The sequence below is a fragment of the Ambystoma mexicanum genome, chromosome 1p, assembly GCF_040938575.1.
Source record: "Ambystoma mexicanum isolate Mex_15411 chromosome 1p, UKY_AmexF1_1, whole genome shotgun sequence".
Classification (NCBI taxonomy): domain Eukaryota; kingdom Metazoa; phylum Chordata; class Amphibia; order Caudata; family Ambystomatidae; genus Ambystoma; species Ambystoma mexicanum.
Genome location: NC_090921.1, coordinates 608,641,006 through 608,713,094, shown reverse-complemented (window position 1 = coordinate 608,713,094; position 72,089 = coordinate 608,641,006).

Here is a 72,089-nt window from a genome sequence, read left to right as displayed (position 1 = left end):
TTCGCAGAATATGACTTTGTAATTATGTACCGATCGGAGTTAAAAACGGCAAAGCTGATGCACTGGGCACAGACGACATGGCACATACGCCGCCGGACCCGGTGGCCATCATTCCAGAGAATAGAATCTTAGGTATCACAACCACCATGACCCGGAGTGAATTCTTATATGAAATTCGAGAGGTGTTCACCCAGGAGCAGCTACAAGAGTGGGGTTCCAGAGGGGAGCATTGCTTTATCAAGAATCAACTGCCGTATTACCAAAACCGGTTATTCGTACCAGTGAAGGAATTACAAGGACAGGTCATCTCCGAGCACCATGACTCCCTCATGGAAGGCCATCCAGGAATCGCCAAAACCCTGGCCAAGATAAAAAGGAACTACTGGGGGCCAACTTGGCATAAGGATGTAGTCGAGTTTGTGTCATCTTGCGGTATCTGTGCCCAAATAAGTCTGTCAAGCAAAGACCCGCTGGGCTTTTACAGCCGTTGGACATACCACCAGCCCCATGGCACACCCTGTCGCTAGATTTCATCACCGATCTTCCTCCATGTCAAGGCTATAATACCATCCTGGTGATCGTGGACCTATTCTCTAAAATGGCTCATTTCTTCCCATTTAAGGGTCTACCGTCTGCATCCGGCCTCACCAAAGTCTTCCTGGAACACGTAGTGCGCCTCAATGGATTCCCTTCAGTTCTAATATCAGACCGCGGGACACAATTTGTAACTAGCTTCTGGAAGAAATGCTGCTCATTGGCTCAGATAGACATCCGTCTGTCCACTAGTCACCACCCTCAGACCGACGGCCAAACAGAGAGAAGGAATCAAACTCTCAAGCAATATCTGCGCTGCATGCTGCACCAGGGTGAAGGGGATTGGAAAGAACTCCTATGGATCGCCGAGTACACCTATAATAATTCACTCCATAGCAGTACAGGACAAACCCCATTCTTTACAGTGTATGGAAGGCACCCACGCACTTCTGAATCAGACATCCCCACAACCCTGAAATGCCGGCAGTCGAGAACCTGCACACAACCATCACCCAGGCCTTAACAAAGGCTCAAGAACACCTACAACAAGCTAAGGCACGTCAGAAAAGATGCGCGGATCAGCTCCGCTCCGAAGCCCCTGTCTACCAGGTGGGAGATATGGTGTGGCTTGCCTCCAAGCATATACCACTAAAAAGAAAGTGAATGTTTCGCCCACGGTTCCTGGGACCATACCCAGTGGAAGCCATCATTAACCCAGCAGCTGTGAAACTGACACTGCCAGCCCACATGCGAATACATCCAGTATTCCATGTATTGCTCTTGAAACCAGTCAAGCCAGGTACCTGTGTAACTACTCCACCCGAACCGATCATCATTCAGGGAGAACCGGAATACGAGGTAAAATACATTCTGACTCCAAATATGTGAGGTCTAGAATCTACTACCTAGTAGATTGGAAAGGATACAGACCCCAGGATAGAACGTGGGAACCCAGTGAGTACGTCCATGCTCCGCGCTTACTCCAGCGTTTCCATCGAACATTTCACTCCAAACCAGGACCAGGCCAGAGAACGACTTTGAGAGGGGCCTTAGTGGGGAGTGCTGTCACAATCTCATCCCCATCGAGGACTCACGGTGCCCTAAAGACCTTATTCGGTCCTCCTCGGATTCATTGGAGCCAGTCCTGGCGCTGTTGGCATCGGAGACACATGCTGGGACGGGGTTTCAATGGGCAATGGACAAGCATGGCCGCCCCCATGTGGAATACTGGGAAACTGCAATCAGCGGTCTAGCATCCAGGGCGGGGCCCGCCCCATAGGCACCTGGGATACCACCTGGCTATTTAAACCACGCCCGGTCAGAGGCACGCGCTTTGCGTTATTCTGCTTTAGCAGCGTGACGTTCACCGGGTCCTGCTCTGCATCCTGGCCTACCGGGGTGAAAAGAGGCAAGAACCATCACCATCCTTACCTGCTCTGCAGAATCTTCTGGCAATCAAAGACGTCCAAGGCAAGAATCATCGCCATCCTTACCTGCTCTGCAGCATCTTCGGGCAATCAAAGACGTCCAAGGCAAGAACCATTGCCATCCTCACCTGCTCTGCAGCATCCTCCGGCGATCAAAGTCGTCCAACGCTCATTGTCCTTCTTCAACCACCTTCAAGACATCTTTCATCCTGTTGGATTCCCGGGGACCATCAATCTTCAGATCATCTCGACCTGCAAGACAAACAATAGCGTAGGTTAGCCATTTGCAAGGACGCTCTCAGTGCCGCTTGGCGATCCATTTTACCTTCTCGAACCCGGCTCTGGCTTCCACCGCAGCTTCCAACACCTGCAAGAAGAAGCAAGAAGGTTATGTGCAAATCCAAATAAAGACATTGCTTTCACCAATAAAGACTTACCTGAAAAGAAGGAGTTGCAGCCGGGCTGGACTCCGGCCCTCGCTAGTGAAGAAACTCGGCGGTAGTGGCATTAACAACGTGCCCCTGCCCAGCGCGGCAGGACGGAGAGCGCATCCTTATAGAACGCAAGAGCCGATCCTCGACAACCTGAACTCCTGGAAAGGTGAGAGGTCCCGAAGAGCTTACCGGCTTATCGTGAGGCGTCCCCGTGGAAACAAGGTGAGCGTTAGAGTTTTTCTCTGGTGTTTGCTGGGGGGGAATTGGGATTGATACTATTTTGTTGAATTCTGTATTCGTGAAACCTGTTTTCTTTCCTTCCATCTCTTTATAATGTATATTGGGGGGATTAAGTAGTGTTCAGGGGGAAAGAGTAATCACATTGCATTTTGATTGAACCCACACAAAAGTATTATTTCTATGCTGCATTGTTTTTCCTATCATTACTCCATGAGATTAAAGAGATTGTTAGTGTGACCTCACCCCATTGGTGATCATTGTATAACCATTAAAATAGTGTGATATATATTGTGCAAACTTTGCAAACCAGCCTGCTTCCTGGTTCAGTGCGACCGGGGGGGATTCAAAGAGAGGGGTGTGATATAAGTGGTACATCATTCAGATATAAAAGAATTTATAGACATAAATAAATAATTAAGGGTTTCAGCTGTGCATCCCACGCTAGGCATTGACTTAGGTGAAGTGAAGGCTTGAAATCACTTACAGGACAAAGCCATTATAGGTCACATATGCCCCTTCAAACAATACCATGCTTTTTAAGAGCAGTCTCACTGGGCTGCAAGGTGGTTATGTTCTCAATATCATGGGGTACTGAGCAAAAAGGGTAAAGGAGAGGGAATAGAAGGCAGTACAGGGGCAAGGAACAGACAGGACGAGCTGCTTGGGATTGCAGGATGAGAGGTGGTGAGTAAACAGTGATAGATATATCCAGGTATCCAGGATTTATTCAGGTAAGGGCAGGGGTTCAGAGGGGAGCTTGAAAAGGGGCCACGATGCATGGAAATCCACCCTGCATAAAATAGGTGGGGTAGGAGGTTGTAGAGAGTGTGCACGTTGTAAAGTTGAGAATGTAGGAAAAAAGGAATAGAAAGGAAAGCCTATGAAGAGGTTAGAGTGATAGTTAGGGTGATGGAGGGCAAGAGTAGTGGTCACGTTTTTAGCGGCCTGGTAGGAGAGGTCGGGCCAGGTTTCATATATATCCAGTCGGTTAATCCTGGCAGCTGAGGAAGTAGTGGTTCTAAATTGCTCAAGATTTAGCTCACCATTAAAGGAGGCCCCAAGGTGGGAGTCTTGGGAGATGGGCTGCCCCATGTACATTTCCTCTGTGGTGTGTACTCCAGGACATTCACTCTTGGCACCTCTCGGTCAAGGCATTGAAAGAGGGTGACAAGCGGGGTCAACATTTACCAGTGTTCTTCAAACTATTGGGGGTAAGTGAGCCAAGAGGGATGGCTAGGAGTTGCAGGAGGTGCAAGACTCTTTTAACAATGACACTGGGCCTCATTACAAGATTGGTGTTAGTCATGGTGCTATTTGCACCATGACTGCCACCAATAACGGGTACATTGAACAAACCATTCCTCATTCCCACTTGAGCCCTCATAGGGCTCAATGGGAATGGGGAGGGCGCTAATAACGGGCTCGTGACTTGCAAGCCCCTTATTAGCGCCCTGGTCCCTTAGCGGGACCCGTAAGGGACGTGTGGTCGGACCACGTGTTCCTTACGGTTCCCTCCAAGGGACCTCGGAATAGGGCGGTAGGGGATTACCGGCACCGGTCTCCTTACCGGTGCCCGGTATCCCTTACCGCCCTACTCGTAATGAGACCCACTGTCTCTTTAAGAAAATATGAGCAGATTCAGCATTTGAGGTTGGTGGGGAGTTGCCACCAACATGTATGTATGTACTCAGTGGGTGACTTGGCATAGATAGCATATTTCAAAACTCTTGGTTTAGCGTGTTTTAGAATGAAACCAACAGGACTATTCGGAACTGGGCTCGGGTTACTAAGTTAGGAAAAGGTCAGAAGGCTAAAGGCAACAGCTTTTCCGGATGTTTGTACTGCGCTAGGTTTGTAACAGTCCTGTTGTCAATCATTCCCTTTTTCTGCCCAGAACTGCAGAGGATAGCTCTCCAGTGCAAGTGTCACAACCACAGGGCCATACACTCTGCGTGACATGGGTGATGCAATCAAGAACTGGTCAATGTTGCTTTAAATCTTCTGGTCTGTATGAATTTGAAACATTTTACTAGAATCACCCCATTCAACATATTATTGTAAAGGACAACTGACCATATGTTGTGCGGGCTACATTCCCTCATTCTGGCCACCACCCTTTGGCTTTTTACATGCTGGGACTTCAATGACCATGCTTAGAAGGAGAAGAATGAGATAAGTACAGGTATCAGAACTGAGAATACTGTTGGCTAATGAATACAAGATATGGCAGGGATCGAAATTAAGACTGGAAAAACAGGAGTTAAAAGCAGCTCCTGGGTATCCAGCATTAACCATTGACCAGGAGCTACCACTGGGAAACTAGGAGCTAGTACATAGCGTGCCCCAAATCTGACTTCCACTGCAAATACAAACATAATTTTGTCCCATTGTTTATGACCCTTTAAGCTTTAAATGTAGTGTAGATGAGTCCTAATGTGTATTTATAGATTGTTCCAAGCACGAAAAGTTAAATTCCAATAGGTGTGTTTGTTCTGCATCAGATGGCCTGGGGAGCCAAAATTAGCATGTGGTGGGTGTTGGTATCAAGCTAATTAAGCTAATCTAGGCTACAAGCAGGAGCTAAATAGCTCTCAGCTCCCCTCAGTTTCAAACTATGCATGGGGCCAGTTGGCAGTGTCTGTTTAGCCCCTGGCCCAATTAAGGCCTGGTTAGGTGGGTTATATTGCTCACCCTTGAGGGTATATAAGGGAAAAATAAAGACAGAGACAACTGGGTACAACAAATCATTTATTTAAAGTGTGTTCGTGTATATGTGTTTGTTTTCACCGCTTAATTGTTTCTCTTCATCCATGGACTGTGCAGCTCCATACAGCCCCTACTAGGGCCAACATGGAATGTTAGTAGAAAAACATTGGACAGACCACCTCTGTCTATGGGATGGACTGCGATTGGGAGAAGAGCAGAAGGATTGTTAGAGGAACAAATATTGGGGAATGATGGTTGTAGAGTGGGGAAAGCAGGAGTCACTGGAAGAGGTTCCCAGTTTGCCATGGCCCAGAGCAGCCCCCCCAGCAACTTGTGGAGGCTGTGCGTGAAAACAAAAAGAACCACAGCCTAATTACCTCTCTCTCAAACCGCCTTAACGGCCAGTTGGTCGAGTGAAGGTTGCGTTATCTAAATCATTGATTAAAGCAAATCTGTAGAATCAATCCACTGTCTTGTACATGTAAAACAAAACATATTCATTTACACACATAATCTCTGTATAAAACAGCATACATTTCAAAAACATTTAGAAAAACACATATACTCTCCGCTGGGAACACGATAAAGAATCATTTATCACAGTCCTTTACAAACCCAATTTAGGGCACAAACGGAGTGGGGTTAGTACATGATGGGTCGTTGTTGCCGGATCACTAATATGTACGTATCATCATTGTTGTCATTCTCACTAATTTTCTTTTAAAGGAAAACTTTGCAATATGAGATAGATATTGGAATCTCAATTTTCACCAGACAAAGCTTTTTATATGTCTAATAGATGTGTCTACATATGCTTCGGCTGGAGTCCCATTTAGACACCATGCCTGGTGTCTCTCTCTTTTATTTAAGCTCCCTTCAGGACAAATAACGTCTTTGTTGTTGATGCAACATTCCCCAGTAATTCGAAACTTGCAGTCACTGGTCAGTATCTCTGGTCGGAAGAGAATTCTACAATAATTTTTCTTGAGACAAAGATGTCTTCCTTCCTTCTTTTCAGAAACTTATTTCCTTCTTCCTCCCGTCTTTCCTTTCGTTTGTGAAGGCTGGATCTTGGATCCACCTCTTTTCACAATGTTTATTGCGCACTCTGGGGCCACTGAATGGACCTTGCCCCAAGATGTCGGCAGGGGCTGCTTTCTCGGGTTGGCGTTTTTTTCTTAAAGCGTCTGCCTCTTGTTAATTTTTCATTCAGGAACTGAGTTTTCTGGTCTCGCTTCCGAACGTACAGAAACCAACGAGCATATGCTGTGCGCGCCAGTGGTGTCTAGGAGGTTAGTGTGAGCCCCAGGCTGCAAGCCTCATGCATCCTGGAGACCAACACGGCCTGAGGGCGTGTCAGCCCACCCGGAGGATAGACTGGGAAAGCTTAGAGGATTACTGAGGGTCCCTGTGCGCGGAGTGGCCTGGGAACTTCAGCGGCCTATGTGGCATCATGGCCCACTCCAGGGACAGAGGGGATGGGCTGGAAAAAAGACAAGCCCAGGGACGCGTAGGGATGGCAACCCTGGTGAAAAGAAACTGGCCACACTGGGTCATATGAATGTGGTGATCCGTAAACAGTTGGCGCAACCTCGGGGCATGAGAGGTTGCCCCAGCACCAGTCGTGGTGGGCTCAGCAGAAAAGAGCTTTGCCAATGTTGCCATCACTTCCAGAAGCAGGAGGGCGGGCTGGTGAAGAAAGAAGTCCTGGGCCAGACCCTCGCAGCAGCCTTGGCGAAGAAGCCAGTGTGCGGCCTGAGCAAGGACGTGTCTGCAGGTTCTGGCATAGCCAGACGGACTGGTGTGGGTCCGCCTGTTAGCACCACTAAGGCATGATGACAGAGCGGGTGGGCCTTTTCCCCCTACTTGATTGTTAAGGATTGTCTGCACACTGATGGCAGCGCCCCACCTCGGCATAGTGCACCACCGAGAACCTTGGTCGTGGTGGTGAATATGCAGCACACCACATGGGCACATGGTACCACATTAACAAAGGACAGCACCTGGGGGTGGACCAGCCCCTCCGAGGCAACAGGGAGGGGGCCTGACCCATGACATCAAATGCACCAGCAACAACATGGTACAGTGCAGGCAGCTCTATGGGACCCTCGGAGGCAGAAGAGAGGTCACCAACATTACCAGCAATAACAAGAAACTAAAGAGCATGGTGCTGCCTGAGCCCCGAATAGCCACTGTTGGGCCATTGGGTGTGGTTGACTGCAGCAGCCACAGCAGGTAGTTTTGTAAATATTTAATTATATGTGTATAGTTATGATTGTGTAAATACATATTTAGAAATGTATAATGTTATTTAAGAGGTGTTTGGTTATGTTTTTATTGGTGGTTAGAGCATGGATTTAGGAAGTAGTATTTGAGTTAAGGTGAAGTGGTGAAGTAGTTGAGGTTGGGATGAAAGTATTTTGTATTTTTTCTTTGTTTTTTCTTTGGATTTTATATAGTGCTTTTCAACAAAGCGCTGTACATAGATCCATCAAACGGTACAAAATAAATGTTAACCAAACTGAATTAAGCAGGATTTCAAAGAGTTATGAAATAGAGAGTAAACAGAGATAGAGCGAAGGGCGAGAGGAAGAGCATTCCAATGTAGAGGAGCGCACAACGAGAGTGAACAAAAGCAAGTCTGGGCACATGGAGGACGAGGAAATACAAGAAGAAATTGAGAAGAGCGGGTTGGACAGGATGGGGTGTAGAATGAGACTAGGCAAGAAAGGTATTCGGGAGCAAGACCATAAAGAAATTTGAAAATCAGACACATAAAGTTAAATCTAAGGCGGGACTCAAGAGAGCCAGCCAATTTGAGAAAGAGAAAAAGAAATAGAGTCACGAGAAGTTAGAAGAAAAAGTAAACGAATGGAAGAATTAAAAACTGATTTCAACGGGGCAAGATGAGTGAGAGGGTGACCAAAGAATGCCAAAGAACAGTAGAAGAGATGAGGAAAGATGAATAAAGATATCAAGAGTTTGGGGGCCTCGAAAGTCAAGAAAGAGCAGGCTTTCAAAATATTGTGCAGGCAAAAGTGAGAGGCGCGCAAGGATAGAGAAATGCAGCGTTTAAAGGATAGCTCAGACTCTAAGTAAAGTCCCAAGTTACGGGCTGTGGAGGAAATTGGCCGCTGAGAAGGCGGGAATTAAATTAGAGAAGTACAGAGTGGGGACAGGATAGTATTGGCAGGAAAGAAAAGTACCTCATTTTTAGCAGAATTGAGTACCAGACAGTGGGCCGATATCCAGGATTTGATAGCAAGGAGACAAGTGGAAGGTTTGTTGTGGATTTCGGGAGAAAAAGTTGAAAAAGACAAAAAAAGCTGAGTGATGTCACCATAAAAGTGATGGGATAGACCAAAGGAAGAAATAATTTCAGCCTGCTGGGAAGTATAAAGAGAGAAAAGAAAAGGACCACATGCTGAACCCTGGAGAATGCCATAGACAAACGGGAGTGTGTCAGAGCTGCAATCAAATGGAACAACCTTCCGATACAATTAAGATTGGAATCTTCCTACACGACATTCAGAAGAAAACTTAAAAACCCACCTATTTAAATAAATGTATTAGAACTTGACTGGCAGCTTATTTATGTTTTGTGTGTGTCCCATGATGTTCACTGTATCGTTTCCTATGTCGAAATGTGGCGCCCAGATGCCTGCGGGCTTATAAATAAAAATAAATAAAATAGAGGAGGCTCCTGCCCAGGTGCCCGAGAATGACCGATATGATCTAAACCAGGAAAGAACAGGTCCAGTAAAGCCAAAAGAAGAAAAAGAAGCCAACAAGAGAGAGTGATTGACAGTGTCAAAAGCTGCAGATGTTTCTAGTAAGATAAGGAGAGAGGAATGTTTCAAATTGCATGCAGATAGTAGAGAGTCTAGAACAGAAAGAAGAGGGGTCTCAGTAGAATGAAAGGGACAAAAACCTGATTGAAAGTGAGGCAGAACTGAATTAAGTGAAACAAAAGTAGAGACTTTAGAGTACACAATGCGCTCAAGTATTTTGGAAAGAAAAGGCAATAGTGAGATAGGACAGAAATTAGAAACTAGAGAAGGATCAGAAGAATGTTTCTTTAAGTGAGGAATAATTGAGGCATGCTTAAACGAAGAAGGAAAAGTTGAGGTCCAGAGACAGATATTGAACAAAGAGGTCAGATAGGACAAAAGAGAAGGATAAACTTTGGCAATAAGTGCCGAAGGTATAGGATTAGATGGAGATGTGATATGGTGAGCCCGAGCCAGAAGGAGGGCAGTCTCTTCATTGAGAATGGGAGTGAAGCAGGACATTGTGGTGGTTATTTTCAAAGTAGAAGACTCAATGGCAGAGCAAAGAGAAATCACTTTAGAGGAAAAATAAGAGGTGTGATCAGAAGCAGGCAGAGGAGAATTAATAGAATGGTCAGGGGTAGGAGGAGAAAGAAGAAGCAAAAGAGTTTGAAAGTGACGTCTGGGGTGGGTTGACTGGTTGTGCAGGAAATCATAGTAATAGGAGTGTTTAACTGAGAAAAGACAATCATCTTAGAGGGCATGATAGGAAGAGTAAGAACTATAGTGTTCTGCAGCCTTGAACTTCAGCTAATGTCTTTCAAGACGGTGAAGAGCATGTCACATTGCACAGAGCTGAGTGGAAAGCCAAGATTGTGGGGAAGTGTAGAAAAAAGAGGTAGGATAGAGGGCATTGAGTGAGGAAGAAAGAGAAGAAGAGAGATTAGATGCTGCTTCGTCAGAGGACAGGGCAGTAAAGGATGAGTGGGAGGGTAAAGCAGAAATACACAACGAAACAAAGTGCCCTGGCATGGGAGCTAGTGTAGGTGGGGGTCTGCCGGAGGTCGTCTTGCAGGGGAGCCACCCACAACCGACATCCTCTGTCCCCACCGCTGGTTGGCCGGTGCCAGACCAGAATGAGGGATCTGCTCCATTGGATGACCCTGGAGTTCCTTCATGACCCTTTCAAGGGAGGAGTGGGCTGACGGAGCAGGTCCCCAGGTGGAAGATCATGCTAGGGCAGGGGTATACTATGAAGGAATATAGTTAAGAGTCTAAAAAGGGGATAAGAAAGTTCAGGTTTATGATTGGTAGTGTCTATTAAAATAGAGGTCCCTATGAGGGCCTAAGGAAATAATGGTGTCTGGTGTCATTGGTGTAAAAAGGAAGGGAAGGAATTTATGGGGTAGCCCATCTCCTGTTTTGTAGTGTAAGGAGTTAACATCTTGTATTGCAGGTTTCCTAGCACCTTTTTCTTTGTAGCTGTTCTGTGGCAAAGCAGGAGGTTCTGGTAGGATGGTCCCTTCCTGACCATGAGGAAGGAGTGCCCAAAAGCCCCAGGCCAGGGCAAATAAAACCACAGCTGTACGTAGTATTGCATTAATAATCTGATGTCACTCTGGTTTGAGGAAAACTTCTTTTGCAGTCTGTATGTTCCATGATAGCTATCTACACTATCTACCAATAACAACCCCAAAGCTTTATGTTGTTCTGCTGGTGCTTTCCTACATTCTGTTTTGACTTATTTTGATTGTATTTCAGTGTTTTCATTGTATGTTATTTTGAAGTTTAGGGCCTCATCATGTGTTTGGCCTTAGACCTTAAATGCAGCAGTAATGCTATCACCGCCGCACTTAAGGGTTAGCCCAATCATTGGGTGATAAGTGGGAGTTTTACCTCCAGCTTTTTGCCTGAGGCAAAAATGTCCCCTTGCCGCCCGTTTTCAGCTGCTTTTGGTGCTATTACTGCTGGCGCAATTACCACTGGCAGTAATAGCGCCCCTCAACCCCATAGTGTCCTACGGACCCAATGGGGTATAGGAACTTATTGCTGTACCACTACTCGTGATCTGGCACTAATAGCACTGGATCAAGTAGCGGTAACGCTACGTGTGCTGGCGGTATCCCAGAAGTATTATCGCTGGGATACCGCCAGACTCCTGAAGCCATTAGCGTTTTCGCCATCGGCAGGTATATTTTTAGATAAAGAATACAACAGCCTGTGTTAGGCAACTCCTTTAGTTATTTACATCAAACTTCTTAACGGTGTAGAGGAGCGGTTGGACACATTTTTCCCAACTCTCGCCCCCTCATCGCCGTCATACTGGAACAGCAGGAGAAGGACCCTACGTGAGACTCCATGGTCCTCATTACGAGTTTGGCGGTAACCATGCCGCTATTGGCGGCATGGCTGCCGCCGAAATCGCATCGGGGTCTGGGTCCTCGGAATGAGGACTTACCGGGCCATTCCGAGTTCGGAAGACCCGGTAATTCCTCCCTCCAAGGACCCGGACCTTCCCCATTCCCATTTAGCCCCCATAGGGCTGAATGGGAATGGGAGAGGGAGCAAACAACGGGCCATTAGGAGATGGTCCCTTGTTTGCTCCCTCTTCCCCTCGCGGGACCCGGTAAGCACGTCTGGTTTTCCCAAGCGTGCTTACTGTGTCCCGCGAGGGGAACTCGTAATGCGGCGGTACGGAGTGAACAGCGCTGGCACCTTTTACGGCGCCGTTCACTCTGTACCGCCAGGGTCGTAATGAGGCCTCATGTGTTATGCCTGTACCGCATCGAATGTATGAGAGACAATATGCACTCAGACAGCCGTTTGAATGTACCCTTTTACTGAAAGTGTGGAATGATGTTGTGTGGAAGGATGTCAGCACGCACCATTGGACATCATGGAGCGCTGAGTGAAATCTAATGTGGATAGAGTGATGTCATAAAAACAATATACGAGGGCATACTGAAATGATATGAAAAAAACTGAAGATTGATGATGTAACTGAAGCGATAAGAGAAACATGTACGAAACGATAAAGTAATCATGAATGCAAAAGAAGACAAAGTAATTTGCTGACCAATAAGTGTAAATACGCAGTGATGTAAAGTAGAAAAGATACATAGAAACTTGCTATAGAGGAATACATAATGTGGCAAGGACGACCATAGTTGGAAAATGGATGCCGGCTTGTGTAAATATTGAATTCAACTAACTCAGAAACAGATCATGGTTGAAGAGCCAGGAGACGCTGGGGGAACAGCTTTGTGTGCAAAACAAAGAGGCGTCTATGTTGGCTTGGGATCAAGGATGCTATTTTTAAAGAATAGTTGCAAAGCACAAAGGGAGGCAGATGAAAAAGGAATGGTTTAGACACATTTCACCAAGATTAAAAGAGAAGAAAACATCTGCAAGAGCCAAGTATTGGACAGTTAAAAGTGTATACAGTCTGTACAAGGTAGAGTGAGCAAGTCTCTAGAGGCCAAGAGTAGCAGTGACACTCAGCATAAGTAAATCAAATAGTAGTAAATAAGAGGATGAAATGGACAAATTCATGGTCTCATTACATGTGACTCAGAAGTCAAAAACAAAGGCTATTCATTAAGACTCGGATGAAGATAGTGATGTCTTATACTACCTTCTGTGTCCACGAACAGAGAGCAGGCTACAAGGTCAACTACAGACGGGAAACTTTGGCTCGTAGCTGGACTGATGAGAGATGATGAACTAATTGGGAAAGTAGGGAGTAATCAGACTTGATTCAAGCACCTGGGTTTCAGTTTCATTATGTGCTGCTTGCCAAGCCGAAAGTCCATGGTTGGGTGAGAATGCCAACCAATCAGTGGGTCTATGGGGTAACCTGCGATACAATGTACATAGGCCAATCAGGTGCCATTCTATTTGCTATAATCCCTCCCACTAATAAGATTTATAGTCTGACACATAGGATGACATCATGGATGACGCATATTGTGGTATAAGACCTCTGTGTAATGAAGTTTATGTGTGAGTGTGCAAGCATTCGTCTGATGTTTTCCAGTTGACCCTACTTTATTAAACTGAGAATAAAGTAGTACATTGTCATATTCTTTGAGTCTGCCTGTTTGGTCTGAGATCTTTATTAGTAATTCCATCTAGCACAAGAGACGCTTCAAGGTGCTAGAGCAGAAAGGTTATAAAGTTCTTCATTTATTTATGCTTACTATGGCTTCACACAACCCTCCCCAAAGAAATATTTGTTCATATCGATATGGTCTCCTTGATTTTTCATCCAACAAAAAGCACTACACGTCACATTCGGTTATTAAGATTTAAACAAAAATGAATCTTACATAATTGTTAGATGCTACCTTCGGGCACTGTGGTGGTGTTTAGAGGAGGGAGCCGAATAGGAGAATCCAGGGATGGCATGGAAAGAAATAAAAGCAACATGTCAAGCTACTTAACTCCCGCGGGGTTCTGTTTGTTTCTCACTCCTTTTTGGAAAAGGTCTGCGTTATACACTTCAAAGCCAGCATCTGTGGGATGCATGTTCTCTTCACTAACCAGAAACATTTCCTAGAATGAAAATGTAAGGGGAAAAGAATCGCTGCTTCGCTGCAGCTCCAGGAAAAATGCGAGCAATGTGTGCCATTGGTATGCAAAGAAGGTTGCTTAGCCTTCACTAGGACTACCGCCACACGTATGCTTTCTGCAGATACAAGTTCTATTGTAAACAATTGCGGGAATTCAAATCAGTAGAATGAATGGCGTAACACAACAGAAAATGTGGTGGACCCTGGCACAAAATGGTAAGGGGTGGCTGTGATTTTCACGGTAAAAAACATTTAATAGATCTGACCATGGCTTTTATTTTTTATTAATTTGCTAGTTTTTAACGATCAGTGGCACTATAGCACCACTGAAGGAGGCAATAATAGTCATTGTGAAGGCCAAAGTCATTGGGCCTCATTCCGAGGTTGGTGGTAGTCATGGCGCTATTTGCGCCATGACTGCCACCAATAACGGTACCGTGTCCGGTTTGGTGCAATGGGGACTTACCGGTCTAGTCAGACGTTGGCGGGACCGGTAAGTCCCCATTCACCAAACCATTCCCATTTGAGCCCTCATAGGGCTCAATTGGAATGGGGAGGGCGCAAATAACGGGCCGGCGTATGCCAAGCCCGTTATTTGTGCCCAGGTCCCTTAAACGGGTCCCGTCCTTAACACCTGGTCAGACCAGGCGTTAAGGAAGGGACCCGCTAAGGGACCTCGTAGTAGGGCGGTAAGGGATTACCGGCACCTTCCTTACCGGTGCCCGGTATCCCTTACCACCCTACTCGGAATGAGGCCCATTGTTTCATACATAGCGCTTTAGTATCACCCAATCTATATAGGTTTTAGTTCCACCATCCTTTGTTTTTTCTCATATAGGTCACCTGCAATATTTATGATTAATTGAAGCACTATGGCAGCACTTACTGAGCCTCCTTACATTTGGCTCATCAGAGGAGCATTCATGCTACCAATTAGTTTCGATTCATGTGTGGTACCTTAGCGTAGCCTCGTGAGGCTCTATGGATTGGGTTTATAAATAGTGCTTCAGCACTGCCATTTTATTTGGCTCCTGGTGGTGCTTTAGCGCCAAAGAGAGGGAGCCAAGAACACTGTTACAGCTGGGATGTGGCAACAGACAGCGTGCACAGAAAGGAATCTGTGAGTTCTCTGAGGGACGGTCCACTCCTCTCCAGTGGGGCGCTCATGCATGCTGCCTCACCAGTCCCTCTGCCTGGGGCCTGAAAGGTGGCCGCCATTCCCAAACGAGGCCCCTTTAGCCAAGCCAAATCTATTAGCCTTGCAGATGCTTATCTAACTCGTGCAATATTTAAAATACAATATTTGGCCATTTGGGTGCACATTTGGGACCATTGCAGACAATTAGAAAATTGCGAGCCTACCCCCCACACGAGCCCAGAGGTCCAGACCTTAAAGAACGTTTTGCAGAGGAATTCCCCAAGACCGGGCGAGGAGAGTCACGATACTTAATGAACGGCCCTCTAACCCAAATCAGGACGTATATGTGCACACTAGGAGCCGAGCAACACTAGCAACTTTTTTCCACATACATATCATAACAGCAGCCAATGTGTTAAAATAGCCTAACATTGAAGTGTTTTGAGAAATGGCATATCCGAACATGGCACATGCAAAAATGCTCAAGAGGAACACACTCTGCCTACTACTATCTGTTTAGGTGGTCCGCCTGTGCTGTTCTTCATTGCCCGCTTTTCTTTGCGTGCTCGGTTGGTTTGCGGTTGTTGTAGGCGTTTTTGTGATGTTTATGTTGTGAGGGTGCAAACAGGGGCAAACAGGGAATTAAGATACCCTTTGAGAAGTTCGCCATACGAGCAGGATGCCGAGGGGGAGGACGCCCTAGCAGGCAGACTTTTAAGGGCAAGTGACTTCATGTGACAGATCCTGTGAGGGCAAAGGTGGCGTGACCCACTCTGCATCTCTGGAGGATGGACGGGAGGGGCAGTGGTGTCAGTGGCCATTTGAGGCCACCTCAGGCAGATCAGCAGCATGAGTTCTCGTCTGGCTCCTCTTCTACTTCCAAATATTATTTCTATTTTTTTGTTAGTTTTCTAAAGCAGTTCAGCTTAGTGTCATGAACTAAACCATCATTTAATTCAATCCATTAAGTGGTACTTATTGTTGTGTTCAAATTACTATTTTGGAACCATTATAGGAAATGATGAAATTGATTGAGAAAAGCCTTAAAGTGGTGATTTTTTAATTCTTTCTAATTAAAGTTGCGTCTAGGAGAATAGAAAAAGATTATCTGTAAATATGTAATTTTTCACTTAAAAAAGCGCTCACATTGATTCCTGTAGAAAGTCATTTTAGAATAAATCTGTGCCCCTATACAGCAAATGTTATAAAGTAACAAAAACAGATTGATGGCTGAAGGCTTCATATTGTTCGACTGATGATACATCTGAGCATACTTGAACCTCAACACCCAAACATATAGACTTGGCTATCGACCATGATCTCTGAAGGCTTCACATCCGAGCTTTCTTCCTGCGCCAAGTACCTCGGGCTCCACATCGACCAACGCCTCTCCTTCAAGACACACATAGCTAAGAAAACTCAGACAGCTTGCTGTGAGCTCTTACTCCTGTCGAAAAGTCAAGCCCTTCCTCCCTCCGGACAGCTTTAGATCCACTGTTCAATCACTGGTCCCATCCCACCTGAATAGGGACAATTCACCCCTCAAATGCCTCCCGTCATCCTCCCTTGTGCCCCTAAGAAGTGTCCTACACGCGGCCACATGTCTCATCAAGGGTCTGTGCAGATACAACGGCATCACCCTGGCCCTCATCGACCTTCAATGGCTCCCAATGCATGCACAAATCACCTTCCATTCTTGCTGCATCAACTATAAGGGAGTCGGCCTCAAGTCACGCAGCTACCTCACAGAGAAACTCTGCATCTCCGGTAGACAGCACACCCCCAGAAGCCAAGACACGTGCAGACTTGAAATCCGCTGCTGCAAAAAGGAAAGGACCAAAAAATAAGCCTTCTCTGCCTATGCCCCAAGGTTATGGAACTTCCTCCCTGTCGGAACACGACTCGGCCCCAGGCTCCTACAATTCAGAAAATAACTCAAGACCCACCTCTTCAAGGAGTCTCTCCTCCTCAACACCTAGGCCATCACGTCGTCCCTTGCACCACCTGACTCGCTAGACACCACCCGCCGCTCTCTTTCCCATCACCCGGTACAGCTGTACCCCTCCTCTGTCCCCCTCTGTAGCCTACCCCCACTGTATATCTGTTCTGTTGTTACCACTGCAAAGCGCTTCATTATGCATCTTTGATGTTGTACACCTCTGTAAAGTGCTCTTTTATGTATCTGTATTAGTGTATACCTCTGTAAAGGGCTCTGTTGATTCTCGAAGCTAGGTCCACGCTCAATAAATACCATAAAAATAACTAAAAAAGAACATCTTGTCTAAAAGTAAACACAGGCCCACCTTGTGTCACTGCACTACTAAGAGTAGATCTTGTTCCTCCAGAGATCAATAATTTGGCATCTAAATAGGATGGCTGACCCATAAACACAGTCTTGTAAGGAATGCAGATGATCTTGAAAAGTGCAAAAAAGTGAATGGGAGAGAAATTGGAATTAAAGGAAAAGCACTCACATTTTTTGCTTATTTAGCGGCTTTAGCAGGCTATAGTATGGCGAATCGTTTTCACAGTAGATACGATCACAGGCCGGCCCCAAACATTTATGTTTCAGCGTTCATGTGAGATGAAACAACGGCCTGAATGCTAAGTGAAGTACACACATCTTTGATTTTTCTAAGAGACAATAGAAAGAAGCATTGGAAATTCTAGCAGTTTTGGCTTTACTGTAGGCGTGGTATAGGCATTTGCCTGCCAATGCTATAATGGTACTAACAGGCTATTAATGATAACAGCTGCAAAACGGTGAAGGTTCGTGGGTGTGTTATAACAGTGAATTGCAAATGCATATCAATACCTATCCACGAGCCAAACTGTTGACTTCGCCAATGCTTGTTTTTAACAGGACTTCAGTGCAAGATACATGTACTGCTTACAAACAAAGTGGCTGTTTATGACATTTTCATTACAATAGTATGCATTTAAAACTCTAATTCAGCCATTAACATTAAAAGACTGCTGTTGTTGAAATAACATTGGCAGGCACTGACAGCACAGTGTTTGTTGTTACTGCTTGATAAAGCTATAATACAAAGACACCAGGAAAAAACGTATGCTGGCAGATAACAAATTTGAGAGTGTCATTCTAGTAAATATACATTTGGATATGCTTCGGATAGGCTTGTCTACCTCAAGATCCTTATTAAATGAGCAGTAAAGCATAACTTTTGATACCACAAAATAACTACATTTTTATAATTATTTAACTATGCCACAGGCAATCAAAATAGTGGGTTGGCTGCCTTCCTGCTCTAAAATGTTTGTGTAGAGGATGATTGCGAATAGATTACAAGTGGGGAGCTGAGAAAATGGAACAGGCTGGAAAAGAAGAAAGATAGAAAACAAATCTTGAAACCCATTGCCAGCTGGTTTATACCAAACACTAGAGCAGACAGCATCAACGTCCCATGAAAATGAGGGACCTCACAGGGATATTTTCCTTAAGGCTCTGCAGTCAAGGTCTTCAGGTGCATGATCCTGGTGAGGATTCCGATGTTCTGTGACCAAGGCTAAAGGACCTCTCCCTGGGTGGCCAAAGAGCAGCTTAACGGGCGTAAATGTAACTCCCCTTTCAGGTACTTCTTGGGAGGCAATGAAAAGGCATGATAAAAGGAGATCCAAGTCCCTCTTTAGGGGCTCCTCAAGAGCACCCATCATGGTCTTCAAGGTTGTGCTGAATATTTCCACTAAACCATTGGTCTGAAGATAGTTTGGGGTGCAATATTTGTAGAAGACCCAACATTCCTGTCACATAGCTTGCATGTACTGAGACATGAAGTTAGATCCTCTGTCAGAGACAACCTCTTTGGGGGAAAATATCTGTGTAACAATACCAAGGATAACATTGTCCACTGCTTTGGCAGTGGCTTGTCACATAGGGACTGCATCAGGCAACCTCGTGTTCAACCACCACCAGAACGAATCTGCTTCCTGAGGAAGTAGGATGGTCTAATGGACCAATAATTATGATGCCCACCCTCTCAGAGGGAACACAACCAATGGAAGAGGATAAAAGGTCCTGTGGCTCTTCCCACCCAACTTTCCTGAAGTTTAGCAAGTGTGGAAAGATTTACAGAAGCCCTCTATTTCTATTTATTGGGCAATAAAAGTGAATAGTTGAGTTTTATTTCGTTTTCTTCTCTCTGGGTGGCCTAGGCAGAGGCACCCCAGGAGCTAATTGGAGTGGGAAGGGCCTACAGGCTTTGGGCACCACCAACACCTTGTGCACATCAGGCTTAGGCTCAAAATGTTCACTGTAATGGAGCCAATCCTCCCGGAAGATTGTGTGTGTCCTAGAAGCTAACCCATTAGACTGGCAAGTAAGCTTGACCAAATCTTTCAAAGCCCCCTGCGAATCCCTGCAGGTGCAATAGCTAGATTCAGGTCGGTCTGCGGGAGCCAGCTGACAACATTGTTGAGTTCACACAGATATGGAAGCTCTGTACACAGAGTTGGTACAGAAGTGAGTCGGTATTGCCCGTATACACAACAAATATATCCACGAAAAGGATCTACCAGTGCCATATATACCATAGTGAGAATAGCTGCAAGAACTGTGATATCACTCACAAATGTAAACCCACGTTCCTGCCTATCTTCTGCCTGCCGCCCTACAATCTATCATTGTTAGACAGATTCAGAGGTGCTGTAACAAGTCTGTAGACTGGTCAGTTTTGGATAAGAAAACTAACCATGTGGCCAGAACACTCTTAGCAAAGCTGAACTCCCTACATCTGAAGCATCTAGTGAGAGCACATCCACACAGACGTACACGTAAGGGATGGAATCTTCTACAAAACAAAAGTTCACAATGGATACACCTCCCCTCCTTTGGGGTGATCATCTTGTCATGCCTTTCATGATACTCATTGCTGCTGTCACGTGACATATGCCCACAAAGGCCTCATATTGCTGTAGATGATCTTCTCGAAAAAAGTGTTTCAAACACTCAGATAAAAGACATGTAGCCAAATTGCATACCAGCAACTTCAACGACTTATACAGGGAGAAACTGTAAAAGCCAAGGAAGCCCACTTCACAAACTACGTAGGACAAGCACAGTGTCTGCAAATCACAACAACACTGTGATACGAAAACAGACATTCTGTTCAAAAGGTAGCAGAGATACATGATCATGTCACAAATATGCAACTTGTGGCCATGAGAACACACCTAACCTCATTCTGATGCCCGAGTACCCAGGAAACTTGAGAGCATTTGACCCCTTCAAAGAAAAAGGAAAATTCTCAACACTATTCTCCCACAGCAAACAAACAGGATCTTCAAAAGATCCCTGCCCGCCCGACATCTACATAACCAGAACATGATAATAAGACTATGCCTACCTCTTCCCATCATCCCACGAACCCTGAAGTCCAAATGCATCAAGCTTCTGCTAAAAAAAAATAATAGTTGATCCCACCCCCAAAATTCTCAATAGTCTTCTCTTCTTAAAGAACAGTATCTAATATCAGACCTATTTACAGAACAATGTGAGGAACCAAATCAACACCGTGTTCTATCTAGGATAAACTAAAGAACAATATCTACATCGATGTTCCATGCACTTTCGTCCTCCTGCACATCTCAACAACCATGTCTAAAATTTGTCATAATATTTTCACGGCTAGAGATAACCGCTTTATGCTAAATTATGTCCTTTCTCCCCGACAGAACAGAGACCACTGATATGCTAACAACGTCCCTCTCCTCCCCACCACCCGGTACAGCTATATCCCTCCTCTCTGCCCATCTGTTTCCTACCCGCCCTCCACCCCCGCTGTATAGCTGTTCTGTTGTTACCTATGAAAAGTGCTCTGTTATGCATCTGTACTGTTGTATACCTCTGTAAAGTGCTCTGTTGTTTCTTAAATCTAGGTCTGTGTTCAATAAATACAATAATAATAATAATAATAATATTAATAATACTAATAATAACTAATGTTACTTTTCATTGTATCCTCCCACAACATCACATGTGCTCTCTCACAGGGATCCAGCCTCTCGCCCTTCTACTTCAAGAGATAAATGAGCCCACCCAGGGACATAATTAGAAAACATGGACACACCTGCTACTGCTAAACAGATGACACCCACTTTGTATACAAATTAAACCATGACTCAACAAATTGCCAAGGAGACATAGTGAGGTGAAGCAGAGTCAAAAAGAACATCATCCAAAATCCAGAATAGCATGCCTCAATACAGACCATTCTGCAACAGGACATGATCGAAGTCTGTCATTCCAATGCAAAGGCAAAGGAGGGCATGTTGACCTGGTCCCCACACCGACCCCCCTCATTAACCTACTCCTCCGCCACCTTTCCACCTGGTACAACACACGGTATCCTCACCATTTGAACAGCTCCTCACTTAACTAAACTCACAACCAGCGAACTGTGCAATAAGTCCATCAGGCTTCAGCCAACCACAATGCACTCCACTTAACACAACCGTCATTGGCACATAGTAGACACTGTTAGCAAGTAAATGAACGGGACAAAAAACCTCTGGGTCTCCACTCTGGCAACATGCTCCCCACGTGACCTCCCACAGCTCACTTAGCATCTTACTAGTGTAACAGACACAGAACGGGTGCTTCTGTTGTTCACGCATCAACCACTTAGATTTGGCATCATACCTGTCCGACTTTCCCCTCTAAATCCAACACTTCCCTCTCTCTTGCAGAACCTAGAGCCATGAAACTGCCCAAATGGTAGAGGTCGCGCTATGCAAAAGCCAGTTACATTACACGGTGGAAAGCAAGATGGAGGATGATGACAACGATCATGATAATTTGCAAAAAGACGAAAATGCAAGATTTTGAGTGAGTGGCCAGCGGGGTGACATGGCAGATGTAACCTGTGGCCTGATTACTGTCGTCTGCATAGTGTAAACAATTTAGCACAAGCAAACAGACGCCAGACAATCTGCACCTCCTCCCTCTGTGTAGGCGGCACTCGGCTGCAAAGACGTGTCAGCCGTTTGCCTCTCAGCCTTCGCGGGCTGTTTACTTCTTGCGATAGAAATTGCAGGGCCCTCACCAATTCACTTTCTCTCTTTCCAAAGAGAAATAAACACGCGAGATGATATAATTGCAGTGCTAATCACGACTAGCAGCTCCTGGAACGCAACACCACCAAAACAGGGATTAGGGAGACGTCTGGCTGCATGTCGAGCACAGTGACCCTGGGCTCTGAAGCATGAGCTTTGTGGAGAGGCCTGCACTTTTACAAGGATTGCCTTTAATGGGGAAAGTTATAGGAGCAGGCAGCAAGGGAGCTTGGGAACAGCATGGTAAGCAGGCTCAGACTGGCCTTTGGGGCAATGTCTGAAGTGCGGGTCCGACATGTCAGTTTGGGCAAGTGTTTTTTGGTCAAAGTGTGCCAGTTTGTAGGCCAAAATGTGCCCGTTTGAAGAGTTATTTCACTGTGCAGCTAAAAGTTTTGCAACCGTTACTCAAAAAATATTCTTAAATACCAAAAACCTCCCCCTTCGGTACCATGCAAACATACTGTCACAAAAGACACAGACTGCTGTCATATGGGGGCATGCTATGGGCATCCAGCAGGCCCCCGGGGTGCTATGTCTCATCAGCACCTTAGAGGGTTGCTGGGGGACACTCAGTCTTTAGTGGGGGTAGAGGGGCGCCATACCCATGACCAGGCAGACCCTTGCCACCTTGCTGGCTCGCAGGTCCCATAGCATCATGGCCTGCAGTCCCGTGCTCACACAGTGTGGGCCTGCAGGCCTAAATGAGAGACAGACCAGTCATTCCTCTTTGGGAGTCTACAGCTGTTCTGATGCACAAGTCTGCAGGGGTTCCTTTTATTAGCTTGGGCCATGGCCCATGTTAAAAGGGCAATACACATGGGAGGGACTCATTCCCTTAAAGGGGCAACACACTTCAGAGGGTCACACGCCACAACCGCCACTTGCAACTGTGGATGAGTTTTTGCATTGGTGCGAACCAATTTTATGCCCCTGTCTGGCAGTGGTAATAAGTAAAAGAAAGCGAGAGGAAAGTGAAAAGGGACGAGAGAAAGAGAGAGAGAGAGAGAGAGAGAGAGAGAGAGAGAGAGAGAGAGAGAGAGAGAGAAGGACAAATGTGACAGTGTCGGTACTTATTTACTTATTTCAAAGAGAGGGGAAGAGCAGAGACCGTTCGAAAAGACCACCGCGCTAGGTATTTTTAATGTCAGAATATCAAATTCTAGACACTCCTAAAAGCTCAAGAGGCTGTATATTCCCCCCGTCCCCCAAAAAGCAGGATATTGCTTAAAAGCTCTTTTGAGCGTCATCCAAGAGAAGGATCCAGCATTACAGTTCTAAATGGATATTGTTTTGCAATATACAAGAGGACTAGAAAAGGCCATTGATGCTGGAATGAGTGGCTCAGCCTCAGAGGCTGTTGGCGCTCAACACTTTACTTACTGCCTGGTTACTGGAAGAGTTGAGAAAACTCGGTTCAACAGCTCCGCCATGTCTACCCCTGTCTTCGCATAATCTGGCAGCCAAGGTTGCTAAAGGTCGGGTTGTTGTGTGATGAGCACGAGAGGGGCGGGGACCCAGAATGTAGTCTATGGATATTGGTACACAAGCCGCTTAGATGTGTACAGAGTTAAGGAGCGGTGGTGGCTCACCCTTCATTTTATGAATGCAAATAAAGCAAGTTGATGGAGAAGAATCGCAGTATGCATGCACATTTGGTTATGTAATCCAGCCTTTACGTTCGCATGTGCCGTTCCTGCTACTGCGTGTTTCGCACACCGAAGTGTTTTATCAAGGCTTACACACAATTTCGAAACCTTGAAAGACTCAACCATGACTCATGATAGGAGAAATAATTTCATATGGATTTAGAAAATGTAATTAAATGTGTTACATATACTAACATATTTCTAGATATTATGTGCAATATTTGTACTTTGTGATTTTGCTGAATGTTACGATTTTAGAGCAATCACCAGTGTATTATTTGTATATTTTTTTTTTAAAGCTGTTGATGTGTTTTAACATATAATAAATAGCATGTGTTACTTACTCTTAAACATATTCTAATCATTGTTGTTCTTCGAGCATAACTGGGGTTTACATCCGGTTTTCATCAAGGCACCAGGCACAGTTGTGCTGCTCTCAGCCAACTCATTTCATAAAACAATGAATTAAGAGTTAGTAGTGTGGGTTGTTCTACCTTTGCCATAAGGTCACTATTTTTCATAAACATAATCTCAAAATTCCAAACTAGACGCAGGGAACCCAGGTATTTTCTAATGCCACACCCAGTTCTCACTATAAGGAGTGGTCTTAAACTTTTTTTATGCTGGGCTGCTGTTCAATAGAAAAAATGTTTGCGCTCCCTCTCTGCACAGGCTAGAACTGCATATATTTAAGCAATAGCCCCCAATTTACAGGCGAGAGTGAAGCAAGGACTTTGACGAGGGGCCTGGTTCTGTTACCTGATAGTGTGTCCCACCACAACGGGAATTATAGCTACTAGCACCCCAGCATGATTTCTGGGGTGAAAATAGCTTTTTATAAGTTGCAAAATGGCACAGCGGCAGGTCAGTCCTTGTGCTCCTCCCAACCATTTAAATGAAAATGCTTTAGCACAGTTCTTCTTGTTTAGGGGTCGTTTTGATGTTATGGATTCTCATCAACTCATTTTAAGTGTATCTCACAATAATCCTCACAGAGTTATTGGCATCTGCTGGGATCCACGTGAGCAGTCTTCTGGAACCAATCAAACTCAAAGCCACCGGGGTTGGCAGGATATTCTGTAATGAGGAACAAACCACAGAATCTAATGGCAAATGTCGGGCTTAGGGTGATCTCCCATGATCCGTGCTTGTATATACCTCAGTCCTGATTCCTCTGCTAAACTCTGGATGGTAATCCGGTTTGGCACTAAGTCTGGAGGATTCAGGCATGCAGTGCCCACATGCTCCTGATTTTGATATGGACATCCTGCTAATCTTTTGATATGGACATGACAATCCCCTCATTCAACTCTCTATTTGTTCTGGGGAGTCTGATCCAGGGATACAGGCCCTGTCCAAAATAAATTCTAGTTCTTCAAAAACATGGAATCTAGGCTGTCTTTTACTCAGGGGTTGCAGACATTAATAAGATGCATTTTGACTCCACTTTGGAGAGTGCCTAGAACATTTTGATTGTTTGGTCCCTTGCCCGATTACCCTACTTTGGCCTTTAAATGATGTGTTGGATATATGCAAGACATCTCTTTGACCATCCCTGGAGCCACTTGACCTCTGTAGTAGCATACAGTGCTTAGGCTCCCAGTCTATGTAGCTTGTCAGCTAACGAACTGATTGTTCTTCCTGCAACATATAGATCTCTGCCTTTCTCATTAACCCTTTCCGATCGGTATTCCCCCTACTTGCGACTAATGTGTACCACACTCACGGAGAGCAAAGTGTGCACGCTTTCCCTTTCCCCCTCCCCTGGAGTTGCCCAGGGTTGGCACAATTACCTCCTGCATTTGCGTGGTCTGATCAATCATTGAGTTTGCCGGACTGAGAAAAAGGTCAGTCACCTCTTCATCTCAATGATTTCTCCCTTATACTCATGCCATGATATGTAGTGGAGGTTTCCTACCTTTACACCCAACCCCTTTGTTGGTACTGAAATTAGAAACTGACCAGAAACCCAATTACTGAGGTTGCTAAATGGGAGGGAAGCAATTATCGGTCACAAGGTGTGTCCGAGCTGGTGTCCCGGTACAACGTCCTTTCATCGCCGTATATTTCAAAGCCTGGCATTTAAACGTGTATACTATAACGAAAATGTCCATCAAATTGTTTAGGGGGAGTGGCAAAGGGCACATGCACATGAGGGTTTGGGTGGGCTGTGAATAGGTAAAAATAGGTGGAGGAAGGGGGGTTTTCATTACAATGTACACGTTTAAGTGCCAGGCGTTGAAATATACAGCGATGAAATGACATAGAACCGGTGTCCCATAGGAGTGCAGCATGGTGGGCGCCCACTGCACAAACAGGAGAATGGATGGGGTTGGACTGTGAATGCCAGTGTTGCAGGCGGAGAAAGCACAAACACTAAGTGTGGAATGGGCTGGGTATGGCAGGCAGATGAGCAGGAGAGTGGCAAGAAGCACATATGACAGTGGGCCCCGTGCAAAACAGGTGAGGCGAGTGGGTGGGAGAAGACTGGCGGCAGCTTCATGTTCTGCGGAATAAAGACATGGGGACACATGAACCTGCTAGAATGAGTGAGTTATTTCCTAGTTACCAGTGACCAGAGCACCAAATCCTAGCCCCGTTACAATGGTTATATTTTCTTAGTCCTGTGATGAGCCCCGCTGCTGCATGCTGATGGCATTCAGAGGTGCCAAGGTGACACCTGGGATGTCTGCTTGTAGGGCATTGATTCCATCCAGCTGAAAGATGGCCAGGGCTCGGACAACTGTTCTAAAACTCTAGGCAGGCATGAAAGGATTGACTTTGCAGAGGCGTACCGGCTGGCACCATGCCACTTGTGTTTTATAGGGTATTTGCTTTTTGGAATGAAAAGTCGATAGTAAAGCTGAGAAATGTTGCGCAGTGTGAAATTTGAGGCATGACTCTGTCGAGCGTCACGTCAGTCAACCAATTCTGGACGTCAGCATGCTTGATGTGCTTTCCTAAGTGAATCAATTTAGTATTTATAGAGTGGAGCATCAGTTAGGATCTTGGCATACAAGCTTGGATGGGGGATAGACAGTGCTTGAGTCAATGGATGTTGTTTATGCAACCGATCTTTAGGTGTAGTTGTGCACCATCTGCGTATTGGTGTATCTTGGTTTCAGTTTGGGTGAGGAGTTCTCCCAAGAAGATCCATGTAGAGGTTGAATATGAAAGGGGACAGGATAAAGCCACCATGATCCCTTCTTCCAACTTCGTGTAAGAATGTATAGTGGGGGCAACACATACTGTTCCTGGGGCCCCAAGGGTATAAATGCTGCCCTGTAGGCACAAAGGACAGGGGGTTTCAGCATTGTGTAGGCATGACAGTCTGGTGGGACGCTGTAAGGACATGCACGGCTGGTAGTCATGCACAAAGAGGGGTATTTCAGACTAAGATGGCAACTGATCATTGGGAGCATACAGGTCCTATGACAGCATATGAGTATTCGTAGCATTTGGGCCTGGGAGCATCGAAGCCTGGGGTCATCTGGGGTCTGAGGTGGTCCAGAGCTGGGAAAAGATAGGATTATGAAGGGCTGAGGTTGGATGTTTGATGAGGGGGAGGGGGAACCGGAGCGCATACCTGAGTATTGAATGCACACATGGCGGGAGGGCATGCAGGGTTATCTGAGTCTTGGGGTATTTGAGGCGGGTGTTCTGATGTTATGTTATGTTATGTTACTTTGCATTTATATAGCGCCTTATGTACCACTGGTATGGTCTGAAGGCACTGGTAGGTTGAACACCCTTGGGAACCGAAGTTCAAGTCAGTAGCGAGAGTAGAGAGCGTCAAAGGTGGGTGTGACCACCGGATATGTGTGCAGCTGGTGTGGCATTCGTGTAATAGCTGCTTCTTAGCGGTAGGTGTGGTGGTTGAGGTCAAGAGTATGTGTTCGTTCTGGCAGGATTTATCCAAACTGATTGTGGCTGTGTTAGGCCTGAGGAGAACACCTGGCTGGGGGGTGTGTAACCAGCAGTGTTTAGTTACAGTGATGGGGAGTGTGAGGCAGATGTTGGTATGAGAACAGCTATACCGAATGGTGTTATAGTATCGCTCTGTTCTATTTGAGTGGTGGTGTAAAGAAGAGAGTAAGCGTGGAGATGTGAATATGGTGGTTTACTTTAGGTGCTTGAGATCATGCCCATTCCAATAGTTCCATGAACTTCATCCGTTCCATGTATTCCGACTGTTCATTACGACCGTTTCAAGCACTCAGACTGTTCCTTTCAATGCTCTTTCAGACATTCCATGCATTCCAAACCGTTCCATGTACGTCACGCCGTTCCATGCACTCCCATCCGTTCCATGCACTCCCCTCCGTTCCATGCACTCCCCTCCGTTCCATGTACTTCAACCATTTTGTGCACTACTCCTTTCATTCGTTCTACCCACGTTATCCTTTCTCCATGCATCATCCATACACATACGTCATCTTCACACTGCTCCTTTCATTCGTTCTACCCATGTTATCCTTACTCCATGCATCTTCCATCAACATACGTCATCTTCACACGTCCCATTCACTTAACTAATTCTACCCATTTAATTCGTTCCATCCACTTCACTAGTTCCAGGGCACGCTATCAGGCACACTTCTAAATTCAACCAGGGCGCGCTATTAGGCATCCTACTAAAATTCAGCTTTGCACATAGAGGATATTAGACACACTTCTGAATTCGGCGAAGGCGCGCCAATAGGTACACTCCTAAATTCAACTTTGTACAGAGAGGATATTAGGCACACTTCAAAATTCAACGAGGGCACGCTATTAGGCACACTTCTAAAGTCAGCCAGGGCACGTTAATAGGCACACTTCTAAAGTCAACCAGGGCATGTTAATGGGCACACTTCTAAATTCAACTTTGCACAGAGAGGATACTAGACGCACTTCTAAATGCATCCAAGGTACACTAATAGGCACACTTCTAGATTCAACATTGCACAGAGAGGATATTAGGCACACTTCAAAATTCAACGAGGGCACGCTATTAGGCGCACTTCTATAGTCAACCAGGGCATGTTAATAGGCACACTTCTAAATTCCACTTTGCACAGGTAGGGTATTAGGCACACATTCTAAAGCCAACCGGGGCACGCTATTAGGCACACTTCTAAAGTCAACCAGGGCACGCTATTAGGCATCCTTCTAAAATTCAGCTTTGCACAGATTGGATATTTGGCGCACTTCTAAATTCAGCGAAGGCGTGCCAATAGGTACACTCCTAAATTCAACTTTGTACAGAGAGGATATTAGGCGTACTTCTAAATTCAACCAAAGCACGCTAATAGGCACACTTCCAATTCAACTTTGTACAGAGAGGATATTAGGCACACTTCAAAATTCAACAAGGGCACGCTATTAGGCACACTTCTAAAGTCAGCCAGGGCACGTTAATAGGAAGTCAGCCAGGATACGTTAGTATGCACACTTCTAAATTAAACTATGCACAGAGAGACTATTAGGAAGTACTAGTCAGTTCAACTAGGGCACGCTATTAGGCACACTTTTAATTTCACCTTTGCAGAGAGGATATTATGCACACTTCTATATTCAACTTTGCACAGAGAGGATATTATGCACACTTCTAAAGGCAACCAGGGGATGCTACTAAATTTAACTATGCGCATAGAGGCTTTTAGGCAGTACTAGTCAGTTCAACTAGGGCACGCTGTTAGGCTCACTTTTAATTTCACCTTTGCAGAGAGGATATTATGCACACTTCTATATTCAACTTTGCACAGACAGGATATTATGCACACTTCTAAAGGCAACCAGGGGATGCTAGTAGGCACTTTCTAAATTCAACTTTGCACAGAGAGGATATTATGCATACTTCTATATTCAACTTTGCACAGACAGGATATTATGCACTCTTCTAACGGCAACCAGGGGACGCTACTAGGCACCAATTCAACTTTGCACAGAGAGGATAGGTATTATGTACACTTCTAACTTCAACTTTACACAGACAGGATATTATGCACACTTCTAAAGGCAACCATGGGATGCTACTAGGCACCTTCTAAATTCAACATTGCACGGAGAGGATATTAGGCACACTTCAAAATTCAACGAGGGCATGCTATTAGGCGAACTTCTAAAGTAAACCAAGGCACGCTATTGGGCACACTTCTAAAGTCAACCAGGGCATGTTAATAGGCACACTTCAAATTCCACTTTGCACAGAGAGGATATTAGGTGCACTTCTAATGTCAACCGGGGCATGCTTCTAAAGTCAACCAGGGCATGTTAATAGGCACACTTCTAAATTCCACTTTGCGCAGAGAGGGTATTAGGCACACATTCTAAAGTCAACCGGAGCACGCTATTGGGCACACTTCTAAAGTCAACCAGGGTACGTTAATATGCACACTTCTAAATTAATCTATGTGCAGAGAGGCTATTAGGGAGTACTAGTCAGTTCAACTAGGGCACGCTGTTAGGCTCACTTTTAATTTCACCTTTGCAGCGAGGATATAATGCACACTTCTATATTCAACTTTGCACAGACAGGATATTATGCACACTTCTAAAGGCAACCAGGGGATGCTACTAGGCACCTTCTAAATTCGACTTTGCACAGACAGGATATTATGCACTCTTCTAACGGCAACCAGGGGACGCTACTAGGCACCTTCTAAATTCAACTTTGCGCAGACAGGATATTATGCACTCTTCTAACGGCAACCAGGGGACGCTACTAGGCACCTTCTAAATTCAACTTTGCACAGAGAGGATATTAGGCACACTTCTAAATTCAACTTTGCACAGACAGGATATTATGCACTCTTCTAACGGCAACCAGGGGACGCTACTACGCACCTTCTAAATTCAACTTTGCACAGACAGGATATTATGCATGCTTCTACATTCAACTTTGCACAGACAGGATATTATGCATACTTCTAAGGCAACCAGGGGACGCTACCAGGCACACTTCTAAATTAAACTATGCACAGACAATAACCCCAGTAAGTTATAAAAACAGTTCCATCTATAAAGGACTTTCATAACCAAACTGCCTATATGTGGGCCTATCTGCAGGTAGGCACCCAATTTAAATAAAGGGAGGAGGGATGAACTATGGAAGCACAAAACCTGAGCAGGAAACTGTTCAGAAAGATTTTCTTTTTCCACCTTTCCCATCCTACATTTCTATGGGACACAATTTTAAATTACACAGAGTGGAAATTAGGCACTGTTCTACATTCAATCAGGGTGGACTATTGGGCGCCCTTCTAAATTCAACCAGTGCATGCTATTAGGCACACCTTTAAATTCAACTTTGTACAGAGAGGCTATTAGGGACACTTTGTCAGTTCAATTAGGGCACGCTATTAGGCACACTTCTAACTTCAACTTTGCACAGAGAGTATATTAGGCACAATTCTAAATTCAACTAGGACACGCTATTAGGCGCCCTTCTAAATTCAACCAGGGCATGCTATTAGGCACACTTCTAAATTCAACTTTGCACAGAGAGGATATCAGGTAGAGAGGATATTCAGCAATCTTCTAAAGACAACAGTGAATTCTCGCTTTATAAATGCGAACTATACCATAGGCGTGTTGTAAATGCGAACATATAACGCAGTGCTACGACAGTGTGACGATTTTACAATGGTTTAGATTCTAGGGTTGAGTGGTAGGGTAGTATGGCGTGAAGTAATTGCTTCTGTCCCCGCCCTTGCCACACTTACTTATTGTTGGCTTCTTGCTTCTCCTGAGCGAGTCATCTGGGGATTGAAGGATTGTAAAACTAGGGGCAAGAGAGCAGAGGTGCATGGGGGATGGGGATCATGCACATCTGGATAGAATTTAAGGATATGGCATTGTTTCCCATCCTTCATTTGGAAGTCACCTTCATTTGCATAACTAAAGGGAGATTTCTCATGTATAAACATGTGACAATTGTTCACACCTCTGGGCCAGTACAAAGAAAAGAAAGTAATTGCCCCCACCACATATCATTTTGCCTGTATCTCAACATAACCTGTGAACTCCCTCCCTGTGGATGTTCCGTGCTTCTACACAGTAGATATGCAGCACTGCCTCCACTGGCGTAACAGGGCCCCCGTAGCAAGCCCCCGTAGTGTGCGGGCCCTACCAGCACATCTCCTGGGAGGGGGCCCCACTTGGACAAAAAACATTTTTTTTCTCCACAACAAAAAGTTTCGTTTTGAATTCACTCTGCATTAATAAAGAAATTATTTCTGTAACAGAAATCATTTCTTTATGAAGGGAGAGTGTCTACAAAAAGAAACTTTCTTTTTGAGGGCTGAGGGCTCCCGCCAACCCTTGACATGGAAGACCCTAGGCTAGAGGTCTCCATGTCATGGGGCGGGTGGAGCCTGGTAATCTTACCGGCACCGTTGTTTCTGGGCTGGCATATTACAGGTCTATCTGCTGGGGCCGCTGTGCCCGACAGGTCTGATCCTGCCGTGCACAGTGGCTACGGTAGGCAGACCCGTCACGGAAGCACCGGCACCGTTAACAACGGTGCCGATGCTTCCGTGTCCACAAACCCATGGAGTCCTATGGGACTCCACAGGAATGGGGATTACTGAAATTACCGGCACCTGACTTCCTGGTCGTTGGACTTGGAAGAGCCCGGTGGCACCATGAAGTCAGACGACAGTAATTTTTATGGGTCTGGCGGCAACCTGCCGGTAGCACCCGCACGGTTACCGCCGGACCTGTAATGAGCCCCAATTTCTTTTTCAAGTAATAGGGCTCCACTCAGCCACATGACGTGTGCGTGTGTGAGTGTATGGTGAAAGGGTGAAAACAAATGTATGGGTCGCTGGGTGTCCGTGTGTGCATGTACAGTGAAAGGGTGCACACTTAAATGTATGGGTGGCTGCCTGGGTGTGCCTGTATGGTGAAAGGGTGCACATTTAAATGTACGGGTGGCTGCCTAAGTGTGCCTGTATGGTGTGCCTGTATGATGAAAGAGTCCACACTTAAATGTATGGATGGCTGGGAGTGTATATGGTGAATGGTGTGTGTGCTTGTGTACAGGGGCACAACAAAACCTACATTTCAGGTGGCTTACCCTTCAAATGTTGGGAGAGGCGCTAACCTCACGTGTGGTGGGGAGGGGCAAACTTATTTGTGTGGAGGCATCTAACTTCTTTACGCGTTTAATGAGACTATTCTAGTGCAGCTTCAATGTTACAAGCAGTTAACTCTCTCCTTTAAGTGTCCTATTCCCTCTCTACCCTTCTAATCACTCCCCCAGCATGCAAGTACTAGACCGACATAGCGATTTCAATTGCCTAAAAAATTTGGCATTTGAATGCAGGTACTAGCAGTGAAATGCTTTACATTGGTAATTGCTGGGCCCTTGTTAACAGCAAAACCCAGGTGCTGTTTTGTGTCCTTTTCTGTCTGGCAAATGCTCTAAAGGTCAGCCAGGTTGAGTCAACATAGCCCAAAATATCAGGGGGGGGCCCAGTCATCAAAATGGTGTTGCGCCACTACTTGTGTTTAATGCCTTGATTACTCCTAGCCCTATTCTTCCTCGTCCCAGTACTTATGTATGAGGCAGTATTTTTGCACTCTGTCTCATACACAAGTACTCAGATGAGGTAGAGGTACATGGAGGTAATGCCTGACTTAGCTACTTGTAATCGTCATTACTCCTAGACCCACTCTTCTTCATCCCACTACTTACCTATGAGGCAAGGGGCCTCACACATAAGCTCTGGGACAAGGAAGAGGGACGTGGCGGTAATTCTTGGCCAAGGAGCTGATTTTGGAGGTTGAGGTAGGGGATGGGAGGGAGAGGGAATGTGTGGGGAGGGCGGGATTGTGCGATAAATCATAATGGTTGTCCATGTCCAGGCTAAGCAGGCATGATATGTGGTATTAGTGGCTAGAGAGGCATTTTGGTGCAGCCAGTCTAATCATTCTTCAGTTTGGTATGACTTTTAACTGGGAATTTCTGAAAAAGCAGTCCTGCTAATTGTAATTACCTGGCTAGATTGGCATTTGGGTGCTGCCAGTCTAGCCATTTCTTTATGTGGCATTGTATATTTTTCTGGGCATCTGTGATAAAATGAACTGATAAAAGTCATTTATAATACGCTTGTACACAGGTGTTTCTATGCGTGACAAGACAAGGGAGGGAAGATAGAGGGAGGACAAAACAAACTATCTCACTAGGCCTTGTTTCATTGCGAGAACGAGAGGTGCAAAGGTAAAGGGAGGGGGGAAAGTGCAAGGGAGAGGGGAGGGGAAAGCAGGGCTGCAATGCTCTGAGTAGGTGCAGCCAGGGCAGCGTGGCTATGGGTAGTGCAGGGCTAACAGGGGGCTGCAGGGTTACAGTTACAGTCCCTAAGTGCATGGTAGGCACGGAGACTGTGCAAGGGTGACCGATCAAGAAAGAGCCTGAACTCAGAGAGACTCTGAGGGTATCCAAGCAAACAGTCGGTACAGCAGACAGGTAGGTCAGCAGGGGAGGGAGAGACAGAAAGCAGAGGAGAAAAGGAAAGTTTTGAGCTGCTTCCGAAACTTCAAATGGTCCGGCTCAAGTTTGAAGGGCAGGGAGGCTATTCCAGAGGCAGGCGCCAGCAGAGGAGAATCTACCCCCCACTCTCTGCCTGGAAAAGCGTCTAACCCTTAGAGAGTTGGAGGTAGCTGAGCGAAGGGCTCGAGAAGGAAGGTATTTTGGAAGAGAGCATTGGATGTAGTGAGGGCCCCGACCCTAGAAAGCCTTGTGGACAATGCAAAGGGACTTGAATTTGATCCTTGCAGACACCGGGAGCCAGTAGGGGGGGGGGGATTTTAAGGCTGGAGAGATATGATCCCTGGGCTTGAGGCCATGGTTAAGTCTTGCATTCCTGTTCTGGATTAGTTGCAGATGACGGAGAGTAGAGGAAGGCAGAATGAGACAGAGTCTGTTGCAGTAGTCCAGCCTAGAGAGAATCAGGGCTCTGGGGACAGTGAGCTACTGGTGGAAAGTGAGAAAGGAAACAGTCCCTTTGAGGAGGAGCAGCTGGTAGTGGAACTTCTTGGTGACATCCCAGATGTGAGGAGAGAAAGAGTGGGTTAGAAGATGACAGCAAGGTTTTTTGCCTCGCATGAAGGTGAAGGAAGAGGGCCCAAAGCGGACAGCCATAGTGAGAGAGGGAAAGCTGGTGCCAGGGTCCCAATGAGAAGGATCCTCATCTTACTGGCATTAAGGCAGATATCGTTGGAGACACGCCAATCCTGAATCGCGGATAGACAGTCAGGAATGAGTGAGAGAGGAGAGGAGGCTGAGGGGAGTCTGAAGGAAAGATGAGTCATCTGCATAACACTGAAAGTTAGAGAAGGTAGAGATCAGGTGGGCCAAAGGGGCCAAGTAGAGGTTGAACGCCACAGGTAGAGAGAGGTGGCAGAGAGAGTGGGACCAGGTTGGACTTGGGGGCTGGGGAGCAGTCCAAGAGGGAGGAGGTCAGTCACTCCAGGGCCTGATCCGTGATGCCCAGGTTCTCACAGGTCGATTGATCAGGATGGTGTTGTTGACTGTGTTGAAAGCAGAGGAAAGAAGGAGGGTGAGGACAGAAGGAATGCTGGAATCAAGGTTATAGAGTAGATCTTCATGGGTGTTCAGGAGAGCAGTTTCCATGCCTCTGGAAGCTCCGAAGCCAGACGGATGGTCATGGAGACAACCAACAGATTCAGTGTGGCGAGTAAGCTGGGAGATGGCAAGCTTTTCCAAGAGTTCACCCAAGAAAGGGGTGACGGAGATTGGGCGATTGTTTGCCGGGCAGATAGGATCAGCAGACGGCTTCTTGAGGAGTGGGTGCACAAGGGAGTGCTTAAGGGGAAAGGGGAACGTTCCAGTGGCTAAAGAGTGATTACAAAAATCGGCCAAGCCTGGAGCAAGGGTGTCAATATGGTCCTTGATGGTTCTGGAGGAGCAGGGGAGCACCTGTTTCGACAACGCTTTCATAGATCAGACGTGTCTAGAAACCTTGTCAGGTGTTGTCAGAGAGAAAGAGGAAAAAGGAGGGGGAGAGGTAGAGATGGCCAAAGGGGGCCGAAGGAGGAAGAGGGGGAGGAAGAGGAGATATATGACAGGATGTCCTGAGATTTAGTGGAGAAATGAGAGGCCAGAGTCGTACAGAGGGCCTTGAGGGAAAAGGAGAGCTATAAACCGCAACAGGATTTACCAGTTCCGTGCAGATTTTAAAGAGTACGGAGACGCAGGCTTTAATGTGTGCTCTCTTCTTGATAAGTGTTATTGCTTTGACTGGCATTTTGGTGCAACCAGTCTAGGTATTTCTAAATGTGGCCTGGCATGCTTTTCTGTAATGTTATTACGTGTCACCATGGTCTACATTGTGCAGCCAGTTGGACATGTTTTCATTGTGGCATGGCATTTTTAATAGCAAAGCATGTATGTTCCTGTGCACTGTTGGTGACTTACATGTATTGGATTGGTGTTACCCTATAACACAATTGCAAACACTGTGGCTTTATAGCCAATTTTTCTCAGAAAGTGTGCATTAAATATTTATATCTTTTTCCTAGTGCAGGGTGCGGCATACCAATTCAGCAGCACGTTTGTGTATATTGCGCAAACGTGACAATCTACGCCGTCCCAGAGTGTGGCGCGACGCGTGATTTGTTGCCGAGATGGGGGGGCCTCAGCATGGGTCGCAGGGAGGGCCCCACATTTTGTGTTACACCATTGACTGCCTCGGGCCATGTCAATCTTTTCTGCCTATGGCTGTCATTACAGTCTTCCTGGATACGGGGCCTGTGCGAGGAGGGTCATTTTGGACCGGCGGGACCAAGCCCTCAAGACTCATGCAAAACCCTGGTTTGGATGCTGGAAACTGGAGGGTATGTGGTAGGGTGTAATTGAGCTGGGGTAGTCTTGGCACTAGTGAGGGGTTAGGTGAAGTAGAGAAGGTTGAATGTGCAGTGGTTGCAGAAAGGAGAGTTCTAAGAAATAGTGTTTTAACATTTGTGCGACTTTGTACATCATGGAACCAAGGGGAATGCCGAACTCGCAAGAAATCTGCACATGGGTGACCTTATTTAAAGTAATGATTAATTTCCTTCTTACTCCTGTAGTCCCCTGATCCCTTTCTGAGTACTTTTGAAATATTACCAGGTCATTACTTCCTTTACCCCATTACCCTCCCGTCCTGTTGCAGATGGCATCACTTACTTGACTGCACCCTGCGCCTCCCACCTGATGCTAGCAGGAAGAATCTGCAGAATCCCCAGACTCCAGACAGGATACCCTTCTACATGCAATTATAGGCCACAACGCCTAACAGGCCACCATGGACCTCAGTACATAAGAAGGCTAAAATGTCAGCTGAAAGCAACCTCCCTGCCAGACTTAACACGTCCCACCTCAACCCAAAGCCCCCTCCCAGCGTAATATTACTGATGCTGCAATGAACAGGGAGGCCCACTCCTTTAGTGGGCCAACCTGACGACAGTGACTATGGTGACCTTTAAGAACTGCAATTCTCAAGAAAAGAAAGTAAATGATCAGGGTGTTAAGGATCAGGGTGCAAGGAGGAAACTACACCAGAGATGGTTGCATGGTGATTTGTGAATCCAGAATGCAGAGCCTGGTGGCTGAATAGCCGGGTCTGTGCCTCAGTGGACTAATGCATGTACTACAGGGGCATATGTTTGACATCATGGTCACAGGTTCGAATCCTGGCAGAACCACTCAGCCCTTTATACTTCTGAGATCGATGAAATGACTACCATTGAGTGGGGTAACAATAAACATCTGTTATCTATGAATAGCGCCAAGATACCTCTTTGGGGGTGAATGGGCGCTCTACAAATAGACCTGTTATGTAGAGAGATCAAAGAAAAGAATGGGCCTGAAGGTAGAGGTCTCAGCCAACCCCACATAGAGAAATGTATCTTGGTAGATAAGTGCAGCCAACAAACGGTGGTGGTATAGCTTAAGTGTAGCGTGTGTAAAAAAGAAAAGAGGGCCAAGACAGAATGCACGCAGAACCAGCAAACGAATGAAACGCCAGAAAATGAGGTTAGGCTGAAGGGGGAACAGAGACTCTATAGCAGAAGACTCTAAAAGTGGGTGGAAATGATGACACCTGAAGCCGTCCTTTATAGACTCACAGAGGGAAGGGATCAAACCATTGCAGGAAGAATTGGCAAACTGCAATTCTACCATCCATACTCTTGGAAAATGAGCCGCAGAGAAGCAAGGTATGGATGTCAATATTATAGTGCGACCGGCCAAGGGTTTTCACAGCGCACAATGTAGGAGTTGACTTACGAATGTGACTACTATTTTTAAATGATTTGCACAGTATGTCTCCTGGACATGTGAGAAACATGCTTGAAAAATAGGTATAATAAGGCAGTTGCAAGAGCTGATATTTCGCCACTAGATCCAGTCACTAGCCACCTAGGCCCTTGCATATACCAGTGCATTTGCAACGCCACAATGGGACGCTGGGATGGAGAATAAGCATAGCGCTAACACACCTGCATAGCCAACAATCTCATCCCTGAAGATTTAATTGTGAAACTGCGAGTTGGTGATGACAGGCCAGCCAAAGGACAAAGGGCTTGTAAAGTTCTGTGGCGAAATGTAGTACATAAGGAATGTTGGAGTACATACAACGAGTGTCATTTTACATGGGGTAAATGAGACATAAAAGCAAGGCATAATGATTGCATTTCCTAATTTCCCACTGAGCCCCATTTTCATAGGTTTACAGGTGAAAAAGGGCACAAAGCAGAGGTTAGCGCTCGTCCGTGCTTTCCTCCTGTCTTGTGAGCGCTATTAGCTTTATGTCTGCACATGATTTTCATGCAGCGCAAAACATGGATTCCTATGGCAGTAGCCTCCATTTAGCATCTGCTAAAGGCAAGTGGATTCCATAGTAACCCATTAGTAAATGCTGTCTGCAAAGTGTAATTTGCAGCCAGTATTTACGTTTGACAAGACGCTTGGTGTTACTCTTCACTTTTACACTCTGCCTCCACAGTGGATCATTTTATTGTGAATGTTAATTGCATGTATATGCTGTTAGTCCAACGCATCCAATTTTCATTTTCAAAGCACATTAGAAAACCGAAGAGTAAAACCATGCAAAATTGCCTTTACTTTAAAGGGTTCCCCTCTACCTTGTAAAAAATAAAACGCCATGCAACTTACATTTCGCAGGCAATTATTGATTTCCTGTGGAATCCACCTGCTCTATAGCAGGTGTTAAATGGAGAAGTCCATTTGTTGTAGGACTGAAGAAGTGCACTGACAAGATGGAGTAGGTCAGCATGAAGGAGATCTTAATTCTGCTTCGTGCCCTTCCCCACCTTGCCAGAACTTGAAAATGGCCCAGAGTGGGAAATGGAGGCGCAAAAGCATTATGCCTTCCTTTTACACTTCCGTTTCCCACTTCGCCCATCGTAAAATGACACCCGCTATGTTTAAAATTGCATGCAATGACCTAACAGCGCGTTAGTGCTAAAGTTGGCGGTCCTCTGCATGCAAATTATACTTGGTATAAAATGACCCCCAATCGATCTTCAGAGATAAAAATGCCAATTTTAGGACACCATATTTACCAAGAAGGAAGCCATGATGGTTAGACATCTGATAGGACAACTTGGCATATCTTAGCCCCTTCCCATATCCACCATCCGCCAGGCGCTTTTGGAATGGATTATCTTGTTTACCGCACGATTAAGAACGCGTCCGGTGATTTATCAACAGATTAGGTCAACTCCTAATTTACAATAAAGAAATGTCAACCAGTCCCAGTTCCTTTTGACGAAGCGATACATTCTACAGTGGAAGTGGATGGTCAAGATACCTTTGATAGAGCTTCCGGACCATGACAGCGCGTGCGCTAATCGCCCTAGCATAGCATACGGAACAGCGCTCTGCGCCCGGGGCCCCCAGCCCGATACTATTCAATGAAATCCAGATTTCAAGAGCAGCGTGTGCGCGCGCAGTCCGGAACTAAAGGGGAAGGAGGGGCGCGCGGCGAGCGAGGCAGCCAGGAAGGCTGGGCCAGGGGCGCGGCCCAGGCTCCTACTTTTATCTGCCCAGCCATGTTTATTGGGGAAGAATTAGTGGATGGATGCTAGTGATTAGCGTTGGCACGAGCTCCTGGACGGCCCCCTCTCACTCAGCTTCTTTTATGAGTTACTAGATTTGCGGAGGTCCAAAACATTTCCGCTCTTGTATTTGTTTTCTCTTTTCCAATTTAGAAGACCAAGGGAATTTTGAATTTTGATGATAATGCTAAGCAACAGTACCGGTCCAGTGTTTTTAAAGATAATTATTTTAAGACAAGGTCAAAGGCTGGCTTCAGTTATGTATACTGTGTGTGTCTCTTTCAAGGATAGGCCGCTTTAAACACTGGCTGGAGCTCTATTTTCCTCTCGGAGACCGGATGAGGACAGGAATTAATATCCTTCCACCTCCGAGGTCAGGGACCAAATGACAGAGTGTTGGCCCGTGCAAAGCCATGGCTAGCAGTTATTAAAGTCGAATTATCTTTGGGCCCTGTTACTTGGGGGCAGGCTGCGAGTTGCGCAGGTTTGTTATTTTAGCTGGAACCTGCATAGGAAATCGTCAGGACTGGCATGAAATGTGCGTCAAATGGGTCCAGTTTACAGAAATGCAAGCTATGGTGCACCCTACGCACAGCATACGCACACTCGGAGACAAAAAGATGAACGACATACAAACATCAAAAAGGAATGTGGAACACAATATGATTTAAATAAACAGCACTTTTATACCGTGCTTCATACAGGAGCGCAGCCTCTAAGCGCAGATCCGGGATGCAAACACGTGAAGCACTGTTGGCATGCGCCCAAGACACACTAATTTCCCCGGAGTTGTCCTCCAGACTCCATGAAACCCTGCTCAGGCACACAGCCTTACAGGGATAGTGCCAGGGCCTTTAAGTCATTGCTGTTGAAATGGGGCCACAAGCCTCCATATGGCCCCCCAACATCTGCTTCCATGTTAGCAGTATTGCGGCACAGCAACAATTTTAAATTAGGACATTAAATGTGTGCTTTGCAGAGCACAAGTAACAGGCTGCTGTTGCTTGTCACCTCACGCCTCTAGTAGTATACAGCATTGCTCTTATCACTCCTGTGTCTTTTTTAGTCGAGGGCCATCTGCATAAACATTCTTTGTCAACAAGGTGCTAAATAGCTTGTCAGTGAACTTTTAGTGCCCATGGCTGCCCATACTGTGGTAATCAGAAGCTTTTAACTCTGCACCACTCTCCTCCCTGACACATCTTCAGCCAGCCCTGCTGCCACATCTGCAAAGGAAAAGATAGAGGAAAACTTGATTTGAGCATAATAAGAGTGGTCAATCACAGCTGTTCAAACTTCCAAATCCCTCCAAACTACTCCCAACCAATCACTTTGTAGCAACAACAGTGTACATATATAGTCCGGCTCCAGGCATTTCTTTCCGTCCACATTTCTGGTGGATTGTGTGGTTTTATTGGCCCCAGAGAGCAAGCATACATTCAGAACATTTTCGGCCCACTTGTGAGATGATTTATATGCACTACAATATCTTGCCTACAGCACGCATCTCTGAAAGACATTAGTCGGGAAGAGAAGGTCATTCATTGGTCGCACCAACCCTAGTGTTCCTTGACCAATCAGAGAGGCGCACGCCAAATTAAATTTAATTTTGAGCATTAGTCATCACACACAAATCTGACAGCCCCACGCTATCTTTCAGAGAAATGTACGAGACAGAATTCTACTAGACCCACCAGATCTCCCTACCTGCACCAACCCAACATCCCTAGGTTCAATCTTAAATCTGCTGGGGGAGCAAGCTTTGCTGTGCTAGCAGCCAAAGCCTGGAATGCACTACCAGTGACCATCAGAGCGGGCACGTCGTTCTGGTCTTTCCGATGCACGGTAAAGGAACTACTCACATCTCAGCAATAGACTGTCATCGACACCTAGCACTGCACCTGTCTCATTTGCATCTCATTTGCATCTTATGCTGCCTGTGTTTCAAAGATGTGACGCTTGTATTCTGTAACTAATTCTTGCCTCATCCATTACCAACTTGTAACCCGTTCCCTCACACTATCCGTTATATTGTTTCTTCTGCCATCACATTGTATGTGCAACCTTCTGTAACCACTGTTGATCCGAATGATAAAGTGCCCAGCTACCCCAGGGTTCAGCTGCGCCATACAAATAAACAAACTAAACTAAACTAAACATACATCAGGAACCCTGCGAGGGCCTCTTAACTCACAAGGTTCCGACTTGTGTAGCCACTGGAGAAAGACACACAAGATATTGCTCGTGAATGGATTGGGAAAGTCATTTCATTGTTGGGTGGTTGTGGGATTGCCATACTGAACATCAAAGGATCCTTTTTCCTTTTGATGGGTTTGCTCAAGCAACACATTGATGAAATAAATCCTCCTCTATGATTGGACGGCTCACTGAAACGGCATAAAGGCACTGGCCATTCATCCTGATGACTGCAGGGTTACAGAAGGTAGCACAGAGACAACCTACTGTGTGTATGTCACTTAACAGTCCTACCCAGGGTGACCGGATGACCCATCACCACTGAAGACACTACCTTTCCAAACCTGGGCATTTGTTAATGTGATTACTGATTTCAAGGAGTTTAATTCTTGGGCCACTTACATTAGAGTTAGGCACCTGCTAAAAACATAGATTGTGAAAGAAAAGCCAGGACATGGTGCTTTGGTGAAATGGTGCAAATGTGCCCCACTATATGAACCGAATGTAGCAAAAGATGCAAGGATGAGGTTAGGGAGTAGGTGGTAGTAAATAAGCATTGTTTTTTTATATTAGGAAACTAGAAGCAAATAATTGTAACCCACCTGTTTTGTTCAGGGTCGGACTGGGACAAGAAATAGCCCGTTCACCCAAAAAAAGTGACCCACCACTCGGCTCAAAAAAGTGGCCCACCCCTCACCTTACAACACTTGACCTCTTATGACATCACCCGAAGTGATGTCATTTGACCCCACCACAAAGTGACATCCCGGGAAGCGATGAAACATTACCTTTCACCACTTGAAAAAACAGCAAGTGGCTTCAAATAGCATTGTTCCTAAGTATACTAAATTTCTGGCAATCCAAGCAGACGTCCAAGGCCAAATGATAATATGTTATTGTATAGCACTTACGCTTAAACTCTTTTTTATAGAACAAATATGCATACAATATCACCCAACCTGTGTTGGTACTCATTTATCGACCTAAGAAGGATGAAAGGATTTTTGGAAAAAGAGAACAAAAATTTGAAAAAGGAAATTGTTTTCAATTTCTTTTTCTTCCAAACCGGCCCAGGCATGGCCAGAAACCGGCTCCCACTCCCCAGGGACGATTTCGGCCCGGCCAGGGGCCAAAAGGCAGAGGGGCCAATCCGACCCTGGTTTTGTTACACATTTTCTAATGATCCTATAAAGCAATCATTTTTTGTTATAAAAATAATCAATCTGCTAAAAAAGCTATATTTTGTTAAATTTCAAACCGCTCAAAAATACCCAGCATTTCTTTATTTTGAAATTAAGAATTTGAGGGATTTGCGATGGATTTGGTATTAAAAGAAGGAAGAAAACCCTCCTCCCTTCCCTCACATTAAACAACACAATCCATTTGTGATGGCCATACACAGGATATAACTAGGAACACAAGGGTGGGCAATAGGAGTGTGAATCAAAATTGTGCTGGGTATAAGAATAGTGTGTATCAAACCATATTTGGAGTAAATTAAGCTTCATGTCGCATGTGTCAAGGTGGAGTGAGGTGGTGCATGCTGTATTTGCAGTGTAGCTGGACAGTGCAGCTGGACAGTGTACCCCTAACACCAATGCGCTGGGGCAAAAAGTATATGTGTGTTATACAGTTACCATATCAATATGGTTTAGTGAAATATTAAAGAGTTATACAACGAACATTTTTGCAACAGACATATTTATATGAGAATCTTATATGGCGGTAAACTTTACAGCCAACAAGTAATCCAACCCATCCTGGGTGTTTATCAAGACAAGGGAATTATTCACGATGTTCCGGGAAATTAAATAGAAATAAATGGCCAGGTGGCTGTTCTGGTGGAAAAATACGTTTCGGACCAGCATTAATGTAAAAGGAATTCCAATGTAGAAATATCAGCGAATACGCATGGATGCGTGTATGTATTAGTAGATAACAGAATTATTATCCAAGAACCAGGGCATCTGCGGTAACGCAGAGCACATATGCGCATAGGTAACATCGGGGGACTACACGGATGCTAATGTCGATATGCCCCTCGGCGGTGGGCCGACCCTGTATGCAACAGCCCACCACCCTTGTTAAGTGACCCTCGCTGTGCCGCGGACCTTAACTTGAGCGGCCTCTGAACACCAGATTGTTCAAGTGTTGTCAGAAGCGGCTGCAAGCTAGTGAGTTTGTGTTAGCAGCGCAGTGCAGCTTGACACATGAGGCTTACCGCGTTCTATGGGCCCTTCCTCTAACATGTTCTGACGGCCGGTCACGGGTCCTGCTTGCTCCAGAGCTCCTATGTTCCAGTGATTGGCGGTGAAAGTCCTATGATGGTACTGACCAGAGAGCTGAGCCCGAACCTGAGACCACTGTCCACAACTCACCTGGTGCTGGATGTGCTGGCCTTAGCAGTGCAGCCACCAAGACAGACCTACTAACCCTGACTGCGCCAGAATACAGAATGCCTTCCATGATAAAATACTCAAAGCTAGGGACAAAATCCAAAGTCGGATATTGGCTAAATCAAGCACACCTGTCCTAGGACTCTCCCCAACCTCACGTGCCCCAACAGGATTATACTTCATTTAGCTTCACGTCTGTGACCAGCTTGGATCTGTTAACCACTCTGGGTACCATGCATCCAATGGACGAACCAGATAATAGAATCCCTCCAGAACTGATCCTAGACAACAAGGATACCTTTGTTCCATTCCTGGGCCGATTTGTCAATGCTTATTTTTGCGCACACATTGTTCCTGCAAGCATTAAAATTGTCATAGTCACCCCTTTTCTAAAAGAACCGGGACTAGACCTCAGGGAACCGGCTAATTTGAGATCCATCACTACTTGAAACCTTCTTCTAAAAATTCTAGACAAAGAAGCAACTTGCCAGATCCAACCCTACATAGAGACTATGAATATCCTCCATCCGAGGCAATCAGGTTTCCGCCCTGCCTACAGCACAGAGATGGCCCTTGTGGATATTCAGAGCCACATGCTAAGCATTATGGACCATAGTAAATCCGGCCTGCTGGTGCTTTTGGACCTATCAGCTGTGTTTGATTTACTAGACCATGAACGACTCATGCAGATCCTTAGGGACACCTGTCATTTCTCGGTTCTAACTTGCAAATGGATATTATCTTTCCTGACTGGTAGACAAGCTAAAGTCTGTTGGGAGGATGCTACCTCTGATTCCATTCCTTCCACTTGTGGGGTGCCTCAGGGAGCATGCATGTCCCCTCATACTGTTCAATCTATGCATCATCTCTCTCTGCACTCTCCTAGTAGAATCTGGAGTTTTTTGGACCAATCATGCTGGCGACCTCTTGGAGCTCTCGGGGACTATCCCGCTGAAAGCCTACTCCAATATACCTATGCTCAAATAGACAGACGGATGATGAACAGTTGGATGTGCCTCAACAAAGGTAAGACTGAGCTTCTTATCTTTGGCTCATCCCAAGCTAGGGCCAAATTCCCTTACTGGTATCAGACAATCTCCATCCAAGACTGTCTCATCTCTCTTAAGGAAAAAGTTAAAACACTCGGTGTACGAACTCACTGTGCACTAAATGCTGAAGCCCATGTGAACTTAGTTTCCAAAAATTGTGCATTCCACCTAAAGCTCCTTAGGAATATCTGCCCTTATCCTAACGAGGAAAATGTGTCACCCTTGCCAGGGCTACTATTCTGTCAAGTATAGACTACTGCAATGCGCTCCTAGTAGGGGCAGACAAGAAAAGCATCCAAAGCTTGCAAACTATTCAAAATGACGCAGTCCGGATTATCAAGAAAGTCCAGAGAAGATACCACATTTCAAAATTTCGGCAGGAACTGCACTGGCTGCCGGTCATGGCGAGATGTCAATTCAAAGCAATGACTCTGCTTCATAAATACCTATATGGGAAGACGCCCAGCTACCTGAAATCAACAGCTTCATGGTATACATCATTACCTTCATTAAGGTCAACCAATACTAATCTTGTCTCCCACCCTCTCTTTTAGAAATTGAAAGGGTTGGGTAGATCATTTGCTAATTGCGCTTCCAGGATCTGAAATGACCACCCTCCAGCCCTGCAATGGTTCTCCAATCTATCTTCCTTTAACAAATCTTTGAACATTGTTCTCTTTGCCTAAATCAATCTGCCCTTGTTTCCCTTGTCACATCCTTTTGTTTTGTTGTCTTATGTGTCTATGTGTGCCAATATGCCTGCAGGTTTTCGGCGCATTAGAAATAAATGAATAAAAAATAAAAAGCCTCTTCAAGGTGATAACGAATGGGGGGCTAGAGAAGGAAAAGGGGGAGAAACTGTAAATTTGCTCCCAATAATCCACACCAACTAAAAAATTGGGTGCAAACCATGATGCACGAAGAAACAAGCTTTATTGATATATTTGTCCGGGGACAGGTACACAGACATTCTCAGTTACTTCTTTGTTGCTCAGGGGTTATAAACTAAACACATTACATCGTCATATTCATAAAAACAATATTTACAAGCTGCTATTGGCTGTTGAAATAAAGTCACATATATGTTCTGTACATTTCTCCTTTCCATTATACAATCATTATCTTTGCACCTGCCCAGGGTGCCTCCCACTATGTGAGACGTCATACCCCAGACATCATCAGACCATGCTCTAATTGGTTAGCAGCACAATATGCTGACAACATTAAAATACTGGTGCTTGTTACTGATGTGGTCTTGGGTGTTACACTTATCCAAAACAGTGCAATTAACTTTGGTGGGGAATGAGAGATTAAGCATTGCCTTGCCACAGAACTATCAAACGTACTCCCATCTCATTACTAATTGGGTCATGACATACATAGCTTATTCATTCTAGTGTGAAACCTTTTGACATCAATTTATTCAACCTGTTAATGTGTCCTTCATGCTTGAGTTGTACTACTTTCATATGGTTTGGCTGAGGCCTGGGCCAAAATTTTTAGTGAGGCCACCTTGCTAATTTTACTATTGTAAATGTGTTTCATATGCTACAGTTAATTCTCATGTGTTCTTCCTTGCCCATTCTATACCCGTATGTGCAACGACATTCCCATTCCCCCAGTCCACTTCATCCCTTCCTCCAAAAGGCCCCATTGGTGAGGTTTACAGAGTACCTATCCCACCAACACTGCTTATTCAAACTCAGTAACATTCATCCCCCTTTTTATTTTAGCACTAATTTCATGGGGGTACTTGCTAGTAAGAACCCTGATTGCTGCAGGCCCTCATCGGGTGAGGGCTCATCAAGTAATCTGCACCCTTTACATATACGCTTGTTTACATTCATCTCCCTTCTTTATTTAATATTGAAGGCTAGGCTTCCAAGGAATCAGTATGACACCCCTTCAAATCTCATCAGCAGTCAGCTTGCCAGTACTCAGGAATCCCTATTATTATTATTATTAGTTTGTTTGTAATGCGCACAATACCAGAGGTTGGTTTCTAAGCACGGGATCGGGATTCGAAACCTGTGTTGCGCTGTGTTGTCTTGATTTCAAGACAAATGCATTGCCCCTTAGCTATCCCCCCTCATTGAGAGACTTATAAAAACACTCCTGGAGGTGATTGCAGCCTCATGACTACTCTACTGACATGTTCATCCTTGCCAACCCTCAGGGCCATTACTCCTGACTTAGACCATAGAAAGCCCTACTGGTAGAAAACAATCCATCAGTGCCTCTAGTTGGAATAGGGAATAGGTGTCTCTAATCAGAGCACAGAAGGCTGCACTTCATCTAATGGAAGAAGATAATGTACTGGTGCCCCAAATGCTGCAGTGCATCTTATAGTAGTAAGGAATGCTGCAGAGTATTCAATGAGAATTAAGAATCCTGTGTTGCCCCTAATGTGAGTACAGGATGCTGCAGAGCCTCTAATGGGACTAAAGATTCACACAGGCCCATAATGTGAATTGGGAAATCTATAGTGCCTCTAATATAAGCAGAGAATGCTGTTGTGCCACTAATGGTGGCATGGAATGTTGTTGAGTCCTGCATAGGAAAACGCATTGAGTGTCCCTTATGGGACTATACAGTCCAGAAATGTCCTAATTGGGTGCAGGAGATGCACACTACTGGAATCAGGAAAATCTGATGTGCACTGCTACCCTTCAGGCCTCTTTACAGTGTGACGTGGACATATTCTTGCAGTAGCCCACATGTCAGTTGAGCCAAAAAACTGGAAACCTAAAGCTAATAGTTTTTTGTTGTCCCCAACATGAAGGCTACTAGGACAGAGGAGCTAGTGGTGGGGCTCTCTAATGCAATATCAGATTGACCAATATGTGCATGGCCATTTAAACCATCAGTAGCTTCTTATCAAGAGCTCTGCCTCAGTGTCCATTATGGTCTAGAGGCAAAATGTGGTCTAACGATGAAGGGCTACTTAATTAGTTGCCCATAATTACCTATGGTTGAAGGGTTCTCTATGCCAGTGTAGATCATAGCCTAGAGGCGAATGGCTCTCCAACTCAGAGTCAAACTATGATTAGGCAATGATATCCTCCCCAGGATGGTGTCCATGATGACTAAGAGGTGAAGGGCTCTATAATCTACTGTCAAACTATAACCTAAAGTTGGAGGTCCATGTGATCACTTATAAAACTATGCCAAAGTTTCCATCATGACCTGTAGCTGGAGGGTACTCTTTTACAGTGTCCATTGTGACATTGCAGTATCAGGCTCCAAAACTCAAACTTCATCGCTAGATCCTTTAACCCAATGCTTAATCCGCTGTGACACAGTGACTAATCAACTTTGACATTCATTTTCATTCCAACATTTCTGCCAAATCTTTGCTTATAAATTTACAACTTTTCCTTTAATCTAATTCAATTATTTAGGGTTAATGGATTCATGTTGCCAGCCTATTTGATTTGAAGTCAAATTAATAAGCTGGTCATATTAATTAATTAAACCTAAATAATTGAATTAGATACAAGTAAAAGTTGTAAATGTAAAAACAAAGATTTGGCAGAAATGTTGAATTAGAATTAGAGCCTAAACGGAAGGTCTAATATTTGATCCACTAAGTAAACAATAAATGTATCACATTTTATGTAGGAATTTTGAAAATATTATGGATTTCATGTGATAGAATTCCCTATTATACCTCCACATTCATTTTTATTTATATGGATCTCTTACAGCCACATTAAATGAGATAAAAAGCACCCAAGAAGCCTTTTTGATTTACTATATATGCAAACAAATAAACGTAATAGTATGGAAACATATATTTATTAAACCAGATATTAACACTTCATTAAACATTTTTGTAATTGAAATTAAAGATACAGCATCACAATTTGAATATACGAAGGTCAGTGATCCATCAATATTCACATTAAAGTTAAATACAGTACATTCCTTCCAATAAACAACCACGCATATAATGCTGATAGAGAAAAACATTATACGCCAAATTCTATATTATTTTCTAAATTATTCAATGCAATTACTACCGGTGTAATTTAAATTACAATGCACAGCTTATAGCCACTGCGCCAAATACAAAACCTTGTTCCTGAAAATATTTGCATGGTGTGAAAAAATAATCACTTTTCTGCCATGGTCTGAATTAAATGCTCACATAATATGTTGGTCAGATTTTATATGGCCTGCTCAAGGTTAAAAACATATAGTATTGTCACACAAAGGGCAGCCAGACGGATGTCTGCACTCCCTATTAGGTCTGTCCCGAAATTAATCTTAGATGCCCTTTTATTTGGTAACATTTTCAGAGGCAGAAGCCACCTTGCATTTTCTGATCCCAAATGCAGGGCCCTCTTTTTATTCAGATGAAGACAACCCTCATCCTTCAGCACACATTGCAGTAAAAACAAGAAAAGAAAGAAATGCGAAATGCCTTTCTTTCTCTTTTTTCTCTTCTGCCTTTTTAGATAGATATAGGTCCAGCATATTTTTATAGCACTTTTTATAGTCCTCTTTTTTCTATCGATACACTTTCCATATTTATATATACGTTCAACCAATCAGAATCTCTTTGTTTACCCACCTTAAAACGTCATCAGCACGCAATGTATTCTTCCTTCTTGAGCATAATAGCCATTTGATTCAACTAAATACATTTCCATCTAAATGTTTTTTCTAATTCCCTATGCGTAATGCCTTTGTCTAGCTGCTAACGCATTGCAATAATTGACTTTTTCTCATATCACTTTTAATTCTGCATTTCTCTTTTTTTTGTTTACAGTTTAACCATCTGTGGCATTGATCCAGTATACCTCTCTAAGATCTGTATTCTAGAAATATGACATACTAAATATGACATACTTATTTGTTTACATTATTTCAGAAAATGCATCTTTTAAGCATAGCAAAACTATTTAAAATGTGTGAATGTATGTTAGTAATATCAATACATTTCCTATGTTCTTTTATATCTACATATCAGTGTGCCGATATTCCTAAATGCTGCATGTTGACGTTATACAGCTCCCTTCCATTTCTGACCCATGAGCGAGTACTCATTTCATATTTTCCTTTTTCCGGACACTTAGTAGTTTAATAATTTTTCAAGTCAAGTAGTTTAAATCCACTTTCTTTTTACAGTTACAGAGCTGAGTGTACATAATTTGCAGGTTCTTGTTAGTCTACTTAATCTTCCCACTTATCACCCATATTTTGGTAAAGAAGGGATTGGGAATATCTGCATTCCTAGATGGAACTAAGAAGGATATTTGGCAAAGAGTTGACATTCTAAAATATTTGATCTTACATGTAATTTATAGTCTAATTTATGTAATCTTGTTAGCTCAATATTCACTTCACCTAATTATTGCTATTTTTTTTAATTAATCTGCATTTATTTTTCCACCTGATGTTATCCAGACTCCAAAAGTCATATTTTACATTTCAAATAACTAGAACTATTTCAGTTTTAGATTGGTTTACTTTAAATTCTACAAATCACTGGTTAATATAATTCTCTTAGGATTTCTGTGCATTGGGAATTGAGAATGTGCAGAGCCATTCTTACCCATAAAGCTGGGTAAAATTCTGCGTGGTTAAAGGAAACATTTTTCTCATCATCTGTTCTCTAGATTAAAATCTGCAATTATTTCATTAGATGTGTGACATAGCTGTTTGAGGTTTGTTATTTTCTGCTATTATCCGTTATTATTTTAATGATATTTCTGATTTAGGAATTAGGGACAAATTAAAATCTTCCCAAATACAATTTGGCCCTCAGGATACTGCAAGTGTGTTGTTAAATTCGACATGAGGGCTGGAATCATTATAATTATTTGGCCCATAGAATCCTTGTATTCCCATTTCATAAAAAACGCTATAAGTGATCTGCCTATTTTGAAACTCCTGATTTGATTTATCTTCCAATTTAAACTCTGACATTTCAGGATTTCCAGTACACCAATACAAGCTCTCTGGTTTGTGTCATGTGTTCATATTTTCATTGCTCTAGTAATTTTATCTCATTATAGGCACCTGAAAATTAAATTACTTACTGTATGTTGCCCTTTGAGCATCTAACAATAAACAGCACCATTGATATTCTGCAACCTAACTATACTGACTTACTTTTTATAATTGAAACTTGGTGTACTGATAGTTTTAAAATCTTGTTAAAAGATATAACTCCAGAAAATTACACAATCTTTTAGGCTAATCGGCTTTCTAGCCGAGTAGGAGGCATTGCACTGATCATTAAAATTTAAATTACAGCAAAAGTATTGCATTTTCATTTAATTTGAAACTGCAAATAGACACTTTTTCTGTTGCATTTTCTACCACGCAAAGTACATACTTTTTCATAATTATATATTTCTCTCTCTCAACCTGGACCATTTTCTTAGACAATCTTGCTGATACAATAGCTGAGTTAATTCGGAAGACTTTATAAAATCCAGCATGCAACATGAACTTTAGTTTTCTAAGTAACAATGACATTTCAAATCTTTCCAAATGTGCTCAGGATCCGCTCTCCAAAAAGGACACCTAATTGATTTCATCTTTGCGACAGAAAATTCTGTTCGCAACCTCCGCCAGTGGTTTGGTCTGACCATATTCCAGTTAAATATTCTGTCCTATTTCCTTCCTTTGAATCCACAGCATGAGCCCATAGATATTTCAATATTAAAGACCTTATAATCCACCTGGATCATGTCTTAGCCCAGATTCCATTTGTGAGGATCCCAGTTTCATTTGAAGAAATCTTAAGCAACCTGGAATCTGAGATCCTAGCCTTACTTCCAATGAGTGACTTCCTCAATCCCACAGCATGCATGCTAACAAGGCAAGGTGTCCAACCACTCTTGCAAGTGTTCCACGCTTTCAGACCAACCTAATAGACCTCCCCACCTGGAAACAATGTTCACAAGCTCCTCCTTTCACTCATAAGGTATATGGGTTCCTCGAACTAGCAATATAATATTTCAATACAAATAGCCTCTTTCACCCCATATCAAAATCCCATTTGGAACCTAATTCATATACATCAAGGTACACAAACTGCTCACAATTGCTACCCATGAGACACCTGTTGGAGCTGCAATTCCCCATGACACATAATTCTGGAACTGACCTTTATCTCCCAATCCAAGGAAGAACTATGCAACCAAGACCCAGGAAGAGACCCAACACTCACTGCACCCCTTCCTCCTGTGTCTCATCCCCCAACTGACTTCTCACCACTGAAATCGTGCAACCTTACACCTCTCTGAATCTGCATCAGATCACCTATCTAGTCTAGTATACTAATCATACTGCAGCCCTTTTATTTTTCTTTCAACAACTCAAACCAACAATTGCTGCTACGGAAAGCAATGGACTGCTCCTACAGCTATCCTGTCTCTGTGTATATACTCCCCACCCATGAACATAGAGTTGTTCAATATTGGCACACAAGCATTGGGTACAAATCACTGCCAAAGGCTTCTCCCCTTTTGCCTATCCATTTATGTTATGCTATGTCATGTTAGTGGGATTTATACAGTGCACTGTTGCCGTTTTCATGGTCTTCAGGCACTCTGGTGTATCTGAAAGTAACAAAGGGGATGGTTTGTTCGTGGGAGGATAGGGAGTGCGTGCAAGTGCTTTTGCTATGGTGTGGGCTGTGCTTGATTTGTGAAGGGGCTTGCTTGCCACTTATTTCTGAGCCCGGCACTTATTACTGATTCCAGCTTGATTATGTTGTGGTATTTTGGAAACTTTATTATTTTAACTGGCAGTCAGTCAATCATAGTAATATAAGAACAACAGTGCACAGTTCGAAATCTCTGGGAGCTATTTAGCTCCTACCTCTAGCCTAGGAGAGCCTGGTTACCTTGAAACCAGCAGCTACCAGGAACTACGTTTGGCTCTCCAGTCCAAGTGGTACCTTACAAACGTGCATATATGACGTTAACTTTGAATGTTTGAAAATGTTAATAAAGACATTGCAGGACACATTTAAACATAATGGATCATACATAATAGCCAAAATGTTACTGTGCATCTCCTATGGAAGTTAGATTTATGGTGTGCTGTGTACCCACTCCAAGTTGCCTAGCCAGAGCTCCTGCTTTCTGGATGATGCCTGACCAATGAGAGCTGGCTTTACCAATTTCTCATTGAACCTTAATTTCGAGCATTGCAGTGTGCACTGGGCAGAGTTCTGCATGGGCTAGCTCATTGTTATTCATGAACCTGATGGCCCAGGTTGGCAGTGCTATTTATCAATTTTCATGAATAACAATGAGTTGGACAGTGACAATGCTTGGCACTAATGCAGGCCATGTCCGCACACTGCTCCATTCAGCCTGCACACCATTGCTGCAAATTCTCTACTGTAATAACCATCAGGGTGGGTGGACAAGAACAGGACAGTCACCAGCCAGCAGCACCAACACAGGGGCAAGGTCAGTGAAAAGGCCAACCTCAAAGAGGAGTTCCTATCATGAGTGACAACCTATATAAGAGAATCTTGCTGCAGTTTTTATAGACAGATTCATCGGTTAAGTAATGACTTTGCCTGCATTTTTCCATCACTCTACCGTAGGAGGAGTGCATGCTTGCTCTTTTTTCTGTGGATAGATGGTTAACATGTTCCATTTGCCACCTATAGGATCAGAGCACAATGTTAACGCTGATGTGTTTAAAAGAAACACTTAAACATTTTTTTTATTTCAAGACACGACTAATATGTTATGTCGATTGATATCTGTAAACTGCACAGTGGGTTCATCACCCTCAATTAACCGTGGGAGTTGCAGCTTTAACCGCAAATATGTTGACACGGTACGAGGCAGCCGTGGGTAGTGTCAGGAATGGGCAGGGAGTTGGCCACCCCAATGTGTAACAGGCATGCTAGAAAATATTTGGGCCCTGGCACTTATTCTCTTACAAATTAATCACGGGGTAATTTTAGTTTGGAAAAACTGGTCAGTGTGTGTGGGTTTGCTTGTAGGTGGTCTGGGTTGGTGGCAGTGCAAGGTGCTTGCAACCATATGGGAGGCCTTGTGTGCCTGTAGCATAAGGATGCATGAGCCTTGTCAGATTGTGTGAATTATAAGAGGCGGTTTTTCTTTCAGCAGTTTGGTGTCAGTATGTGGGAGGGGGTATGATAGGAGTCGTGTGTACATTTCAAAGTTGGTTTGTGTGTGGTATTTTTGTATGGAGTTCAGGGACGTAATTTCACCGAAATGCCAGGGGTAGCGGAATTGACATTGCATGGACCTTGACCTCTGGTGACATCACAGGAAGTGATGTCATTTACCTGACGTGACATCACGGGAAGCAAAGGAACACAACCTTTCGCCACTTGATAAAACAGTAAGGGGCATCACATAGCATTGTTCCTCCATACACAACGAAAAATATGGCTACGATATCACTACAATGTGATATACATTTCATACAAGAATGGATCACCATATGTATCGTTAAGATCAGTGTTTAAAGCCAGATTTTACCAAATTACTGTGAATGCAAGCAGGCGTCCTGTGGCTAAATGATAATGATGTGTTATTATATAGCACTTACGCTTTAGCGCTTTATGTAGAACAAATACATACAATATCACCCAACCAGTGTTGGTACTCATTTATCGACCTCAGAAGGATGAAAGGCTGGGTTGAGGTGTTTAAGAACAGACTAAATCAGGGACTCACCCCCTGAAGTGTGCCTGAAATAAACCTTTAATGAGTCTAGCAATTATTTTAAAGAATTCCGAAAAGACAAATTATTTGTTGTTCCAATTCTTTCTTATTTAGGATCACTACTCAGTGTTACACCAGTGCAACCCCCTGTTTTTTTACGAGGCCAGAACAAGAAAGCCAGCCACTCCAGAAACAAAGACACACATGGCACTGGCCACAGCCAGCCTAGGAGCTTACATACATTTTTTTTTTAAATGGTCTTTCTTTTTTTTAGGGGTAGCAAGTAAGACCACAGGGGTAGCAAGGGAGACCAGGCGATCCCCAAATTACGTCCCTGATGTGGTTTAGGTATGGATCAGTGAGAGGAAATGAGTAGAAAACCTCATGTCATCAGGGGTAAATCGCAGTCGTGCAGGTAACTTGTTGGGTGGTTGAATGTTCAGTGTTCAGCTGTGCTCCCTCCTTGACAACGGCCTATGGCTTGCATGTTAGCTTGGCATATTAGACAACCATTATTTTACTGCTTTCTTCAAGGTCTGGTGTTCCTCTATTGTGTGTATTCCATGAGGACGGAGTTTCTGTGTTTCGTTGAGATGTTTGAAAATGCTGATCCACCGTATTTCATCTTCAAATACCATTTGGGTTCAAGGCATGTGTCATTTCTATACCTCAGGATTCTGTTTCTATTTGGACTCAGAAGGAGATGTTTTCTTGCAGGACTTCTGCTCCTTGGTCCTGAATTGCTCTGTGGGTATTTTGAAACATATCCTTTTCTTTTTCCTACTAACACACCCCCACCCTTTCTTTTAGAGAGCTATGTTCATCAAGGCCAACATTACTGGCAGAACGGCACCACATAAAACCACTTAAATTTACCCTACTTTAACTTATATTACGTTCCTAAAAAATAGACTTTTAAATACTGTTTAAAAACCTCTGAATTATCCCACAGCTACAAACATGAACAAAATTGAATATAGATAGAATCTGCCAATCTGCATTTGCTCCTGGTGACGGTAGTGTTACGCCGCAAAACATCTGTCACATTACAAATACAGAGCAGTAAAAAAATAATGTTATACTGCATGGATAAGTGCAGAAAAAGACGTCAAAAAAGGTTTTGCTGTGTTCATAAAGACATACATAATCACCAGTGGTAAAGCTGCCTGTAACCCCTAAGCAATTAGAAACAGTGGGCCTCATTACGAGGTTGGAGGTAAGGGATTACCGGCACCGGTAAGGGCACCGGTGCCGGTAATCCCTTACCTCCCTACCACGGGTTCCCTTTGCAGGTCCTTCCATAACTCTTGGTTTTTGCAGGCGTTAAGGACGGGACTCACAAAGGGACTCTAGAGCTAATAACGGCACTGCAATTTGCGGTACCGTTATTAGTGCCTTCTCCATTACCATTGAGTCCTATGGGGGCTCAAATGGGAATGGGGAATGGCCCTGGTGAATGGGGAATTACCGGTCCCTCTGAACTCGGAATGGACTGGTAATTGCTCCATTCACCAGGGAAGAGTCGGAAGGGTTGTCGAGGCAGCCATGGAGCTAATAGCTCCATGGCTACCTCCAAACTCGTAATGAGGCCCAGTATCCCATGTACAGGTCATTGTGAGTCCTGTGAAAAAGTCCTCTATGTGAGTCCTGCCTGCCTCTGTGGGTTGGGGATGTGTTACACCACAGAGGTTGGGTAAACAGAGACCCCTAGAATTGGCGAGAGATGCAACACAGAGGTTGGGGATGGAGAGGGAGATAAAGAGACAGAGAGAGGGAGAGAGGGAGAGAGAAGAAAAAAATAATTGCAGTCAAAGAAAAGGGCGAGACAGGAAAAGATGGTGCAGGCAATATACCTTATCCCTGGCAGAAGCGTATGGCAGATAAAGATAGAACAAACTTGTGACATGTCAAGGATTTACCAGGAGTCAAGGAGGTGAACGTCAACCAGAATGGAAGTGACCAGCAACCCCTAGATCAGAGGCAAAGGACCTTTCCTTTCAACTTCCTAGAAGCAGGATAGAATTGAGCCAGAATGTTTAGAGCAACCAAGATCATGCTAATCAGGATCACTGCCATCCGTGGGTAAGTCAGCTGTGGCACTTCATCCCATCCCAGCTGGGAAAAGAGGGGGAAAAGGCTATGTTAAAAGGACTGATGTGAAGGGTAAAAACTACCTTAGACTGGTCAGGAACAAGAAGGTTGAGTGACCTGGCATTGAGGCTATTGAACTCTTACGAGAGTGAGTGTTACCCAGTTGCATATATCACAGGAGATGCCATCCAAATATTTGTTTGCTTGTTTGTTCATCTAAAGGAGAAACATCCAATCCTATGACTGGAATCATTGGCACTGCCATTAAATGTTGTGAAACTCTCTCTGCCATATCCCCAAACCTGTTTAACTTACCCATGCAGCACTTAGCTGTCCTGATAATGGCTTTCTTCCTTACGTTCCTGAAATATATTGAATACGTGAAAATCTTTGTCCAAGTAACATCTGCCCTCATGTTAGATAATCGTGAGCCTCACACGCCAAGACATTTGCCTTATCTGGCCAAAATCACTAGGCTTCTGCCCTCAAACTACATGAGTAGCTAGGACTTTAGGAGTCTCTTCGGATTCACCTTGAATCAACAGATCAACTTGGTGACCAAAACTTTTTTTCTTCATTTTAGTCCACTTAGGAAACATTTCGGCTACTTGGCTTATTCCCATCACAGCCAAATTGTTATATCCATGTGCCATATGGACTTTGCCAACTGAATCTTCCTAAATACAACACAATACTTGCCATGCTACAAGCAACAGCTAGATGATATATGTTGAACCAAGTTTGAATGGACCACTTCATCAGTGAGAAAAGACATTAGTTTGAGACCGGGATTAGACAAATAAGGTATCTACCGTCCATTATATTTGACTGTGTATTACACAGAACAGTTCAAGGTTACGATATTGAATGTCCTCCATTTGCAGGAGTTGATGACATTTTCGCCTTTGACAAGTGAGCAGGATACTGAAGATAAAGGATCTGAGTTTGCTTCCTTTATTTCCATCGATACAATGGTAATGAAACTCCATATTGAACACTGGACGATCAGATAGATGGAAGTAACATAGGCTGCCCAGCACTCTGGATTAGAAGGGCATCTATTTTTTTAGTTGCATTTTGGTTCATTGATGGGGAACTCCTTTGGGACATTTTCTCCTGTACTTGCCTGAGCACACGCTATGGTTTGGTGTCTTGGTGGTGGACACAGGACCTTGGTGACGGTATTTTGTTCACACCCAACAGGGCGTGAACATAAATGTTGAACATTGATTCTGTATTAAATAGATGTGTTTGAATCATTAGGGTTTAGCGCAAATGGTCAATACTATTATTATAATATAACGTCTGATGATCCAGGCCTAGCGTCATTCTGGTTGACTAATGCCTACTGTTTACCCTTGTACCCCTAGTAGTGGTTACATTCTTTAAATTCATCAAAAATTCAAACAAAGTATTAGCTCAATGAGGTATTAGCCCAACCCAGCTATATATACACTTGGCATATGCCTGCAGCACCTGGACAGATGAGGATGGTGACTACATCAGGCCGATGTGGCATTAAATAGTATAAAATGGCAATACAGAGGCATTTGACACTTGACCTGACATACAATGGCAGCACCTGGGCATTTAAGACTTCAACTTATATGTTATTCCTATACCTGGAATGTGGTGTTTTTATTGCCATTCAAAAGGAGTAATGGGGCATTTGAGGCTGCATGTGGCATATGACGGCAGTCCCTGGCCATGGGAAGCTCTAATTTATTTATTTATTCATTCATACATTTAGTGCGTGCAAACCCTCAGGCAATCGGGACGCGTCTGATGAAAACAGTTCCTAGCGGCTCAATGGCCAGCCAATTCTTGGATGAGTTGGTTAACAAAAGTATTGCAGTGGTTCCGATATACAGACATGCAGGCAAGATAACACATTTTCTTCCATAGGCTTCTAAATGTGTAGTTTAGTATGTCTAGACAGAACTTTATGCAGATAGCCAGGTTTTGAGTCCTCGGCAGAAGGCCTAGTAGGATTATTCTGCTCTTAGTGTCAGGGGAAGGGCATTCCATTGTTTACCAGCAAGGACAGGGAAGCTCGACCCTTTGGCTCTTCTGCGCTTGAATTTTGGTTGAACCAGTCTGCGGGTGTAGGGCATTCTAGTTGGTATATCCATTTGGTGCATAACACATTTTGGGCAAGACAAAGAGGGACCGATTTTGATATACACCTATGTGTGATGGTAAGCATTTTAAATAGGATTCTTTGCGGAATGGGAAGCCAGTGTACTGCTTTGCGGTTGTGCTCGGTTCTGGGTACGTTCAAAGCAGCTCTTAGGGCATTGTTTTGAATGGTCTGGAGTTTTTGTATATTGTGAGCAGTGGTACTGCCGACGAAGGTGTTGCAATAATCCAACCTGGTTCCTCCCACTGCCCAGGCAATGGTTAGATGGTTCTCTGCAGAAAGGAACAGTCTAGCAGCAGTAAGGAGTTTGGTAGAGTATGCTGCTGAGGAGGAAATGGCATTTACTTGGCGAGAGAGTGGGAGGGTGGAGTCTAGATCGACACCTAAGGTTTTCACCTCATAGGATACAATGATCTTAGTCCCATCAATGCTGAAAGCTGTGTACTCGGGGTAGAGTTTGTTAAGTACAGCGTGAGGTCCCACTAGGAGTAGTTCCATCTTCTCGTCGTTAAGGCAGAGTCCATGCATCGCCATCCATGCTTGGATGGTGAAATATGTGGAGTTTAGGAGGGCAGAGTCTTGGGTGTAGTTGCCTGATAGGAGGAGGAGGATCTGAGTGTCGTCCGAATAGTTGGTGTAGATTTGGTAAAAATATTGTACAATGTGGGCAAGACACATGATCATTGGGGTACTTCACAGGTAAAAGGAGCGGGTTCAGGACATGCTTGGATGGAAAATACTTTCATGACTCTGGCTTCTAGGAAGGAGGTGATGCAGGCTGCTGCTTCTGGGGAGAAGGCAGCTCAGATGTGAGGTGGTGACATAGTATACTATGGTCGACTAAGTCAACGGCTGCAGGCAAGTTTAAGAGGAGCAGCAGGGCCTCATCCATTTGTTATTTTAGGTCGAGTAGAGCCGACTCAGTGCCGTGGCCAGGGTGAAACCCTGACTGGAGGGCACCTAGACTATGGTTTGATTCTAGATGGCGTTGGATTCAGACGTAAACTGATCAATCCAGTATTTCTGGGGGGAATGGTACTGTGGTGATTGGTCTGTAGTTGTTGCGTATGGCAGGATCTAGCGAAGGTTTCTTCAGTAATGGTAGGACCCAGGCTTCCTTGAGCTGGTAAGGGACTTTGCCAGTTGCAAATAATGCATTGACGAAGCTGTAATGATTGGGGCTAGTATGTCGGTGCAATCTTTGATGAGTGGGGCTGGGCAGACATCTCCTTTACATCTCAATGGCTTGAGGCTTTTCAAGATATGTACTGTGTCCCGGGTGGAGACCTTGTTGAAACTGAACTGAGGGGTGTCAGAGGTGTCACGCTTGGATGGGGGGGTTACTGGAAGGGGTGTCCTGATGAGAGTGTTTCTGGTTAGATTGTTTAGTGGCTATTTTATTTTGAAGCATTTCAATTTTTTGTAGCGAAGCATTTTGTATGCTAGTGCACCAGGCAAGAGCGGTGACTTGGGGGATCCGAGATTCTAACTCTCTGAGGATAGTTAATAACGCCCTTGTGTCAGAGTTGGCATTGGCTATCCTGCTGTTGAAGGTATTAGCATTAGCTGTGACGATAGCTTGATTATATCGTTTGGCCGAAATGGTGAAATTGTGTTTGGAGGCGTCCGTAGGCAGGTTTCTCCAGCAGGGTTCTTCAGTTGTTTTTTTCATCCCAAGGTCTGCTTGTTCTTGGGGGTATCATGAGTTGGCATGAGATGTGGGCTTGGCTTTTCTTTTAACTAGAGGGGCGATAGTGTTGACCGCAGCAGTTAGAGTGCTGGTGTAGAGCTCAGCTAGGATTTGAGGGTTTAAGGAGTTGAAGTATTCCAGATTGATTGGGTCAAGGAAGGGTAGAATGTTCTTTTTGGTACGTTTTCTTGAGTTGCGAGCCAATGAAGGCGGAAGTTGCTTGGAGATGGATTTGGTGTGTCTTGTCAAGGGGATAGAGAAGGTAATTATGTGGTAATCTGACCAAGGACAAGACTTGTTGGCCTCAATGGAGATATTGCAGTTGAGGTCATGGATATCTAAGGCATGGGCTGGGAGTGACCGGGCATTGATCAGGGCTAAGCTGAGGTTGTTTTCTTGGAAGGTTGTTAATTTCTGGATTTGTTGTGTGCAAATCTCAGAGACAGGTGTCAATAGCGATAGCAATGCTAGAATGAGGTGTAGCGTTTGATGCAATGCTGGGTCAAGGTGCAACTTTCAAGGCCATGGTAGGGCGAGGTGCAACATTCATAGTGGTGCTAGAGCATGGTGCAACATTTGAAGCAGTGCTAGGGCAAAAAACAGTCAAGGCGGTGCTAGAGCAGGGTGCTACATTTGAGGCAATGCTAGGGCAAGGTGAGGTTGTGCTAGAGCAGGGTGAACATTTGATGCCGGGCTAGGGCATAAAGCATTCAAGGTGGTGCAAGAGCAGGGTGCAACATTTGAAGCAGTGAAAGGGCGAGGTACAACATTTGAGGCAGTGTTAGGGCATAAAGCAATCAAGGCAGTGCTAGAGCATGGTGCAATATTTGAGGCTGTGTTAGGGCATACAACATTTAAGGTGGTGCTAGAGCAGGGTGCAACACTTGAGGCTGTGCTAGGGCATAAAACATTCAAGGCGGTGCTAGAGCAGGCTGCAACATTTGAGGCCGTGCTAGGGCATAAAACATTCAAGGCGGTGCTAGAGCAGGGTGCAACACTTAAGGCCGTGCTAGGGCATAAAACATTCAAGGCGGTGCTAGAGCACGCTGCAACATTTGAGGCTGTGCTAGGGCATAAAACATTCAAAGCGGTGCTAGAGCAGGGTGCAACATTTGAGGCCGTGATATGGCGAGGTACAACATTTGATGCAATGCTAGGGCATAAGACATTCAAAGCAGTACTAGAGCAAGGTGCTGTATTTGAGGCAGTGCTAGGGCATGCAATATTCAGAGCTGTACTAGAGAAGGGTACAACATTTTTTGCAGTGTCAGGGAAAGGTTGAGCTTTTAACACACGACTGATTCTGAGAACAGTGTACAATATGGGGCTCTGACATGTTTATGACATTGTAATAAATGAGGGACAAGAGCGAATTTTGGGGGTGTTGCTATATGCGCCATTATAGTTTGTTATCAAGGCTGTGGATTTGTTGTTGGCGGAGTTCAGGCTTGACTTCTGATGGGTGGAGCTGCTAGTCAGAGGAGTGCATTCACATTCAGTGAGTAAACCAGGCATGGCAGCATTAACTGGAATAAGGCAGGAGTGCTGGAGAACTTGAGGGGACATTTCAGACTGCACTTGGCATATGTAATTTACTAAAGACAGTGCATGTTAAGGCAGTGCCCCTAGTTTCTGCTGAGTGCACTCTAGACGGGTCATTGCCCCACCCACCACTCATCAAAGCACCATCTTAGGTCAAATATGTGTGGTAACTAGAACAAAGTTTTGTTTGCGTAGCTATTTGTTATATTTTTAATTGCAAGAATATTAGATGTTTTTACACCCATAATATCACTTACTTTGATCTCATCGGGGGCAATGGTCATGTGATGTCACTTCATGTAATGAAACCAGAGTCCAAGGTCATGGGATGACCCTTTGCATTATTTTATTGTGTTAGTAATGTCCCTTCCAGTACCAGTAGCATTTTGTTGAAATTATAGCCCTGCACAGCTGAGGGTTAATCCACCTTCACAGGGTATGGCACAGAACTAATAATGTTCTTAGCTTGGAAATGGAACTATGGGCCTCATTACAAGTTTGGCAGTATTTCAGTGGTAAACCTGCTGAAATACCACCAAACAGAATTGCTGTTACTGCCACTTGGTCCTATGGATTTACCAGGGGATTACAAGTGGTGGTAGGTGGTTGTAATCCCCATTTGCGGCACAATTTCCGCTGGCAGTAATTCCGCTGGCAGTAATTCCACTGGCAGGTACTTCCTCTAATTCCTAGTTCCCACCCCTCACTCCCCTCCCCCTGTGATGGTATCTTACCCCCTTCTCTCCCCTTCCTGCCTTACACCCCTTACCCCACCTCTCCTTTTCCCCTCCCTCTCCTCACCCTATCCTCTCCTCCTTTCCCCCTCCTTTCCTCCGTCTGTCAATTTCTGGCACTACCCCAATTGCTGTCAGGCATAGTAATTCGTAGTCGCCTGTCTTTGCAGCCTTCTTGCCCCCCCTCCACCTCTAAACTTTATCTTAGCACTTACTCTTATCATTGGTCCCTTGACCTCTGATAACGGCTTGTTTGTTCCCCCTTTCCCCTCTTGTTTTTCATTTCCCAGTCCCTCCCCAGCAATATCTTGATCAGTGGATGACCTTTCAGCTCCCCCTTCCTCTTGTCGCTCTTGCACTGCAACCATTGCCGTCAGGCATAGTAATGTTACTGATAGTTTTGTCTCCTTTCTTCCTCCCTTGCCTCTCCCTTATTGTTCAAAGCACTTGTACTATCTGTTATGATTTGATAGTTATTTTTGACATTCTGAAATGTTTCAAGGACTTGTAAGAATGTAACTGTTTCTTCCCATGTTCCCTCCCTCCTTGAAGTGCTTTGAAACACTTTGTGTATAGGCGCTATACAAATAAACAATTAATCAATCAATCAAGGAAAATCCTCCACGTTACGGCAGTGTGGTAATGCAGCAGCAATGCATGGCTAACTCAATGCATTACCACCTTTTTTCCCGCACCGCTGTACTCGTAATGAGGCCCTATAAATGGTTGCCACTATCAAAAAGGTTGATTGAAAAGCAGGAAACAATTGGAAACACTGTGCTCATGTCACACAAACTGCCTGTTCACCAGGAGCCCAAACAAGAATGCCACAGCAACTGCCTGTCCATTCTGATCCTATAGCAGGCGACTCCTCTCTCAAAAAAAGCCAGTCCAAGAGCAACATAAATGGACCGCATTCACTGATCGAATAGAAGGCACCACTCAACTACAAACCAAAAGAAGAACACCGCCACGCTCTCTATTATAATCCTAATGCATATCACCCAGACCAATACAGTTGCATATCTGGCTGTAACCTAATGGCACAAGCTGATTAAATTCACACAGACTACTAAGCTACCTGTAAAAAAGCTGCCTGTCCACCTGCATCGCAATGGAGCATTAAACAGTGAACAAAAACTATTCTCATAAAAAACTGCATGTATGCTTAGAGTCTGTGGTGTAGAAGGTGGCCCAGAGCAGTGCCAGTGGTTCAGATTAATTAATCATCTTCCACCCACCACTTTTTTGGTTATAATTTGTCTCCCTGGGTGAGATAGTTTATGATGCTACTGGGAACCAAACTGCACCTCACTGATGAGGCCCAACTATACCGAAACATGTCTGGGGTTGCTTGTGTTTCCTTGCAGAGAGGACCTGGCCTAGCGTTTCAGGGTGGGCTGCTCCCATTGGTGGCAGTACCTGACTGATTTGCATATAGCTGATGGCTGGACCCTTTTTGCAATGGTGCAGGCAGGCTAAACAACTGTGGTGAATGTAAAGATCACTTATAAGCATCACAGTTTTGCATTGTGTGACATACTTTGCAGTTTGTTTTCCTGGTAGTACTGAGCATGCAGCAGAATGTCATCAAAGACACATGATAAAACCCAGCAGGGATGCCATTTGCCTGCTTAGCACTGAGCAGTTTCTATAAAGATGGCTGACGTGATATCTTTACGGGACACCTTTACAGCTGTGAAACAGTGTGCACCTTTGGCACACAGTTTTTGCTAAGACCCTTCTCTGACTTTGGATGGCCTTTAACAGGTGTCTTGATGCACTAGTGCATTCAGATTTACTCATCACCATTTTAATTTCTCTTTGATCTATTTCATGCTTGCGCCTTTTGGGCAACTACAGACCTCTGAAATGTGGCAGCGGGGAGGGAATATAGTGCTTGCTTCTGAACATCATTTTAATGCCACCTGTGGGAATTATGTGCTTGTAAAAATGATACATAATTTTTAACCTTTAATTTTATGAATGGAAAACCCTAATTTTTGCAACGTTTAAAAAAAACATGTATATTTGAATATAAAAGTCATTGCTTAACCCAGTATATGTGTGTATTTATTAGAAAGAAATCCAAAGATAATGTGAAGGGACACCAATAAAACCAATGAGGTTTTGGGCCTCATTACACGGATGGCGGAGAACCATGGCGCTATTAGCGCCATGGTTCATGCCGGTAAAATACCGGCACCGCCTTGGCGGAAAGGGGAATTACCGCCCCATTCCAATGTTGGCGGGGCGGTAATTCCCCCTTCCACCATTGCCCTTCCCCATTCCCATTTTTGCCCCATAGGGCATAATGGGAATGGGGAAGGCGCTAATTACGGTACCGCAAATTGCGGTACCGTAATTAGCTCCCTGGGTCCCTTTGCGGGTTGGTTTTTAACGCCTGCAAAAAGCAGGCGTTAAATCCCCCAACCCGCAGAGGGACCTCGTAGTAAGGCGGTAAGGATTTACCGGTACCGGTATTTTACCGGTACCGGTAAATCCTTACCGCCATCCGTGTAATGAGGCCCTTTGACTTTTGTGCATATTAAAAAGCATTTTGGAAGATGAAAATGACTAAAGAGCTTTATATCTGTCATATATGTCTCTGAGAGTTGTATGTCTGAATCACTAAATACCTAAAGCACACTGCTAACAGTTCATAATTACTTGCAGTGTTGTGGAGCAGCCAGACTCGGAGAAAGACATTTTGCGTTATATTTCAAAAGTTTCAACTACGACATGAAAAATAAACAGCAATACAATGCAGCTCATCTGGCAATCTGCCACCCTAGGTCTGAGCCCAGTCGGCCTTGTTGTAAATACGTCTATGTTTACATTAATTATATTTTAAGTAAAATGTAGGACTTTTACTGTGAACAGTACTTTAAATGACAGCAGGACATCTATATGTATATCCACAAATCTCAAAATGTTCCTATGTATTGTACAGTCCAACTCTACAGAGTTAACAAACATTTTACACTACCTTAAATGCAGGTTGGGAAGACCCATAGCCTAAACCACATCTACAAATGTAATATTGTGCTGGAGCGTTGGATGCATTACTGTGACAGCAGGCAATGTGTGAGAGGAACCAGATATTAGCATTGAAACCAACATTTCTCGCTACAACCTTGTCTCACTTGTGTCCAGTTGGCAGACAGCTTATGTTCTTATCCCTTCCTCTAAAAGATTGTTCTCTGACCAAACACTCTTTCAACTAACATAGAATATGGCAGGTTTGAATTAATACAGAGGAAGTAATAGCTTTCTAATCCCTGTAATCTTAAAGACGTCCTTATAATGTTATGGAGTCAAAATGGAGGACAAAATGGGGGTGGAGCGGTGTAATTTGGACAATGCAGACAGAATTTGTAGAAGGGGCGGAATCTGGTGAAGGTGCAGAGTCTGGCAGAGGTGAAGTAAAGTTGGGGGGGGGTGGTGCATGCACTCATGCAGGCCACCCATTATACAATGTATACATGGAGATCATTTGGGGGTAGCAGCTGCTACCTCTGCTAACCCTGACATTCCCCTTGGTCATGTTGGCACTGCACATGCAACCCCTGGCATATTGCCCTTCGCAAATAGATGCCTACAAATAGATATATCACTCAAAGCAAAGAAAAAGCACTTGTTTTTGAGAGTTTTAGTGTGTGCTCATTAATCTTTTCAGAATTACAACTGCATGTTCAGTGGAAGCTACCACCACATGAGATTTCTGCATGCCTATGATGTGTATGTACCCCTTGACATAAGGAAACTGAACTTTTCCACAATAGCACTTGCAATGGCATCTTGATAATGGTTTATAGACATAATTTCGAAATCAAAAATTTCGAAAGTCAAAAAGTGGAAAAAAAAATGTCGAAAAAAATAATGTCGAATTTATTTTTTCGAAATGGGGGGGTTACCCCCCCCCAACCCCCGTTTTTTCTTTTTTTTTTGTTTTTACCTATTTTTTTTATATAAACTAGAGCCCAAAAAAAATATCGAAAAAAAAAATAATTTGACATTTTTTTTTCGACATTTTTGATTCGACTTTTTTGACATTCGAAATTTTGTATTCGATATTATGACTGGACACCCTTGATAATTATTGTTGTTTTGGGAGATATATTATTTGTATGTGTAATTTCAACGCCTGTGTTTAATCTGTGTTTGCCGATTACTTAAGTGTGTGATTTTTGTATGTCTTATATGTGACCGTTTTATTTACTTAAAATGAGACATAGTATCTAGACATAGATGGAGATAGCTCAGTTAGTTAAGTGCTCATTGCTGGACAATAAGTTAATTTTGAGTTCTGTTACAGGCTTGAACTCCAAGAGCCGACTCAAGTGTACATCATTACAATGTTGATAAACTGCATTCCATTATTTGGATAGCATTAATTTCTGTTAATTGAAGTTCTTAAAAATGAGAAGATTGAGTTAGCAAGCACTGTGCTGAAAGAGAATACATAATACTTCTGTTAGCCAACATGTTTTGATAAAAATGTTTTTTTTCTGTTTGATTTAGAATGTGGTTTGATGCTTTGTAAATTCACTTCATTAAACAGAAGCAACAGAATTTCTGTATGAAAGAAAGCAATCCAGAAATAATAGTATGCTGATGTGAACAAGGAAGGCCGAAGATGTGGTTTACTTGGTAAAGTGGATACTCTAAAAACAAGGACAGCTGGTTTCAAATCATGGCATCTGTACTTGACCTAATTGCTTGAGCCTAGGCAAATCACATTTTCTATAGTGCCTTCTTTTTCTTAACCGCTGAAATTGAGATCATGTAAAAGTGATTGAGTTCAGTTTTCCAACCAAACATGCTGAATCATTTCTCTTAAATGTGCCCTCATCACACAAATGCCATTCCCTCACATGCCGACCTCCAAAATGTATTTATTCTGGCCCTGTTTTCCATCCTTGACTACTGGGCCATTTGTCATAAGTCGGCCAGTACTGAGCCGGCATGCATGACCCAATCTCACAAGGCTATGTCTGGGTGAATGAACCTACACTTGACATGTGATGGAATCACGTGGGCATGTAAGGGTGTATCTTACATATGATGATTATACCACCTAGGACATCAGGGTGTTCCTGGAATAAAACAGCAATACTTGAGCAATTGAGGCAGCACGTGGCTTGTGCTAATAGCACCTGGGCTTCTGAAGCTTCACCTTGCATATGATTACTGCACACAGCATATGAGGTTATGCTTGTCATAAAACGGCACTTTTGGATATATGAGCTGCCAATTATCATATTATAACAGTGCCTGGCATATGAGACTGCATTTAGCATAGTATGATTGTGCCTGACAAGGGAGATTTCAGCTGTTCTCAGATGAATGCAACTGGTCATATGAAGCTGTTCTGGCATTAACATTAACTGCCAGAGGTATGTGGGTGTAACCCTAAAATATCATTCAGCACCCATGGCACATTGTGGCAGCACCATAGTCAATATTTGGTTCGTAATTGAAATAGACTTTAGTACTATTTCTTATTATATTAATTCTTAACTTAGAGAAGGTATTTCTTATTACAATGTGAGATATCACTGTGGCCTAAGATTATATGATATAATTTCCTGTGATGTCATCAGGGTGAAAGATCACTTCTGGTGATGTCACCAGGCATGTAATGTCACGTCGGCTGCCCCAGGCATTTTGGTGAATTGATGTCCTTGTATTGAGAACACCCATTCCACTACCAAAAGACACTGATCAACCTCAAACTCGATGGGGCCAAAGCACTCCCATCGCTCAAGGTAGAGTATCTGGTACCAGAAACTAGTTAAAGGCCCATGTGCAGGAAGAAGCCTTCCCTCGCGCCCAGTTCGATCGTCTGCCCTCGGCTCAAACACCCCCGTGGCGTTGCCCCAGTTTTATGGCTCTCTGGATCTGTGGTTGGAAGTTCTCAGAGGAGAGTTTGGGCCTCATTACACGGACGGCGGTAAGGGTTAACGGTCACCGTTAATGGCAACGGTGACCGTTAACCCTCACCGCCGTACTACGAGGTCCCTTAGCGGGTTGGAGTTTTAACGCCTGCTTTTTTCAGGCGTTAAATACCAACCCGCTAAGGGACCTCGGAGCTAACTACGGCACCGCAAAATTGCAGTGCCCTAATTAGCGCCTTCCCCAGTCCCATAGAGCCCTATGGGGCAGAAATGGGAATGGGGAAGGGCAATGGCGGAAAGGGGATTTACCGCCCCTCCAACCTTGGAATGGGGCGGTAAATCCCCTTTCCGCCAAGGCGGTGCCGGTATTTTACCGGCATGGTCCAGGGTGCTAATAGCACCCTGGACCACCGCCTTCCGTGTAATGAGGCCCTTTGTTTTCCTTCCCTGTGAATACACGGTGTATCTCCGGAGACAGCTAGGCTCTATTTACCTTTCTGTCAGCGGGCTTATAACTCAAGACCTCTGGAGACATTTTGGAGAGTGTCTGTCATCCAAGATTATCTGCTTATTTTATGGCAATGGTATGATAAACACTCTGAAATCACCGTGTAAACAGTCAAAATCCTTTGCTTTCAGTACCAAGCTATAAAAATATATTTTTAGGATCACAGTCTCCGCAGAGATCCTCTTCATAGTTGGAAGCAACAATCTCGTGGTTGCCTCCAGGGCTGGACTGGGAAGGGAAAGCGGCGCTCGAGTATCATGGCCTGCCAGCACACTGACCCAGTCAGCACTTAATTGGTAATATATCTAAAACGTGCCAACTTGTGGCAATTTCAAAGCACATTTTGCAAATAAGGAAGACTTTGCAGTCCAGTGGAATGCGGCACGTCTGGTCACAGTCCACAAGAGCCAGCATGTATTGATACACAAACAGGCTTGAGGCAGCATGGATGATGAGTGCTATGCTATTGGTATTGGTACAACGCCCATGCCCCATTGATGGGGACGTGCAGCACTAAAACGCTATCTGGGAGAAGGTTATTTCAATGTGAAACTGAATGCCGAAGAAATCAGCATGAACACCTGCATTTTCTGAGAGCAAATATGAATGGCTAGATGGGGGATGTCACCCACCCTCTGAGGGCACGGTGGGTAAACACATGGGGCCTCATTACCACCCTGGCGGAATGGGTTAATGGGTGTCGTAAATGGATGCGGACCCGTTAAACCCATTCCACCTGATTACGTGGTCCCCTCGCGGGACCCGGTAAGGACGCCTGGTTTTACCTGGTCCTGGTATTAAGGACTGGTTTTACCAGGCGTCCTTACCGGGTCCCGCGAGGGGACCAGGGAGCTAACAACGGGCCGGTCGTAATCAGCCCGTAGTTAGCTCCCTGCACCCATTCCCATTGAGCATTATGGGGGCTCGAATGGGAATGGGGACGGTCCGGGCCAGGTTCCCTGAGGGGGAAATTACCGGGCCATCCAAACTCGGAATGGCCCGGTAATTCCCCATTCAGAAAACCCGGACCCGGTTTTGGAGGCAGCCATGCCGCCAATAGCGGCATAGCTACCACCAGGCGTCCTTACCAGGTCCCGCGAGGGGACCAGGGAGCTAACAACGGGCCGTTCGTAATCAGCCCGTAGTTAGCTCCCTGCACCCATTCCCATTGAGCATTATGGGGGCTCGAATGGGAATGGGGAAGGTCCGGGCCGGGTTCCCTGAGGGAGAAATTACCGGGCCATCCATACTCGGAATGGCCCGCTAATTCCCCATTCAGGGAACCCGGACCCGGTTTTGGAGGCAGCCATGCGGCCAATAGCGGCATGGCTACCGCCAGGCGTCCTTACCGGGTCCTGCGAGGGGACCAGGGAGCTAACAACGGGCCGGTCTTAATCAGCCCGTAGTTAGCTCCCTGCACCCATTCCCATTGAGCACTATGGGGGCTCGAATGGGAATGGGGAAGGTCCGGGCCGGGTTCACTGAGGGAGAAATTACCAGGCCATCCAAACTCGGAATGGCCCGGTAATTCCCCATTCAGGGAACCCGGACCCAGTTTTGGAGGCAGCCATGCCGCAAATAGCGGCATGGCTAACGCCAAAGCCGTAATGAGGTCCTTAGACACAGACAGCAGGGTGTTAAAATACTTTATTTAAAATGTATATATGTTTGTGTTTCATTCGCTGGAGACTAACCAGGGGCTGATCCTTCCAGACCCATCCAGGGGCTTGAAGGAATTCTGAGGCGGCGAGAAAAATGGTTAGGCCCCCCTGCCCTATGAAATTAATTGGACAGGGGTGGGAATTTGGAACCCAGAAGGAAAACTGTCAGGGAAAAAATAGATGGCAAAAAGTGAGCAGGAGGGACAGCGAGACATTCCCTGGACCTCCCACACACACACACCGGGGCTTCCATGATAAAAACAATAATGAACCACGTATGCCAGCAGCAGCCCGGCGTTAACCACTAATCTTGGGCTGCATGCCACGTACAGCCCTGACACCCACCAAACCTGCTTTCATGTCAGATAGCCTGGAGGCGAGGATGGGTGGGCCCAGTAGACGAAAGCCCTTGCTTGCATGTGGCGGTGCGGCCTGGGTGAAGTTCTAGAGCACCCAACCCTGTACCGCATGACCCGGGTGGCCCAGGACCAGGTGCACCCAGAAGATCGGTGCTCCAGGTCACATATGCCAGGAGGGGCCCAGGAGGCAAATGTGTGCTGGTGATGATGCAGGCCCACCCGGAACTGAAAGAATCGGCTGATGAAAATGGAAGTCCCAGGCCGAGTCCTCGTGGCAGCCCAGTGGATGATCCCTACCTGAGCGTGGAAAGGACTGGGGCGGGTCACCCATCAGTGCCACACAAGTGCGATGACAGAACAAGAGGAGCCCACCCCCTACCTCCCCAAGGGGAGCAGAAGAGTGGGGCCAGTGTTGGCGGTACGTGTGGCGCCCCATGGCAAAGATGTGCCAACAGAAGAGGAAAGGCACAGGGAAGGCATTGGTGAATATGTGGCACCCTACACAGCAACAGGTCCCTTCGAAATGGAATGATGTTCCCCA